This window comes from Tetrao urogallus, assembly GCF_951394365.1.
Source record: "Tetrao urogallus genome assembly, chromosome: 8".
Classification (NCBI taxonomy): domain Eukaryota; kingdom Metazoa; phylum Chordata; class Aves; order Galliformes; family Phasianidae; genus Tetrao; species Tetrao urogallus.
Genome location: NC_136821.1, coordinates 8,080,335 through 8,150,712, shown reverse-complemented (window position 1 = coordinate 8,150,712; position 70,378 = coordinate 8,080,335). Strand labels below are relative to the sequence as shown.

General features: G+C 38.7%; 2 protein-coding genes across 2 annotated transcripts; one reads left to right on the top strand and one right to left on the bottom strand.

The window, feature by feature from the left end:
- Nucleotides 1-9,946: 9,946 nt before the first annotated feature.
- CCDC93 (CCC complex scaffolding subunit CCDC93) lies at nucleotides 9,947-42,558 on the top strand (the record flags this gene model as incomplete). The annotated part of the gene is made up of 23 exons (XM_079539140.1): nucleotides 9,947-9,988; nucleotides 10,924-11,037; nucleotides 12,364-12,458; nucleotides 14,550-14,661; nucleotides 18,323-18,421; nucleotides 18,814-18,870; nucleotides 21,917-22,017; nucleotides 23,241-23,280; nucleotides 23,704-23,796; nucleotides 24,260-24,310; nucleotides 25,256-25,342; nucleotides 28,369-28,485; nucleotides 30,509-30,571; nucleotides 30,816-30,889; nucleotides 31,435-31,516; nucleotides 32,399-32,470; nucleotides 33,695-33,766; nucleotides 34,053-34,161; nucleotides 36,403-36,485; nucleotides 37,901-37,938; nucleotides 39,435-39,519; nucleotides 40,715-40,828; nucleotides 42,505-42,558. The coding sequence occupies 23 exons, from the start codon at nucleotides 9,947-9,949 to the stop codon at nucleotides 42,556-42,558; spliced, it is 1,854 nt and encodes a 617-aa protein (XP_079395266.1).
- Nucleotides 42,559-57,652: 15,094 nt separating this feature from the next.
- On the bottom strand, nucleotides 57,653-67,065 carry DDX18 (DEAD-box helicase 18; the record flags this gene model as incomplete). Its single annotated transcript, XM_079539144.1, has 14 exons — nucleotides 66,909-67,065; nucleotides 66,639-66,815; nucleotides 66,310-66,441; nucleotides 65,683-65,818; nucleotides 64,785-64,885; nucleotides 64,479-64,678; nucleotides 64,277-64,391; nucleotides 62,523-62,662; nucleotides 61,753-61,914; nucleotides 61,214-61,366; nucleotides 60,427-60,540; nucleotides 59,550-59,606; nucleotides 58,215-58,392; nucleotides 57,653-57,795 (listed from the first exon to the last, which is right to left on the bottom strand). The coding sequence occupies exons 1-14, from the start codon at nucleotides 67,024-67,026 to the stop codon at nucleotides 57,653-57,655; spliced, it is 1,926 nt and encodes a 641-aa protein (XP_079395270.1). The 5' UTR covers nucleotides 67,027-67,065.
- Between the last annotated feature and the right edge of the window lie 3,313 nt (nucleotides 67,066-70,378).

Below are 70,378 nucleotides of genomic sequence, written 5' to 3'. Positions count from 1 at the left end.
CTGAGATTATTTTGCCTATTTGTTGAACTTCACTGCCATCTGCTGCTGGAAGGGAACTCGGACCTCAGGCTGGGGAAGGTGCATGGGCAGTGTGTCATATCAATTCCAGCTTCGAGGTCTGAAAGTGCTGTAAATGGCAAGAGGAAAATGTTTGCTCACAGGATTGGTGTCTCATGGGACACAACATCAGGGGATATTCTAATAGATCAAAAGATGCTGTATTCCTACCAGTGTTCAAGTGGCCAGTGATTATGAAATCAGAAGCAATCCTGCCCCTGTGCAGGCTCATACTTCACTCAAGGGAGCTTTTTTCCCAGCCATGTCTTGTCACAACTCCAGAACACCAGCCTAAGGGATGCCATCCTTTGCCTCTTCTTGCACCTTCCTCCCTAGAGAATAAGCCTTCCTCATGTTCTCTTTCCAGCATTATTGCCCCGTCTTCCCTCCAACAGACCCTGAAAAATCCCATCGCTTCCAACTAGTTTAAAAGAACCTAGAGGAACAGCTTGAAAAGTAACCAGTAATTATAATGTCTCTCATTCAGTGCAATGGAAATACCAGCACTATATTAGGCAGAGATAACCAGATTAGGTGCATCATTGCTCACATCATTCAGTATGTCAGGTAATTTTCTTCCCGTCCCATTATTATTTCCTGATGCTGGCATTTTCATTGTATTTAACAACCAGAAGTATACCACATCCAGGAGAAGAGAATGAGGAAAGGATAGGGAATGAGGATTGTATATAAAGATATATAAAGACTATGTATATAAAGACTATGAATTCAAACAATAGAATTATATTACGAAAAACATGTTAACAATACAAAATATTTTATCACTGCTGGGTATAGTTAGAGATAAGAGGTCTGTAAAAGAAAATGGCTTAATTCTTTGCCTTGATGTAAGACAAAGCAACAGAAGTCTTTACTTTGACCTCAACAGGATTTGAATGAGACTCAGTAATACTGCTATGCAAGCTAAAGAGATCGTTGAAAATTAACCTAAATACTCTGTTTAGATAGTTAATCTGATGGCCTTGAAAATCAAATGATGATATTACATTTACTGCAATTAGTTGTTTTCCTCTGCAGTGTCTGGGGTATGCTCTCACTGAAGCAGTCACTACACCAGTATTAACTCTTTCCCCATGGCAACACCTACTATCTCCTTGCTTCTTTGCTGTTTTTTTTTTTTTAATTACTAAAAAGCTTGATAATCAATATAGCTGCAGAAAAAGCAAGATGCAGTCTATCTCCCCTTATGCCTTAGCAATAAAATTGCAGTTCAGTCCTGATCTCAGATTATCAGTTGCTATCAAAGCTGTGTTATGAAATACAAGGCATAAAAAAACATAGCTCAATTTTCAGATACCCTACGTGCAGAGTTAGCAGTTAGAAAAATCTTATTTTGCCTTAGAAATTGACTGAATTTGTTATGGAATTCAGTGGAAAAGCTTCAGAATGGAACACAAGCACACCAGTTCCCAAGTAGAGCAACATGTCTTGAAGCAGTCAGACTTGTATTATCCAGCACTGGGCTCCCTGTTAGTGCCAGAGTGTGTTCTGGCAGATAGACTCATGTCTATGTCTCCCCTGCATAGGCCATGGATACTTATCTTCTAACTCTTAAATGAAAGATAAGTGAAATACTTCATAAAGATGTCAGTCTAGAGCTGAATAAGGTCAAAGTGTAGAGACTTGTGTTCTTTTCTTTGCCTTTTATTTCTCTGTCACTGTTTCTCTAAAAGTGTTTAAAGTAATAGTCCTAACTAACCTTTTCACAACACCTTTCTTCTTTTCTGTAGTTTCTTCTATGTGAGCAGTCAGTTCTTTGCTCAACCATCCAGCATTTGTGCAGCAGCCTTTCAGTCTTCCAGAGTCTCTTAAGAACTGGTTTAGCCTTGGAAATTCTGCTTCTGCCACCAAGTCTGTAGCTCATAACTGGCATTCTGACACCACAAGGCATAATAGCCCTGCTTACCATCTGATTTTGGACCCCCTGAATTCACTTCACTGTACTGAAAGCAGACTTTTTTTTCCTCTCTCTTGCAGTTCAGCACTCTGACCCTCGCTAAGAGCAGCTCAACTATTCTGCTTAAGCTGATTGCACCACTTCTCTGTTCCGCAGCACGCTGCCTTGCTTCATGCACCTGCAGAAATAAAAGCAGGTAAGTCCTGATGTGATGCTCTGATACAGCACATGCAGCTCATTTCAGCTTGCTTTCTGAATCATTTTTGTATTTTTATGCAGGATATTTTCTGCTATACAAAGGGAGAGTACAGCAAAAGGACTGACTACAAGGCAGACAGCTAGGAAAACATAGATTGACAAAAGAGAAAAGGCATTGTCTGGTATTTTAAAAAATCTTCAGTAGAGAGTTAGAAGAGAGCCTTTCCAGAAGAGATTAGAGAGAGAAGTGGCTTTAAGATCTTGGTGAAAGGTTAATTATTCTCCCTGTGGAATCGTGCCTGAAGTACATCTGGCAGCTGTACTTCCCAGTGGAAGAATTACTCAGTGCTGCCACTCAGTGCTTCTGCCCCACACCGACCATATCGAGCTTGCTGCTCAGCTTCCCATCAGCAAAAGGAAATAATTTCTGCTGAATCCATCTACAGCAGTGGATGGGTTTCTACTTTGCAAAAAGCCTGAATAAGAGAAGCAATGCATATCTGCAGCCATAGGTAATACTAGCCAAGTGTGTGGTGCTAAAAGAGTCCCACCAAGTCCTAAGAGCATAGCCAAGAGATAGAAAGCTGGAAGGTGATTATATTCCCTATATAGAGGCAGATCTAGGAGATAAGAGGTAGCTTCACATTTATTTCTCATACTATGCAAAAGTAACACAGACACCAAGTAAGAGAGCAGCAGTAATGGGAAGCAGAGCTTGCTGGAGGCAGCTTTTAATGCTTGCTTTGTGAATGAGCTGTGATTTTAATTGCCATTTGAACCAAACTAGTCTGGACAGCCTCCAACATAGCCCAAGTGTTAGCCTATCTGTAGGAATGTTTTAACTCATTGTAAAAGTCATGGAAGTTATTTAGCATCATTTTCCAACTGTTTCTAGAAGGAATAGTCACTGATAAGAGGGCATGATTTGGGGATACACAGTATAATTCCAAACATATTACTTCATGCTTTCCAAACTCACAAGAATATGAACTGCTGGAGACAGCAGAGAAATTGCTAGGAGAATTCTACAACAAAAAGACCTCATTAGCTTTGAACTATACAAAAAAATCCAGCACAGTCGCTGGAATCAACCAAACTGCTGCTTATGGGTTGACTGATAAGGAAAATGCTAACAATCTTGGAGGTGAATTTTTGTCCTAGGTGGCCCTGCTTAGAGGATGTGAGGCTGTGTAATAAAGTACTGCTAGTTCTCCCTATTTATATTATGGGCCCTTGCAATATTCAGTGTTTGTTTAAAGCCCAGCTCCTGGAATCGAGAGATTAGGTGAAAGTCTCTGTTCTAATTAAGAAACAAACATTTCTTCATTTTACCGAGGGTGGGGAGAAGCACTCCAAGGGCTCAAAAGCCAAAAGCAGATAGCAAAAAAGCTTTGTATTGATATATAATTTAGATATATTAAATCGCCTCATTTAAGTCGATTACGTTATTTATGGAGATTGAATTTTTGATGTTCATTGTCTGGAAACACTGGCGATGCCATATCCAAGAAGTGTCTGATTTGCTTACTAAACATCCCATCTTTAATCAGCAACAGAACAGTTTCAGAGAGATGCAGGCTCAGGTCAGTAGATTTATTTCTGATGAAGATGGTGAGAGAAAAATAGCAGCAGTGTGCTTACCTGTGTGACTGTGACTTAGCAGGAAATGTAGAATACAGAGCAGGCATCCAAGGCCACCAGTAGATGCACAGTATGATGTCCATATCCATGGCATGTAGAAAAGGAAACAACTGTGTGTGGAACATTTGCAGAGCTGCTGAAGAGGGATCTTCCCTTTCTGGCATGTGATCTTTGGTACAACTGAATCACAGATACCCGATTTTAGAAGGAAGAACCTCCGGTGATGTAGAAACAGTTGCAAGCAATGCAATGTGCATCCACTGTTGCTAGTAGGTGAGATTGTGAGTGGATGCAGACTTGCTTATTGTCTCTGCACAGACAGCTTCAGAAACAGCTGAAATTAATGAATTTTCACTGTTAATAGAGCCTTAACCAGGTGGGCTTTTAACTATTGAGCCTTCTGGACTTGGGTCTCTCTTGCTTCCTATTTTTGTATTTTGCCTTCTGAAAAGCCTTAGAACCCTGTAAGTTGGAAACTAAGACTTCTAGAGATGTAACTTTTTTCTCTCTCACCCTCTCTGATGGACCTTATTTCTAATTTAGCATAAGTGATTTTTCTTCAACTCATCAACTACTGAAATTAATATTATGTGGACTGTGATTGTGTGATAAGTTAAAAAGTAACTTGGTAATTATATGACCATGAATTTTTCACAAACCATATACATAAGAGACTTATGTGACAGTTAAGAACTTCCATGGTTTCCAAATTCTTGACTTTTATCTAATTTTTGGCAAGGTTCCCTGATCTTTAGGGGTTTTGCATGGCTTTTGAAGTACAAGCAGTAGGTCTGCACAAACCAAAGCTTTACAAAACTTGTTTTTTGAAGACTAAAATTTTAGAAAGTGCCTAAGTAATTATCCGACTGTAATTACTAATTACAGTATCAATTTATCAATTTCTATCAGTACTCACATTAATTTTCCTTTGAACTGGAATGAAATAGATGCAATCACCGCTGTGAAAAAGAATCTGTTCAGAAAAAAAAAGAAATATATTTTATTTGCATATTCAGGTTCAGTTTGTGCTGAAATTGGTTATGATTAACAAATGATAGACAAAGTTATAATCCATTCTTTCCCCCTACTTCTGGATATACAGAAGATTTTTCTTAATAATTTTTTTTTCTTAATAATCATTTCTGAGGGAAAAGAAAATCTTTGAAAAGACAGTTAAGCCAAGCTCCTTGAACACTGAAAAGAAATATAAAAATACTTAGATCACACATAGAAATCCTTGAAATGTCCAGTGCAATAAAACTTGCATTTCATGGGGCCCATAAAATCTGCTCCAAAGCTGCCTAAAAATGGCTGAGAACAACTCAGAGAATGCTTGATTTAAATTATGAGAACTTTTTGATGATTCAAGGGACAGAAGAGATACGGCCACCATCAGCTCAGATTTTTTTTAAGCACACACATTCTTGTTTTCCTTATGTCTGATTGAGTGACGTATTAAAGCATAGTAGAACAGGCTTTCCAAAATACATGCTCTACCCAAACAATACAAATAGCAGAATAGCACTGAGCTGTGGCAGGTGTCACCAGATGGTGCTCTTCCACCAACTGTCAAATGTTTGCCTTACTATAAGCAAGTTTTGACACTTAAAAAGATGTTGTTCTAGTGTTAGTTTGGATTATGTGAGAATCTGCCTAGAAGTAATTTAATGATGGAGGGAGTAGAAAGAAAATAGCAAAGTTTGCTTTCCATTTAGGGTTAAGTTGCTGACGGACTAAAATTCCTAAGAGGCTCTGTGGGCATCTTCCATTTCAGAGTGCATTCATGTATCAATAAATCAGTTTATGTCTATTCAGGCACTATATAGCTAATAGCTGCGTTCTGAAGCAGCTTATAGATAGTTCAGAACGTCTTAAGGGTGTGCTACTAGTGTCATAATGAGGTAATAGTATCAGAAGAAGATTTGTTAATGGTTTTGATCCTTTTTTTTTTCTTCTTTTTTTTCATTAGGAGAAGCTGTTCTAGAAGTCAACAAAGTGAAATAATTCTTGACACAGTCATTCTTGATGCTTCTAATTCCCAGAAAGGTCCTATTTACTTGAATACTGCAGGAATCAGGTAAGAAATGGGAATGTCTTTGTTCAGCACTTCACATACCTTCCCACTCAGTCTTCAGCCTATTTTCCTATTTTTTGCTTAGCTCTGTTCAAGGTTTCAGCTCAAGTGCTTACCGTGCATTTGTACCTTTCTGTCTTTCTTCCTACTTCATCACTGGTATTTTCTTTTGCTCCTTTTACTACTTAGCTGTCTTTTCAATTGTCTTTCACAAAAATTGACATGAAAAAGAAAAGGCAGAGAAACTACTCTACCTTAGACAGATTTTCTCTGAGAGTGAAGTGTACCAGGGAGAAGTCTGTTATTGTTCCAGATTATCTGGCTCTACAGGAGAACTTAATTGTTCCTTTTTATGACTATTTCAAGTGAAGGATGTGCCATACTGTTATGACACATAGAAGGTAAAGTCTAAATCCATATATTTTGCCTAAAAAAAAATCAAAGATGAAAATATACACCACTGCCCCTGTGTAAGGGTTTGTTCCAAGAGAGACAGTAATCCAGCAGCCTGTATTCTTTTGTTCTTTCAACACCAAATAAATCTGAAAGCTTGATTCTATTCACCAAAGTTTTATCTTTCAAAAATATAAGTTAAGTTCTTTAAGTGCTTTTTGTTTTTCAACAATTCCAAATCAGATTTGCTAAGTCTAAATATAAACAAGACAAAAAATTTCTCTCCAGAGCCAGCTTCACAGACACAGCTGTGATCTAACTGAAATTTAATACCCTGGCCAAATCGAGGCCTGCATGACGCACTTACAGTGCAATTGTTCTCATTTTCTTTGTACTTTCTCTGGTGAAGACTCAATGACTCAGACTTAATTAGCTGTTCCACAGATGATACCTGAGCAGAAAAAGCCCACTTCATTCTCCCAGAGATTAATTTCTCCTGACTGTAAGAGCTACAAATGCCCTGAGACTTTCGAAAGAAAAGATGTGTAATAGCACTGTCCTGAACAAATTCCACTGTGAGTAATTGCTCTGTGTTAGCCTGTGCTCTGCCTGTCCTTGTTTGGACCTTGCAGTGTGTACCTACATGGAAACAGAGCTGTCCTTGTGGTCTCCATCTTTCCCACCAGCCAGAACAGCTGCAAAGCAATCAGAACTCCAGACGCTGGCAGAGCAGAGCTGAAAGTGAAAGGTTTAAAGCAGACAATTTGCTGCTTTTCAGTGCAGCTTTTTTAACTGCTCGCATGTGTTCTAGGCTTTTATCATGAATGTCCATGATTCTCCATCATTAACTTCAATTTTTTTCTTGGCAGCTCTTACTCCACAGTCAAAAAATGATCCAGAACTGTGATGGTTGCTTGAGGTGTGTTATATTCAGAATTGTTATGAATTCTTAATAATGCTGAACATTAGAAGAATGAAATTATTAGGGCTAGATAGGAGGTTTCTGAACATGTTTATTTCCCTTGTGCCGAAATGATAGCCATCGTGTACCAGTTGTGAAAACAAACTAGCTTTGATCTCCATGAGGATGATTTTCAGGGAAGGGGTCTCCTTGGTAGCCTGGAATTCAAAGTGAGCATGGCAGGAACTCTCAAAATCAAACTTCTTGTAATGTTCCTCCAAAATCAAAGATTCCCAAATCACAGAATCATAGAATCATAGAATGGCTTGGGTTGTAAAGGGCCTTAACAAGTATCCATTTCCAATCCCCTGCCATGGGCTGGTTGCCACCCACCAGATCTGGCTACCCAAGGTCCCATCCAACCTGGCCTGAGCACCTCCAGGCATGGGACATGCACAGCTTTTCTGGGCAATTTGTTCCAGTGCCTCATCACCACCCAAGTAAAGAATTCCTAAATGTCACCAGTGGATGTAATAGTAGGCATGTTTAAAATATCGCTGTGCAAAGTCATCTGTGATAAAAGGGCACTATACTTTGCAAAACATATCAGCCTGTCTGATGGGACGCAATGATCTGCTGCAGCTCCTAACACAATGGCTACTGTAACAGGTCTGTGACTTTTTCATTTCACAGTCTTACTTCCACAAGTGATAACTGGAAATTTGCAATTGCCTAGCAAATGGCTTCTTATATCTATTACATTTAAACAACAGAGGAAGGGGGATTCAATATAAAAAGCTGGTTTACAACCAAGACAACAAAGAAGACAAAAAGAGTAAATGCACAAAGAGGAAGACACTGCTGCTGTGCCTAGCAGTCTTGCTGATTCCAGAAATCTAGATGAAAACCTTCATGGCAGGAACCATGTTGTTATGGATCAGGAAGGAAGTCATCTGTGTGCTCAAGCTGCCAGGCAACAAGATGGGATGCAAACAGGGCTCATCCAAGAAATGATCCGCAGAAAACAATGCAAAAAAAAAAAAAAAAAAAAAAAGATACTAACTTCCGGAGGCTTGGGTTCAGTCCCCTACACTTGGCTCTGGCTTCTCTGGGAATCAGGAACACGACTAAGACACAGTCATGCATTATGGAGGCACACAGCCGTTATCAAAAAGACCATGTTCAAAAGAAAGTGATGCAGGGACTTGCCTTCATCTATCATGCAGAATTTATGGGTACAAAACAATGTCCTCTAGGCCTCCACAACACAGACACAATTGGAAAAGTACCTAAACCTACCTAACAGTGTCTGCATAATGAGTGGAGCTTGTGCTATTGCTGTTAGAATTCCACCTCATGTTTTAACTCTTCCTATGAGAAGGCACAAGTATGTATTAAAATATACAGTGAAACTTCATGGCTACATCTGGTGGTGACCCACTCTGATACTGTCAGGAGTCCAGGCTCAACTGCAAAAAAAGTTTTGTGGTTATAAAATAGAAAAATAAACCAACCTGTTTAGTTCAGCTTCATGAGGTCAAGATTAATAAAGTAAAAAAATCAAGACAGTATTGTTCAAAGCAGCCACACTAAAAAGCAGAACGTGGCTAACCTTCACAGATCAGAAAAGAGCAGGGAAGGGGAAAACTAAAACTGAACCTTCTAGAGGTTTGTAAGTATTAAATCTAGAGATCTGAGGAAAGTGAGGTTTTTCTTTTTTACACTGGATCCCTCTAGGGACTTTTTAAAACCTAATTGGTATTTAGAAGATTGATTATCTGAATGTCATAGGGGACAAGGACTCTGAATAATCAGGTAGATTTGCATCACAATTAGGTATTGGAAAGCAAAGCTTTGTGGAGCATTTTATTGAGGTTTGAGTAATCAAAGATGAGTTGTAATGACAATAGAGATACAGTTTTGTGTTTTCATGCCTTTCCTTTTAATTTCCTAGCCACATGTCGGGTGCAGGAATTGTGAATATTGAAAGTTGAAGCTTTCACTGCTAGGAGGAAAATGTTTTCAGTTCTCATGAAGAGAGGGCTGTTTCCAGAGCAGGTTTCATCCCTCCCTTGCCTTCCATGCAGTTAGCCTCTAGTTGACAGTGTCTCCTACTTCTTATTAATCCTTTAAAATGCTTCTTCAAAAGGGAATTTTACAGCAATATCGTGGCTTGGGAATCTTGTTTCTAAGCTGGTATTTCCTTTCAATAGCTTCGTTACAACCTGTGCAGGCCACTGCCTCTAGGTCAGCACTTCTTGTCCTTCTTTCCCGTGTGTTTGCTTCAACCTCTGCGTGACAAATGAGAGCCTCACAGCTCCCCGTAGCAGAAAGCAGATACGAAGGCGTGCATTGCTCACGTCGGTCTCTTGGGCTGCGCGACAGTTTTCTGCAACTCTAATTAAGACATGGACTGCGGTTACACCAGGATGCGGACCGAGCCAGCCCGGCGTATTTTTGCTTTTATTATGATCGTTCCGATCAGCACGGCCGCCCTCCGCTTCGCTTTGCTGCCCTCCAACGGGTGGAAGAGGCGATCCCTGGCGGCCGCGCTCCGAGCGAGCGGTCACATGAGGAGCCCCCGCCCTCCTTCCCCCGCACCCCCTTGCCGCGAATGGCACGGCCCGGATGCGCTTGTACGCAAGGAGGGTGCGGGCGAACCATTGAGCGGGGGTGGGGGAACCCGGCAGCCGCCGGCCGGGAACAGCCCTTCGGGCGGGCGCTGCGCTGCGGCGGGGGGAGCGGACGTGACAGGCGGAGGGCGATGGTGGTTCCCCGGGGACAGGAGCATCGGGCCCCGCAGGAGGTACCGCGGCCGCGTTTCTCCCCGCTTCTCCCTGGCGGAGAGGCCCGGCTTCCCCCGGCCGCGCGCCGTGGGGCCGCTCCCGGGGCTTCGTGCGGCGCTGCGTTGTGCTGTGGGGCCGGGGGGAGCGGGGCCCGGCGGCGTCGGGGCTCCCTTGGGTCAGCCGTGCGCCGTGACATTGCTCGGCCTTTCGTGCCGGAGAGGCGGGGGAAGGTTTTGGGAGAGCTGGTGGGGAATGGGGGGGGGTGGTGGGGTGAGGGGTGTCTGCAGCGTGCGGTGCCCAAAGGAGGGCCCGCTGCCTCGTGTCCCGGTTTACCGGCCTGCCTGTGAGCCCTGGGTGCTCCCTGCCTCCGCTGGGTTCTGTGGGTCACCGTCCCTTATCATAGAAAAACAAATTAAAAAACAAAAAAAACCCTAACACTTTTAGGGGAGCGCTGCCTTGGTAAGGAACACCCAACCTACCGCTAGCAAAAACTAGATGAATTTTTTTTTTTAAAGCCATACTTTGTCTAAAATTGCCTTGCCTGAACTGTGGAAAGCCACAACAAATTATCTACTGGTTTTTCTCTAAGAACGAATAAATAAATAAATAAGTAGATGTGGTAATGTGGGCTGGGCTGTCATGTGAAGGCTGAAATTGAAGGAAATGTACCTAACTGAGAATAAATGACCTGTGTTACGGCCATTGGGACAGGGTACAGACCAGGAGTTTGGATAGGAGAGACAGATTGTAGTATTTAAATGGGTGGGGAAAAAAAACGTGGCGTTTAATCCATGCATTCAGTACTTCTTTAATATTTTTCACTGAAACAACCGAGTTAATGGCAGCCCATGGTTTCTCTAACTTGTCCTATGTTAAGATATTTAAGTCTGGAAAACATTCATAGGAAGTATGAGGGGAGAAACGTTGAATGAGTGTTCTGTTGCTCATTTGTCAGGTTGAAACAAGGGAAGATGAGGAACAAAACATCAAGCTGATGGAAATTTTGGAACTGTTGGTGGCTGCTGGGTATTTCCGAGCAAGAATCAAAGGGTTATCGCCCTTTGACAAGGTGAGACTAATGCATTATTTTACAAAAACCTTTTTAAAGTATATGTGGATTACGTTTTTCTTTCAAGTTAGTTTAGCAAGTCTAGGTGACTCTTGTTCAAAAATAAAAGACATTTGCAACATTTGCAATGGCTTTGCCATTTAAATGTGTCTGCACATGAGCCCTTTTCAAACAGTATGCACCTCTTATGTTTTGTAAAACATTTTTATGCAATGAAGTCTGTCTTAAAAGAGACAGCTGGGTTCAAACCAATTGCTGATATGCTTTTCTGTGCATGTTACGGCTTAAGTTTGAGTCATATTTAGGGAATTCTGCACCTCTGTCAACTGCAGCTAAAACTACTAGGAATACCTGATGTTTGGAGATAAACACTTCTTGCTTTTTATAAAGAGCACAATAATTTTTAAAAGAGAGAGATTTGTAGTGAGAGAATTTGTGAAAGAACAGAATGGTTATTTTAGTGAAATTATTTTGGGGCTGTTTTACATATCTGTAAAGTGTCATGTGTATCAAGCATTCATTGTCCGAGGCAGGAAGTATGTGATAGTGACAATGAGCAAAGTTCAAGCTGAAAAGAGACTTCTGAATTGTTTTAGTGCTGACACTGTGAGAAGTTCCTGCACAGAGGTTTGAGAGGAGTTTTTTAAATGGACACTTCTGTTTTCTGCTGTTCCTTTGCTCATAGCACAGCTGTATTTTCCAGTACAGCTTCAGTTTCTGAGAACTGCATGGCATTACTGATCTTAGGTGTTACAGAGGCTGTGCACGCACACACAAAGTAGTTCCAAGGAGACAGCCTTGGGGTGTAATGCTGCTTTTCTGCATAGAAGTGTATGCATCAGGTTTATACATGCCTGAATGCAATTGCAATTGACAGTGCCCAACTTTTACAAAGCAAGCATTGCTATTGAAAACAACTGGCTGCTAAGATGGAAAGAATACTGGTTAAGTGTTTGTCAAGAGGGCTAATTAATCTTAGAAACCTTATAAGTATGATGTTAAGTTTTTCTGTTTTAAACTGTTCCTTATGCTCATCATATTCGCATACATTTAGGTTACATTGGATATGTTTGCACGAGATTGTCTTTCAGTACTTTAGTGTTTAATGAAAGGTTGATTAAATGGCTGAGGAGTTTAAATATGCCTAAGTAGCTCTAGGAACAGGGTCTGAAAATTCTCTACAGAGTTAGGGATGTACATGACCATTTTTATACTGCACACATAGCGCTTGGTGTTACGAATGTCAGCATTTAGGATTGTAGGATATATTTGTTTCTGTCTCTTCAGGTTCCCTTGGCACTAACCATGCTGTTGCTCCTCTGGTAGGTTGTAGGTGGTATGACGTGGTGCATCACTACCTGCAACTTTGATATCGACGTTGATTTATTGTTTCAGGAGAACTCGACTATTGGTCAGAAAATGTAAGTTGTTGAAATGGCAACAGTGTTTTGTTTTGTTTTGTTTTTTGGTCTAAGGAAAAAAGAAAGGATAGGAAGAATTATCTGATATTTGCCTGTTTGTAACGAGGATTTTCAGTCAAAGTTTCTTCGTTTTCAAGATCACTAACTTTCAAAACATTCTGTGGGTTTCTGGGATTCTCAGGCTGTGGTTCTATGAACTGTAAGACCAGAAAGAAGCTTATTGTAAATAAAGGCAGTGTTACCCCCTCTGGGCTGCTGTACTCTTACATATCCCTACTATGCAGCAAAAGCATTTATTTGGCTGAATAATAAACTGGATTGAGAACTGATCCAGCTTAAAACCTACCGAAAAAAAAAAAAAAGGAAAATAGTTTTAACATGAATCAGTTACTGGCTCCAGGTTTCTGTGCAGCTGTACAGATGCTTGTGCTGGCACGAGGGATGATGCAGAGGCCAAAACAAAGGACAGAAAGACCACACTGCTGGAAACTGGAAACTGTGGAATGCAACAGTAGAAGACCATCCTTGAGTTCCCTGTGTCTGCAGAAGTAACCTCTGATTCCTCTGTCTGATTCTGGGTTGCAACTGTAGGCATCAGCAGACAGAATCTAAACCATGACATTGTTGCCAAAACAGTTACCTATCCTTATTGTGCCCTAATGAGACCATTTTGTTTCAGTATAATTTCTCATGCAAGGAATTCACAGGGATTAGCTGGTTTAGGAGTATTCGGAAAGGCTGTGAAAATCAATGAGAAAAATCATGAGAGAGAGAATCAATTCTGAACTGCATTATTTCTTTGTGTTTCTGTGATAAGAGCCATAGTTAAAGTTCGTGGAAAGTAAGTTATAGTTATAGAAGTTATAGAAGAGACTTACTTTCTCCATGTAGTTGGAAAGAGTCTGTACTGTTTTCTCAAAAATCATTTAGCATTGGCAAGACTTTAATGCATTTAGAAATAAAGATTTGTTGTTACTCCATTAAATTTAGAACTACTTGATCATCACAGCTACATAAAGCAAAAAAACACAATTAAATTTAGACGAGCGATGAAGATGGTAGTGGTGGGTTTTCTTGTTCTGTTTTTTTTTTGTTGTTGTTAGCTGCCAAGAAAATGTTTCTTACCCTTAAGAACAGGAAATAATTAAGTTATTCTTAAAATGTTCTTTTCTCTCTCCAACTGACTGCATGTAAAACTGGCGAAACAAAAAACCAAGCTTAACTCCCACAGCAGCAGAAATGATTTATTTGTATTTTGTAAAGGCACTATTCCAAGACTCTAGTCTGTCTCATCCCTCTTCTTCCTCTTCATTTCTGTCAGAGTATCAGTTGTCCATCTGATCTGAGCAGTGCAGGATATCACTGAAGTCGGTACTGGGCCACTTAATTGTTTTCCTTCATGGGAAAATCTAATTTCTCCACGTTCATTCTTGATGCTGACACCTGCTTTAAAATGCAGTGTAGAGTACGGGCAGCAAAAAAGGCCTCGCTCTACAATGAGGGATTTTTTTGGAAGCAGAATGGTGTTCTTGTAGGTGGATGCTTTGTTAGAGTAACCTTTTCATTTCACCAGATCGGAGTGAAATAATTGCTGGTAAATTCAGTTTTATCCACTTCAAACCACAACCATATGAACTATACTCTGCTTAGCAGTTAGGTGTAGTACATATTTGTACTCCTAAACTTTCAGTAATGACATTGGGATAATTTGGCAGTTTTATTAAACAAATTTTTAAGTCCTTAGAAGAGATGTTTTAGTCTTTGAATGCATATCTTTTACAGAGTATTGCTAAAAGACAGCATACACACATAAAAATAAACACTGTATCTAGCATTTTGTATCTTAGGTGAGCAATTTCATCTGAAATGACAGGTGATTTAATCATTGCTGGGGAATATATAGTGCAATGTAGAAGTTATTCTGTAACTGAAAGTTACAGCTGTATGCAATGGAAGCCACTAGAGGGAACTTTCTAACTGCTAATTGTGTTTGCAAAAATAATTGGAAATTTTCAAGAGAAAATTGGGGTACGTGTGCATTTGTGTTCATCTGTTTTTGTTTGGTTACTTTTTTTTTTTCCCTCCTAATAGTGCCTTAACTGAAAAAATTGTGTCAGTATTACCAAAAATGAAGTGTCCTCATCGTTTGGAACCGCATCAGATCCAGGGTCTGGATTTCATTCATATATTTCCTGTTGTACAGGTAATAATTGTGCTATGTATCAATACTTTGCTGAAAAAGGCCATAAAATTTGCGTTTAGACTTTAACAAGGTTCCATACCGTAGTACTGTTTGTCTCTTTATTTAACTTTGAAATGAGTAATGATAGAAAGGTAGTTCACATGAATGCTTTCGAAGAGCTGAATGGCATTATAGATGTTTAGTATAGTATAGTATTAGTATAGTTTAGTATAGATTATAGATAAGAAAAACACAGATGCTGAATTCTTTGAAGTGTCTCTTGTGGTATTTGTCTGCTTAAAAGAACTGAAGGACTGTATGAGTGGAAAAATAAATCTGTCTGATGTGACCTATTGCTATGTGTTTGCTGAGCAGCACTGACCACATGCATCCTCATAGTTCTCCATTTTATTAAGATTCAGACTGACATGTGATAAGTTCCATTTACATGTGGTATCTTAAGAATGCTTGGTATGTTATTGTCATTCTTCAGACTTTAACTTCATCTGCACACAAAAACGTATTCCTCATAAACAGGGAAAGCAGAGGCAGTCTGGCCAGGCTTTTTCTTTATCTCCTTTCCTCCTTCCTATGAAAGAGTGTAGCAAGCAAGAGTTTCATATAAATTCCAGTTTATAAGAAGCAAGGAGAACTTCCTGGTTTTCTTATCTTGTAGTGAGAGGCTCTTGAGGGAAATTACTCTTAACTCTCTTTCCCCCAGATATGCTACTAGTACACAGCTTTCAAGCTGTAATCTTCCTGCTTACAGAGGTAAACTTGTACTTTGTCAATGTGATTTTGTGCTTCTGAACTTCTATCCTACTGGTGAAGAAAACCTACCTCAGATTAATTTCTTGCCCTGATCAATTTGAAATGATAATAATTGGCTACATATATCGTGTAAATGACATCTCTCACAGGAAGAATAATTCCTGTCCTAAAGTGAAAATGTAAATTATTACTTCTGCTCCAAAAAATGTACCACCAGGTATTCTTTTCTCTTAACCTCCTTTGTCCAAAATTTGATTTAGGATGTTACTTCTGGACACTTGGTCTTAATTGCTAGTACAGCTAATCCATGCTTGGTCAAGAAAGTCTTTCTTGGTGAACGTAAGTTGTTGGTTTAAAAGATCACTTTCTGGAAACGTGGCTTTCTGTCATTTTCTGGAAGGCCGCAGGATCTTAACAGGCCTAAGACACCACGGCTTATAGGAATTGTGTATTTGATAATGACACTTCACTCAATTCATAGCTGTTTTCAATATTCACTTACTAACTATAAATCACAAGGCAGTCCTCAGGTGATACAGAAGCTCTTTCCTCTGCTTAGAGTTGTGTTCCAAAAGCTTTTGCACTGTGCAAGCTAGTCCAGTGAACTCATTAGCAGGAATTTAGCTGAATCCTTCTGAATAGGAAGAATTAAATTGTCCTGGCTCACTGCCACAGGCTGTAAAACATTTTTTTCTTTTTTTAAAAATGGGGGAAAAAAAAAGACTTAAAAAGTCAGAACCCAGTGAGCAGATATGGTGAAGTTCTTCTGAGTGAATTCTGCTTGTGTTTACAGGGAAAAGTACATACACAATCTTGTGTGAAGGTGTGCTTTGCAATTTATAGCTTATATTTTGAGCTCTCTTGTTGTCAGCGTGCTCCCTTCGCTTTCGTGTTTATAGCGCAGAAAACTGGTTTTGGCTCAAACTTGAATCCCAAGTTGGATCTGATCTCTGATGTGACCTGCTGCACAGGCTGTCAACAGCTCACAAGATTTATCTTCTCTGACAGTATTTAAAGTGTACTTGAATCTCCTGTGGCTTTTTGTGTGGTCTTATAAATATCTCAAGAAATGTTTTTGTCTTTCGCAGGCATATGGTTCTTGAAAACTTCATAGGCTCAAAGTTGCATTGTTTCACAGTGGAGTTGTAGTTGTGAAAAAGATCAATGATCTGTAACAGGAAAAAATAGTTGAAATGTGTAGAGCCTAGATGTAGTGGCTTCTAATGGGGCAGAGCCAATACTCATGAGGTCACATCCTAGTGGTGTGCTATGGACTAATGAGAAAAGACAAATTCTGTGCTGGGCCCTAGCACTGAGAGCCCAGATCTGTTCAGCTTGTGATTATGTCCAATTCCAGCCCATTTGCCTCCACTCTGACTGCTCACCTGGGCTGTGAACAGCCTGAACAGTTCAAGCTTGCTTTGTAGAAGAATGTCCACAGACTATGTAGAAGCTACCTGGACTATCTTTCTTTGTTTTAAAGTGTGCTCCTGAAGGCATCCTTGGAGTAAATAGGGGTATACCTGCCTGCATGCAGAGTATAGTCATCTTTTTGTGTCTGTCTGTAAGCACATTACTTTTTGGAACCACAGGCTGTGCCGTAAGTAGTGAAGCAGAGGGACAACCCTGATGGCTCATATAGCATAGTAGTGTTTTGACTATAGAATGTGATATAATTTTTGCTGGCTGATAGAATAGATGTCATGGTCTGGTGAGTTTGAGCTACACTGACTGTTCCATGGTATAAACAGAAATGCCAGAAAACTGAAGTTCCACTGTTTTGTGTACTACTGTGGTTTTGCTCTATGTTATGGAAGTACAATGTTAATAATGTTTAACAAGTAGTAATGATGAATACTATTGAAAATCTAATTACTTAGTATCCTGGTCACACGTACATTGTAAAAGTGTGTTACTAGCTAAAAGTGTGCTACTGTGAAGTTAGTAGCTTCATCCTGCTTGGATATAAAGTTTCTCCAACTCATATTATTAGAAGGGATAAGGAGGGCTGTAGATCTTCTGGGGGAAGTCAATTATTGATTTCTTTTTTTTTTTTTTTTTCTTCCTTTAAAATGCAATCTAAATGAATAATGCTGAAAGTGATACATGCTTATTTGCATTTCAGAGACTCATCATTTTTCTTTTTGGAATACATTTATTTGAGATGCTAATATTTGGATCACACAAATCGATCTTGGTAGAATTCAGATGAACTTTACTTGTAGTTGTGAAGATTTCATGGTGTTTATAAATCAGTTTGACAGCTGAGAATTCCTAGTAGTTGAAGCTTCAATACTTTCAATACTTTCCATACTTCTTGTAAGAAATTAATTAAAATATAAAAGCAACTCAGTATATGAGAAATTGTACTACAAGCTAACTATAGGGGAAATCATGAAGGAGCATAACTAATTCTGCAATACTGTTTAAAATCACATACATAGAAGTGTTTCGGGGTTGGGTATCAGGCCCCATTCCAAGAAGTGTGGAAGGGGAGTCAGTTCAGTCTTTAGCCTGTTGAACCCCTCTGTAATGTGAACAGAGTGGCTCAGAAGTGGTTTGTGTTGTACAATATAAGAAATGAAGCAGAATGAAGGTTGTTTAGGTGTTTACATGTGAAATTACAACTGCAAGGGTAGCCATGTGATTTCTTATAATTTCTTATTAGTTGTGTGATTCGACCTTTCATTCCTCTCTTTAATTCATAGAGGAATCGCCAACGTGATGCTTATACAGTAGCTAATGCTGGTCTTTATTTAGGAGTAGGAGTAGGTCCTTCAGTTACCATCTACACAAATAAATTTTCTTGTTTGTGTTTTTCTTTATTGTATTAAAAACAATTGTGCAGCAGTTCCATGTTGGCTGTTGTTGTCTTCCTTCCTTTTCCCACTGATGCAGATTTCTTTTTCAGTGGCTGGTGAAACGTGCAATAGAAACAAGGGAAGAAATGGGGGACTATATCCGTTCTTACTCTATATCACAGTTTCAAAAAACTCATAGACTTCCAGAGGTAAGACAGAAAATAATTTGCTTTTCTGTTACAGTATGTAGAATGCCTGGGTGCAGTATCAGCATCACAGCTCTGTGAAGTGTTCATGCCAACTTTCTTTTTCTGTAATGTAGTAATGAGATCCCCTAGAAGGACTAGGCTTGCATAAATGTCAGATACTGTATAAGCAGAGACCAAAAAGACTGCCACTCTGGATACAGTTTTAAAGATGTGCCTACCTAGCAGATGTGAGAAACAAATATTTTTCTGCTATAGGAAATCACTAGCATTTCAGCAAACAATTGGTCAACTCAGTTAGAAAGCATTTGACAAATTTGTTTGCTAAACTTATTACAATGGTTGAGATTAAGTCTTCATTCCTGGTATTTTTAATCGCCTCTGATGTCTTGCAGGATGATGAATTTATGCAAAGAAAAGAGAAGGCTATCAAAACAGTTACTGATATCTTTGTAAGTAAACTATTATTATTTTCTAATGATCAAGAAGCAAGCAATTGTAGTAATGAATGATAGCGTTTGGTTTAATTCTGCTTGAAGCATCTGCTCCTGGATTTTCTCCTGAGAAGCTCCTATGCTGAATATCATTCTCAGGAAGGGTTACAGAAGACAACACTTGATGTTGGAAACCTTTTAGGTACATCTAGGTAAACCACCAACATAGTGCAAGGTGTTCCATGCTATCAAACATATCACAGGGTTGCTTACAGGTTGTTCAGCCTTCACTGGGCTGTTTGTCTGAAGCCATCAGCAACTGGGCTTAATTTATTTTGAATTTTATCAAAATGGCAGTGATGTCTTGAGTTTAAATGTCTGCATTTCAGACCTTGTCATTTTTACTGTTTGAGTTAGCAGTGAAAATATACACCATGCTTCGGGGAAGTTATCTTCAGGTAGCAAATGTTGATTTGGAAAGATGGTATCCATTGGGTTCTTCCTCCTTCAATCCAGATCCTCCAACTCTGTTTATATATTTGAAAGCTTTTTAACAAATGCTTCCAGGATGTGTCATTGCCTCTTATCTGAATTCAGATGCCTGGCTAATAGCTCAGATTTCTGTCCTTGCTTGCTGTCTTATTTTTGCCAGCTTGCTTGCAAACGTGTTTTGAGAAATGATGAGAAATGTAGGTGTGCTTTGAATAGGGCACTTCCAGGAGTCTTCCAAAAAGTGGTGAAAATGCTGTTCTTCTGGGAAAATCACTGCTATTTCAGGCAGCTCCTGCCAGGTGTTTTACACTCTCATTTGTGGACAGAGGTGTTAAGTGCTGGTATGGTGGGCAATGTGATCACTTGTTTAGTGGACTGCACCAGACAAATCATCTTATTCTTTTGTCATATTTTGAAGGCATTTATTTTTCCAAATGAACTACGTGAGTTCTGCTGAACTGAATGTTATGTGGTTGAATTAATGTATGTTTTAAAAGGGTGTTGCTGTAAGTGTCCTCAGATGATGACTGATGTATGATCTCTCACTAATATGTTTGAATAATTATTTCTGCCATGACAGTTTTAATTACAGGCATTAGTAACTGTTGTTACCCATTTCAGGATGGTGTTTTTTTTGTTCTTGAGATATTTTTATTTGTCAGTTTTGTTGGATTGTTTGGGTTTTTTCTGGGGGGTGGAGGGAGTTATCTCCATCATAAATGAGTGTGATTGTTTTATCTGTGTACCAGTATAACCTTCTAAACAGAGGGAACAGAAGATTAATTCATGAGATCTTTTAAGGTATCAACACATGAGTGTAGTCCAGAGGAATGTGGAGAATGAATTTTAAGGGGAAAAGGCACACAAGCTTTCCTGTCTGTCTATAGAAACTGGAAGGAAGGATATAATCTCAAGACTTCTGCAGGTCACCTTTAAATTGCCTTACAATGGAATTGGAAGAGAAATCAACTTTCCTAAAAGAGAATCACCATGTGTGAAAGATTAGGCTGTTGTCTGAATTCATCATTAGACCTGTGCTCTAAGGACCTGCCCTTCTTTACTCAGAGGGACAGTACAGTGTGATTTATGGTCCCAAGGTTAGAAAAGGGAATATTAAATATCAGTAATGGTTATTACAGTAAGTACTGCCATAGAAAAGTGAGTGTCTATTAAATGGAAATTCTCTTACAGTGACTTTGTTCAAGTATTTGATTGGCTAATGCCAAGGCTAATGTTAATGGTACTGTGGCTACACTTTATATACAGTATTTTGTACCACTGTAAAAGCTATGACTTTCATTGCTTTTCTGTGGGTGTGCAAATGCATGTTGTGGGAGTTTCTTCATGGCAAAAGGCTTGTTGATGTTACTGGTAAAAATGTAACAAGGTTTGAAACAAAGATGACAGAAATTCAGTTTGGAAACAAGTGAAAAATTGTAAAGATAACTTGTAAATTCAGGAGAAATTTGCCAAGGAATAATATTCTGATTTGTTTAAAATCTCTACTTTGGGATTATGTGTCTTTGAAAGAGGTTGAAAACTGGTTTAGCAAGGTTAAAGTTCAAGAACTGTAGAAAATCAGTTTGTGTTGTATACAAGATTATATCAAGCAAAGCATAGTCACTTTTATTTTCCTTTGCGACTTCTTGCATTGAATCATTTGTCCTGCACAAATAGAATTGTTTGAAGCTAAGCATATTAAAAAAAGCATATATAAAAAGCACAAGCTTCAACTCCATCTTTTATTTTAGTTATGTGTTTGTTTTAACCATTCTGAGCCTGGCTCTTGAGGGGTTTTAAATTATTCCAATGTAAAACAAACCAAAGGAAATAAAACTGTTGCTTTTTGTTGTTGACTCTTTGGTAATGATGATGAAGTTTTTCTCTGCTGTGATGAAGGTTGGAACTCCCTCTCAGGGGGGGAAAAAAAAAAGAAAAGGATAAGAGTAAATGTCAACTTGTGGTGTTCCATGAATCCTTGTTTTGTTGATGGATTGTCATCCAGCTCTAAGATCACCCTAGGATAATAGCACGAGATTTTAGCAAAAAGATTTGTTAGGATCATTTTGTTCCTTAAATGGCAGTAGGATCTGCTTTAGTTCTTGTGACTGGATAAATCTGTGGTGATTGTGTAGATAATGGTTATATTTAATTAATATCCTTATAAGTAGAACTGACTAGTAAAAGAGGAAGCATTCTATACCTTGGCATTATTAGGTAAATTGTAGAACCTTCATTACTTTTTTTAGTAGATTTGTTGTGTTGTTTCTCATTCTTCTTTAAAATGTGATTAAGGAGAAGGTTGAAGAAATGATGTTTCTTGTCAAATAACTCGTTCTTGTTTCTTTAAAATGTGGAAAAACAGATTCTGTAGCACATGGAAATGAATTTAGTGTAACATTTTGTGTAATTCCAAAAAAAACCCCAAGAAGTATCAGGTGTTGAAGTACATTGAGTTTGAAAACAAGCAATGTTAAAATGCCACTATAAGTAGTAATGCTCTGCTTATTTATTTATTGAGTAAAAAATGCTTTCTCCGAGCTCTGACTTCATTCACTGTCTTGTCTGACAGGAGGTTTACAAACCCCAGAGAAAATACAAACGTCAGAAGGGAGCTGAAGAACTGGTAGATGAGGAATCAAAGGTTCATGCTACGCTTCTTGAATATGGCAGGTGAAAGACTTGGTTTGTTTGAGGGTTTTATGTTGTGTACGTTTAAAAATTGATCGTGTTTTGTTTTTAATTCTACTTGAGAATCAAGCTTTCAGATATAGTCCAGTCAGGTTTCAGACTTATTTTACTCATCCTATTCCCCTGTGAACTCTATGCTATATATATGTATATGGACAATGAACCATGTTGTACCACCATTGGGAACCCATTTTCTGACTTTGCCCCTTTAGTGAGTTATGTTTATTGAATGTACTTATTCTTTGCTTCTTAAAAATGGCTTATGCAATGATGGCAATACTGTTGAATGTTTCTATATTAAAACAGCTTTGTACATATTCTGTGGGAGGGTGATGCTCTATCACTTTGCCTACGTTGCTAAGCTTTAAAATGCAGAGAGAACTTAATGTTGGTGAATTCTTGAAAACTTGGAGTTATGCTGTCATAAAATAGGACTGAATTTACCCCTTAAGTATGAGTGTTGAATAAATGGAGAACAAGTGACAGTTACACTTTTAACTTCGAGCCATTAAAGGCATAAATAGTCCTGCTTCTGCAGTAGTTAAGGAATTAAAGAGATGTAGCTGTGATCCAGTCATACAGAAAGCATCGCTCTTTGTGACTGGCATGCTGTGGGTTTAGTGCTTCATAAGTGTGTCTAAGTTGCTCATCTCTAAAATTCCTTTCTACCTGATTTTTATTTAAGATAGTATTTCTCAACTAGCAACATAATTCAAATATCAATTTCGCTTCTCCAGAAAAAGAGGTAGAAAATTGTGAGTATATCTTTGAGGCTCTGAACACTGAACTTCACAAAGAAATTACAGGTTCATCAAAGCACGTAAGACTGTTTTCTCTGAGTGTAGATCGTACTTACAATTTCCTAAGGCCTTTCTAGAATTCAGAAGCTAATTGTTCAGGATTAAATTCTGACTGAAAGGAGAGCAGCCCTTTATGTCCCAACATTGTAAGAAGAGTCTAGATGTGCAAATCATAATGGAAAGAGTGGACTGAGATGGAATTGTTCTGTAAATATGCTGTAGTACCTGCTTATTTCATTAATGTAAAGAATTCCAAAACTAACATGAGCCTAGCTTTGGATGCTAGTTTTGTTGAATGAATCACTTTTTAGTGAATCTTATCAGTAAAAACTGATAGAAATTTAATTTCTTTGTGGAAATTGGAGACAACAATGTGTTTATTTCATGTTACTGTTATTCTTTTAGGAGGTATGGATTTAGCAGACAAGCAGGAAAAACAGAACAGGTGAAAAACTTTTGAACTTTTAAAACATACTCAAATTTTTGGAATAATTGCATTGCTTTTGTTGGAGCGTTGGTTGCTGTAAGATCTTAAAGATACACAACATCATATTTCGGGTTACACAATTGACTTGTGGGGCTGGTAGTTCTCAGAAGATTATGGAATAATGGATCTGTGCCAAAGATGTGTCTAGCCAGCCAGGGACACTGTCTTGAAGAGCTAGAACACTTATGAAGTGTGAAAAGGCTGTCATGAAAATGAAATGATGTGTGAGGCTGTTCCAGTAGCTGAAATGTTTCCGTAACTGGAACATAGTAGATCTGGGTTTTTTTGTTGTTGTTATTTTCTTTTTTCTCCTTGCTGTCTGTATTAATACTTTAGATTACTGGAATTAGATTTAATATTTTCTTAATTTCTCTTCAAAAGACTGAAGATAAGAAAATTATGCTACCCTCAGGGCTTGCAGCAGCAGGAAAAGCTGAGCCTTGTGATGAAGATGACCTTCGGGCAGCTGAAGAGGTGTGTCATCTGTCTAAATAGGCGTGGATGAAACTAACTGGTGGGGAGGGAAACAGTTATCACTGCTCTCCTCTATCATTGTCATTCGCTTCAGGAAGGAAGATTTCTGTGCTTGCTTTCCTGAAGAGAATATGGAACTTGAAGTCAGTGTCCCAGAATTAAATGTTTATTGGTATTCAGTAACAAAAAAGTAAATTCTGCTTTGGACTCTGAGCATTTTTAGGAGGTAAAGGTTTGGGTTGATACAGGAGCTGCAGGCTAACTTACAGTATGTACTCTTATAGAGTTTTTCTGTATTTGGTAGTTTCAGACACCTCTGAATTAACTTTCACAGATTTGCTATCCCATTACATGCATTGAAATACACGTTATGTTATATTAGTTGTATACATCTGCCACTGTCAATAGTCAGAGATAAGTTAGGTAATAGAAGATTTGTGTAATACCTGTTGTTTTATCCTAGCTTCGCATTAAAACTCTGATGACTGGAATGGCTGCAATGGCAACAGAAGAGGTAAACAATGTCTAAAATTGATACAGCTTTATTTAAATTGTGGTTGGTTATGTTTTAGCAGTCACAGTTCATATTCATCATCAGTGTTTCTACTTTGTCAGGCTCCATAGTACATGGGTATGATGTACTGTTATGATACAGGGGTGAGGATATTCATGCAAATGTTAGTACAGTTTTCTCCAGTCTTGAATTGTTTTCATTCTTGGAAAATGGAGCAGTACAACATTATCATTTTGGCACTTATTTTCTAGTTGTCATTCACTCTTTATGGTAATTATTCCTAAAATCAAGTTACTTGTGAGTCTGAAGTCTTGGAATTATTATGCATTTAAATGTTCATGAAGAGAGTGCATGTAAAGATGGTTGTATTAGGAAGACAATAATTCTTAACGAGGCTGATAACTTAATCCTGGTAAAATAATTGAAACAAGTGCCTCTTTCAAATGTTATTTACACGGAGAATTTAAGGGGAAAGATGTCACAGTGCAGCTACTTGAGATACAGTATGATCTTATTTTATTCATCTTATGAAGACAGCCAGCTGAATAATCATTTTATGGGGAAGAGTGGAGGAAAATTGTGTGCATTTCATGGTATTTTTCGAAGTGCTGATAAATATTAGAAACAATACCATTAGAATAACATGTTTGGAAAAAAAACAACTGACATTGTGTTCTCAGTTAAAAGTCCTAGTTGCCTGCAGTAAATCTATATGTAATGGAACTTCTAGACTGCAGTAATCTTGAAATTTCTTTGGGTGAGAGGAATGGGAAGAAATTCACGTTTAAGAGTTGCTTCAGTTTATCATGATATCTCAGAAGAAAAGGCATTATTTTGTCTGATCTCAATGTTGATTGAAATGTTCAGAGCATAGTGAAATTGCCCTGTGAAAAGAACAGGCAGTTCCAAAACTCTCAATATTTTGTCCCTTTGATACAATTGCAGGGCAAGTTGACAGCAAGCACAGTAGGACAGATAGTTGGACTCCAGTCGGATGAGATCAAGCAAATAGTGTCAGAATATGCTGAAAAGGTAAGTGTGTTTCCTGATTAAGATTTACCAAGTCGTGATTGATAGCTTGTTAATTAAAGCTTCCAAATCAGTTGCTTTGATTGTCTTAAAACAATGCTGTTTTATATATGCCGTGTATGACAGTACAGTCAGGATTCAGGGAAGTATTTCAGTTAGACTTAAACATACATAACCTTTTGGCAGAGCGTGTATTTTTAATTACATTCACAAGCATCTTGGCTGTTAAGCAGCTTCTTAAACTTCTTTAGGGATAAAGGGCCTGTGCCCTTATGTGTTGAAATCAGAGATGTAAACTCAATGCTTTTTATAACGTTAAGTACAGAAATAGTGTGTTTCCAATTATCACTTGTTCTGGATCTGTCATTCTCAATCTAGTATTATAAAAAAAGACGAATTTTTATTGCTTTAAAAGTCGGAGGCATATATTAGCTCCGCTCATTGTGTTCATCTGTGATTGTTTTCTTTACAGTAATGTGAGAAGAAAATCTAGCTCTTCAAGCAATTAATACATATAATACATCACTGCCAGTGATGAGTTATAGGTCGCTCTTATTTGTCCAATAGTCTTCTCATATTTCTTCTTTTTTGTTGACACTTATGAGGTATGGAGCTTTCCCATTTGGGAGATAAACCCTATAACTCAACAGAGTCTATATCAAATTCTTCGCCTTTCTTTATTATAAAAGATTGGAAGAACAGAAGTCCAGGGGTCATATTTCAATGTTACATTTCTTCTGCTCTGAGAGAAGGCAGCAAGACCTTGACTATTACAGTAGAACAATGATTAATACTCTGGGAAGTAAGAACTGATTCAAGTCAAGCCAAAAACATATCGCTTTTCAAATCTACTGGATTTGAAAAGAAAAAAAAAAAAAAAGAGGGTGTGTGCATGCATATACCAGGAAAAGAGAACTAAGGATGTTACCAAACAGCTTATTAAAGCAACAACAGCACTCATGTACTGTTCTAATAATTTTAACCCCTTGTAACTATTCATAGTCTGAAGAACGGAGGAAGTGCTTGTTTGTCTGTCAAAGTTTTAATAGAATCCACAGGTGCATTTCCTGTGAAGAGAGCTGGCAAGCAGAAATCTAGATCTGATTTTGCCATTTGTTAAGACTGTTCTTACAAGATTGTATTTTTGCTGAAGATCAATGGATGCAGCTTTCTGCTCACCCGGTTAACTTTGTAAATTCAAAGGAATGATAGCTTTTTATTAGCCCATCCATTGCAGCTTTTTAAAGGATAATTACTCAAAGTAGCATTGAATTTTACTGTTAGAGGGATTATCTCTCCGATCATTTACTGATATTCCCATTCATAGAGGTAGCTTTGAGACCTTCAGTGCAAGTTCATAGAGAGGAATGCAAAACGTATTGATCTACATTCTTTGTGGATTTGTCAGTAATCTCAATTGCTTTCCTGTTTTTCTTCTGATCATGTTTATAAAACATTGGAAAAACAGTTGATTCAGATTGAATCCTTCTAGGAGGGCATAGAAAGTACAGTGAGAAAAAAGCGGTTCCTTCTGTGTTTTCATCACAACGATTTTTACACTACAAATAATGCCATGTGGGAAGTTATTTCTAATAGAGAAAACCTAAATATTTTACTAATGCTATAGATTTCTACTTCTCTTTCTTCTTTTATCTGGGGCATAATTGAAATTACTATGTGCATGGTAGAAATGAGGAGAAATAGGGGTATGGCCACACTTCATACACTTCCTCAGAAGACTTTAATGAATTTAACTGGAACTATGTGTTGCCAAGGATGTTCTATATGGATTCACATTAATTTTTTTTTATTTATTTATTTTTTTTTTTGCAAGATCAGTCTCAGACTGGTTTAGCTAACATTTCTTTCTCTCACATTTCCAGTTTTCTTGGTTTGCATGTAATGTGTGTACTGCCCATTCCAGTACCTGACCACTCTTTCAGAGAAGAAATTTTTCTAATATCCAGTCTGAACTTGAGGCCATTCCCTCTTGTTCTATTGCTAGTTGGGCAGAAGAGGCTGACCTCCACCTCGCAGCAAACTCCCTTCAGGGAGTTGTAGAGAATAAGGTCACTCCTGAGCCTTCTCTTCTCCAGACTGAAAAATCTCAGTTCCCTCAGCCATTCCTTTTAAGACTTGTGCTGCAGACCCTCATATCTTCATTGCCATTCTCTGGGTGCGCTTCAGGGCCTCAATGTATTTCTTGTAGTGAGGGGCCCAAAACTGAGCACAGTGTGCAAGTTGTGGCCTCACGAGAACTGAGTGCAAGGGATAGATCAAATCCCTGGTAATACGGGAAGTAAATCTTGGTGTGTATCTTTTTAATATAGTGTTTCAGGTGTTGTTTAGAGGCATTATTTCTTTTCCTAATTAGGTGGAAAGAAAGTACGCGAATTGTTAGGATAGATGTCAGAATTAGATGTCAGAATTACTTCACAAAAGTAAAATAAAAATAAATAAAAGCTTAGAGAGGTAAATGTAATTACCTCACTGAGTATGTCATTGTCATTCAGTTTGCTGCATCTATGCCAGTGTTTCAGTATCTAAAGACAACTGTTGGATGCTTTTTAGAGTTCTGGATTTACGTTTTGAGGTGTGGATAATCTCCTGTTCAAGAAGTTGAGGAAATACCATACTGAAGCATACTTACACTGAAGCAATGCTGCTGCTTAAGAGGATCTTCAGCATGTTTGGATTTGTTTGTGGTGCTGCTGTTCTTGTTTAATAACCCTAGTAGGTTTAACTGTATTGCTGATGCAGTATACTGCAATTAAGTAATTACTGCAGTATTTTTATCCATTCCCACAGCACCTCAATAACTTAAATTACCTAATCTTTTGGGATGTAATTTAGTTATTTGACTGCTTTCTTACCTTGGTGTAATAAGTCATTGTTTCTGTTGGACCGTGGGACACAGTTCTTGATGAGGAATATCTCAAGCGTGCTCCAGTTTGGCATCTCCTTAGCTATGGTAGAGGCAAAAAACATTGACATGAGGTTCAATAGTCTGTTACTGTTCTTTATTTTAGCAGTCTGAGCTTTCTGCTGAGGAGCGACCAGAAAGGCTTGGAGCTGCTCAGCAACACAGAAGGAAGGTGGCATCTCTGAATAAGCAGATTTTGCAGAAAACCAAACTCCTGGAAGAGGTAAGAATTGTGTAGGGTGATCAAAGAAGAAAACATTGATAAATGTGGGGGATGGCAGGAGAGACTGGTAAGTGAGCTCTTGGCAGTTGTGGGTGAATCTTGCAGCTGTTTTGTGCTGTATTCTTATAATCCTGAAAGCAGGATGGATCCCCAGTGTCTGAGATGTTCAAAATCTTTTTTTTTTTTTCTGGAGCAGATATTTTTGACCTTCTGCAAAATTGTAGCATAGTGTAGCTGCTGAAGTAGTAACACAGAATATTCCTGTAACTTGGTGTATGCTGAGCGGATTACCTTTTAATTTCTGGTGCAAGTCATTTCCTTTACCCATTTTCCTGGTGTATGCATAAATGTATTTGCTTCCTTTCCACACACTACTGAGAAGGCTGCAGTTTGCAGTGGGGAGAAAATGAGCTTGTAAATCTCTGATAATGTACTGATAAAATAGCGGAGTCCCTAATTAGAAACCTATTTTTAGTTTCCAGATGAACTTTGTATCCACAGGAATACGTAAATATTTCCTTAGTCCTGTAATGCTCTTTGCCATTTTGACAGTTGAGGGCCATTGAATTCTGTGTTGGTTATTTTCAGTACATAACAGTCTGTGTTACGTTTTTGTACAGAAGGAAGTACTGGCAGCTGTAAGCCAAATATAATTCTTTCATCACTTTACTAAAGTAAAAAATTCCTAGCTGATCTTCTGTTGCCATTTGCCAAAGGCAGCTTTTGTGGGGTAAGATAGAAGAAGCTGAAATCAGTGGTAGTCAAGACTTCCTCTTAAAATGTGATTGTGAAATTCGTGTTGCAGTACTGCAGTAAGTTCTGGCAAGAGTTCTCCTATCAAATAGCTCTTTAATTTTTGTGTCAGTTTTCATGAATTGTGGACTTTGGGCTTAAATTAGGATTTTTTTTAACTAGCTCAAATTTGGCCTATTGGTGAGAAATATAAAAATTGTAATATAAAAAAAAAAATAATGTTCTAAGTTTCCCTATGGATAAGAATGAGTGAGGTGTTTGGTCACAGCTCCAGGTTGTGAATGGCAACATAAAACATCAGGAAAAGAAGTGAATCAGAAATTGTCCTATTTCTATTGTTTCTGCTTGTGATGTTACATCAAACTGTAAGTACTTTAGAGAAAGGGGAGCCTAAAAACAGGAGGGGAATCAACTCTTTGAAAGGGTTGATAAGTGCAGGACAAAGGGAAATGGTTTTAAGTTGAGGGAGGGGAGATTTAGGTTGGATGTCAGGGGGGAAATTCTCTACTACGAGAGTGGTGAGGTGCTGGAACAGGCTGCCCAGAGAGGTTGTGGATGCCCTGTCCCTGGAGGTGTTCAAGGCCGGGTGGGATGGGGCCCTGGGCAGCCTGGTCTAGTATTAAATGTGGAAGTTGGTGGCTCTGCATGTGGCAGGGGGTTGGAGATTCATGATCCTTCAGGTCCCTTCCAATCCTGGCCATTCTGTGATTCTGTGTGTGTGTGTGATTCTGTGTGATACTAAGCTATCTGACAAAGTGAAATAGTCTGTGGCATTTTGGTAACTCCTTACTTAATGGATTTTCCATAGTTTCCCAAAATAAAATCAAATAACCATTTGCTTTATTGGTATGGACAGCTCTGTGGTCTCATGATGTTTTTATGTAAGTCTTGAATCACCCTAGCTTATTTGGAGAAGTGAAAAATGGGACTCTCTTTTTTGCCTGGAATTTGGCTATCATAGCTAGGCTAAATAACTTCAGCAGAGATTCAGTCCAATAAGTTACGAAAGGGATTCCAGCAGAAAAGTAAAAGCTGCTGTTCATTCTAGGATCTAACACATCAAGAAGGACGGGTGGAAAGTATTTGCTGCTAGTAATTGTTCAGATTACCTAGAATGAAATGGACTCGGACAAGAAAATACCTTGATTGTGATGATTTGCCTGTTGTTTAACAGATGCCCATTATCAGCATTTCAAATATTGCTATTCTCTGTAACAGATGAAATTATCATGGATTTAGAATCATACTCTGTTCTTTCTCCTCATAATAGCTGCAAGCTAAATGTGCTGATCTACAGGCAAAATGTACTGAAGCAAAAAAGACATTAAGTGAGGTAATCTTTTTTGTTTTTCTGTGCACTTACTCTAGCTGAGAATTCTTTTAAGAAGTTTTACGTGGAGGGATGTATTAAATGGGAAAGCTGACTGATAACTTTTATGTTAAGAAAGTTTTGAGTTTGTAAATTTCTACTTTTCTGGTCCCAAAGAAACTGATTTGATTTTATTTATTACATTACCTAGAAAGGGAGACCTTTTCGTGATGCTGTTATGAGGATTACTATTAATTACATTTCTTAGGTCAAGAGTTACAGTGAAAAGCTGGACAAAGAACTAGCAGCCTTAGAAACAATAGAATCCCAAGCAGATTCCAGGTAAGTTTGCATGTTCTCCTTTGTAGCTTTTGAAGTTATGAAAAATGATGGTTTTAAAATGTTATTCGTTATGTCTTGCTTTTTCCACCTAAGCAAAGGATTATTGTTTAGAAAAATAAATTCTCTAGCTTCCTTCCACTAGTCAGAAGATTAGCAAGTAATTAATTCAGTGTGGAAAAATCTCAATCTGTAGTTGAAAGTAATTGTAGATATTTAAATAAAGCAAAAGCACAAGTAACACTAAACACGCATTTGCAGCCTTCCTATTTTGATATTCTTTATATTTGAAACCTTAATCTTGCATAGATTAAATAGGGTGCTCTCTCAAATTTTCCACAGTAATGAGATTAGAATATCACAAAACATCAAAATACTGAGGTAGTATCAGATTTTTTCTTTGTACTTCATGATACTTGGATTTTTAATTTACATAGACTTTACTGTAAAGTTGTATAGAACTAAGCCTGTTCTGATGTCTTTTAGTTCTCCATCTGCTTAAATTAGAAATGAAGACTAATGCAGTTTTGCTTGGTCTTCAAATTTAGTGTGTTACAGAATCTGCGAACTCTGGTAGCTATGAATGAAAACCTCAAAAGCCAGGAGCAAGAATTTAAAGCACACTGTAGGGTAAGTTTTAGTTTCTTAGAAGACAATGCGTTTACAACTCGGTAAGCAAGCATAATACTTCCTCCTGTTCTGTCCTTTCTTCCCATTTCCCCCATTCCATCTTCTTAGATGAGCCAGTAATGACCTGAGGAGCCCAGTGTCAAAGTGGAAATCTTGTTGAAAGCCCCTAGCTTTGGAGCAAACCACTAGAGATACAAAAACTGAGATAAATCTGTTACAGTTTCCAGAGTAGCGTTTCAGCTTGGCTGTTTAATTGTAGTTTATTACTGCTGTGTTTATGGGCTGCCTAGAAATATGATCAGAGAGATTTGTTTTCATTCTCATCTATTTAAACAGTAGGGGATGGAATTTAATGGAATGAAAAGAAGTGAACAGGCATACTGCACTCTGGTAGATACTGAGCACAGAAACCTCGTTTTCTTATACGAACATTTTGGAAAATTCTGAAGAATTCTGATGGAAATGACCTTGCAGCTAACTTTAGGTTCATTCTTTGTTAGGAATAGCATGCATTGGAGCTCTGTGTCATGCTGTTGCTGTTGTAGTACTTTTCCTTAGTTTCCTTACTTGTTTCCTTAGCTTTTCATTTTCTATGTCACTCATTGAATGTTATACCTAGCAGAGTATATTTGCAAGTATATTTACAAGTAAGAAATAAATCTTTTCCTGTGTTTGATAAAAGTAGATATTCAATTTTATGTAATGAGTCTTAAAGCATGCTTAACCCTGGGGGCAGGGGTTGCTTTTGGGTCTTCAAAATTTTTGAAGTGTGTTGTCAGCACCACCTTTGTTACACTTGTATGATATCAAGCCTCCTGCCATCCCCTTTTTTAGAGAGTAGGTCTCATTTAAAAGCAATATAAACTCTTTTTTTTAAAATAGGAAGAAATGGAGCGGCTTCAACAAGATATTGAGAATTTGAAAGCTGAGGCAGCAGAAAATGGGGAGGAAGAGGTAAATAGCAAATGTGTGAAGAGCTTATTTTCAATTTGTGTTTTAAAATGCTGTTTTATGTCTTTTTGACTTGGGCACATTCTAGTTAGGATAAAAAGACCTGTTGCAATTTCTGAACAATTCTGTTCTCCACCACTGGTAGAGCCACAGTTCAGGCTGGTAAACAATAAAGTACAATAGAATAAAAATCACCACAGTATTTTTCGTTCTTCTTGCTACAGCGCATGAGGCAAATTCATGTGTATTTTTGTCTCTTTTACTTTTTTTTTTTTGTAGGATCAGAGAAGAATCTCTGGGTGTTGTATTATGAGCAGTGCATATTTACAGCGTAAACAGGTCCTCCTCAGAAAATACATTTGTTCTGGAAGTCTTTTTTTTTTTTTCCCTTAAGGTAGATATATTTGAAGGATGGAGGCACAAGTTTTCAGTGGCTCAGAACACTGCATACGTTAGCAGCTATCTGAAATTAGGTGTAACACCAGTGCGACCGAACTGATGTCAATGAATAATGAATGAACAGAAAATGAAAAACTCGACTTAATTGTTTTGATGAGTAAACATTTGATATATTATTGTGCCAGAAATCAGGTAGATTATGGGTTCAGTGATGCTGCTGTCCTTCTGAACACAGCATGAAAAAATGAAAATGTAACTTAAATATTTAAAGAAGAGAAAGTGATCCATGCTTGTTGCAGGAAGTGTAGAATACATCAAAGAGTTTGCGTTCTGTCTTGGGCTGTGTTTATCCTTATCCTTCTGGACATTGGTGGCCCTGCCTGTGGCGGGGGGGGGGGGGGGGGGCTAGAACTTGTTGATCCTTGGGGACCATTCCAACCTAAACCATTCTATGATTCTCTGAACCCTGCTGGTGAATCAAAGTGTACACTGAGTGTACACTAAATGTTTGCACAGTGGTTACAGAGTATCTTTGGATACACTTCATTTTGTGTAACTACTGCAAGCAGTGGAAAAACAACTGACAAATGTTAAAAACTAAAATCTCAAAGTGTTATCTTGTTTGCAGTGAAAGATGAAAATTGTTTCAAATTTTTAAATGTAGATTTTGGATCATCGTTTAAAAAAATAGCAAGCGATGATGGTGTTCTAGTGGGAGCCATTCAGTGGTAGATACAAATACAGACAAAACTCAACCTGCACATTTTTGTAATTGCAGCTCTCATTTGTCGCTGTAATGCACAATTATTTTGGGTTCTCAAATTCTAGGAGCCGAATAAGCTCATAGACCAGCAATACAAAACTGAGAAAGAAAAACTCCAGAAGATACGGCTATTGTTGGTAAGTCTGTGAACTTACTTGGACAAAATGATTAAAGTTTTTTCTTACCCTGTCACTTTTAATACTAATTTTACTTTTTGTTGTAATTAAAAAAAAAAATTAAAAATCACAAATCATTTACAAAATAATATTCTGCCTCAGCCAACACTTTAAAAAAAAAAAAAAAATACCAAAACCCATCAAACATTAATTGTTTAGTAAGAAAGTACTGCGTGGGGGGCTTCATCCATTTTAAGAAGAGAACAAGAAGAGGCTTTGTTTTCTCCCCTCCTAACTTTCTATTCAGGCACGAAGAAACAGAGAAATAGCGATTTTACAGCGCAAGATTGATGAAGTACCCAGCCGAGCAGAGCTAACACAGTATCAGAAGAGATTTATTGAACTTTACAGTCAGGGTATGTATATCAAGCAGGAACATTCTACTGAAGGCTAAAGCCTCAGAAGGAGGGCAATTGCATTTTAAACTTCTGGTTTGTAACAACCGCAGTTGCAAATTCTGTGGACTTTAGGGGTGGTTTGATATTCATATTATATACATTACTTTCAACGTTTTATAAGCTGGCTATAAAAATTCTCTTGTGGGCAAAACTTGATGTACAAGATTTTTGGAGTAAATTCTGGTTGTAACAGGTTCAGTCATATAGATCAATGACAAGTGTGTTTAGAAAGTCCTTAATTTGCTATATACAAATGAAGTAGATTTAGATTGCTTTGAATTTCCTGGAACTTTGTTTTCTGTAGCACAAAATAAATGCAGTGACTTAGAATAATGCTGTGCTCAGTCTTCTGGCCAGGAACCTGCTCTACCCAGGCTAATGTTTATTAGAAAATAGAGCTGAGAATTTGTAGCAAATCTTTCTGAGAATTGTGGGGGTTTTTTTTGTGGGTTTTTTTTTTTTTTTTTTTTTTTTTTTTTTTTTTTTTTTTTCCTTAGGAGATTTTTCATTCAGTTTCAGGAGATCTTTAGAATTGCCATAAACAGGTTTTTGGACTTCTGGGTCCAAGGTATTTTGGACAGGGCAACCTTCACAGGTACCTTCCAACCTCAGTGGTTCTGTACTGGAATGCTTCTAAGTTTCACTATTCCATGCTATTAAATATAAACGTGGGTGTGTGTATATATGTATATTATTATCACTGCCAGTGCTGCTACAACATAAGGAGGAGCTGCAGGAAAGGAGAGGTTTGGGAAACACTTCAATTTGGCAGAAAGTCCTGCAAAAACAGAAGTAATCAAAACAGTATAAGCCTGTTGGAGGTCCTTCTCTTCATGCAGTTCTTCAAGCAGCAGTCTGATTTCAAAGCAGCAGCAGTTGGAAAGTCTCTCTGTAGAGTGTGCTGAACAGCCCTTACTGATTTTCCAGCCTATCCCAGCCTTTCCTGAATTGATGCTTTCAGGCTCTGAGTGCTCAGTATGCTTTTTAGAATACAGGGTCAGTTGCAGCAGTGGAAAAGCTCTCTGCTCACAACTCATGCTGCAGAAGTAGTCAGTGCTGATTTTCTTTCACCAAAACATTCAACTCTGGGATGTGAACAGCTGTTTGGCTTCAGCTGGAAAACATCATCAAGCAGTAGGACTTCCTTTAAGAAACTGGATTTTTAATGATGTTATGACATGGCAGGAGAGTTGTGCTGTCTGTTAGTGACTCTATTAAAACCTTAGTCCAATATATTCGAAAAAGGTCTTGTTTAAAGACGACAACTTGTTAGCTGTTAGAGTTTAATATGATGGTTTCAGTCTAATTTAGCTTACTCGTGACATTTGGAATGATTTATATCATTAAGTCATTTGATCTTTTTAAACTCCTACTTGTTTTCTTGGTTCAGAATTCTACACAGTGCTTGATATGTTAACTGAAATAATTTTTGCCAGTTGTTCCTCTCCGTTGAGCTTTTTCCCACCATCTTAGGTTTCCTTAATCAGTGGAGATCTGAAGAAGAGGTGAGCGCTTCAGAGACTTGAGTATCAATCATTAGCTTGTAGGCCCAAATGAAAGGTGTGTGTGAGCCTTACTTTCCCCACTGAGCTGTGACCAGCATTTGATATGCTCACCTACAACATTTTTTTTGAAAAGAGAATAGTATGTAATTCTATCAGCTTAAATGTAACTGTAAAGAGGGAAAGAAAGCTTTTACTGTTTTAAAGCCTCCTTGGGCATCTTGCACATTCACATCTTGGAAGATGCAGTTTAATGTACTCTGGTTTCTTGCACACAGTACTGTCAGAAAGTCTGTACCCCTGCACTCTGTGACCCACCAGAGACAAGTTATCTAGGGTAACTGTTAGCAGCACAGCAGCCTGTATTGTCTAAAGATAAAGCTTGTGAAGGAAGAATGAGCGGACAGTGGTAAGGAAGCACAGCAGACAGTGCCAATGTACATTTGCATAATGTACATAAAGGTCTATCAGTAGCTGGGATTAAACATTCATCAGTGTTGTTTTGGAGTTCAGTTCTCATAAAATCTGGAAGCTCCAAACCCTGCTGGAGGTTCAAATGCAGAGGAAATATTCTTCTAGAATGTATTAAAGAGTGAGTTCCATTATTGATAGCAGTGTATTATACAAAGCCTGTGGAATACTTATGTAGGTTCCGTTTCACTCATGCTCTTTTATTCTACCTTTTTTTTCTTTGCAGTCTCAGCAACTCACAAAGAAACAAAGCAGTTCTTTACTCTTTATAATACACTGGATGATAAAAAAGTATATTTGGAAAAGGAGGTAAGAAAGTGTTACTGCTGTTTTCTAAATATTCTGTGCTGGAGAAAGTAAAAGCTAAGTAAAAACTCTCTATTTAGAGAATTATCAGTCTTTGAAAGTAAAATTGAGTTGGCTTATATGAATATTTTTGATGTTGAGGTGGGAATGATCTGTGTTGTAAAAGGTACGTTTGTTAGTAAAGCATGTTTAAACTGCTCACTGTGCGAACAAAACACAACATTTGGTGAGCAAATCTCTCTCTGCTTAGTTTGTGAGACCAAGTGGTTGTCAAATTTATGACAACAAAAAGATACCTGTTTTTGAAGTTATTGAATGACCATTTCCATCCCTTAAGTGGTGAATTCTAATATGTGTGCTATATGGTTTTTAGTTTAGAAAATCAGTAGTTTATGTGACTCTTTACATGGCACGTGAACAACTGATGGAGTAAGTCTAAAAGCAGAAATGTTCTTCAGCAATTAGCTTATGCTGCATGTAACTTCCAAGTTCCATGCTTCATTTGCGTGGATATAATTTCAAAAGGCAAATAAACTGTTCAAGCATTTCATTTAGCTTAATGTCAATCATGAGAGAGATGTTTATATGATTTCTTATGCAGTCATAGCTTAAAATGCTTTTAAATTGAATTTTCCATTATCTCTGCTTCACGGGGTTTATAGTCTGGCTTTCATTGTTGTGCAGGGTAACACATCAGCATTCTTACTGTGCAACAGTTGTGCTGTTTTACTTTTCATTACTCGGCTGTTTTGTGGTATAAACTGTAGAACTGCATTCTTAAACACAAGCTTGTTGGAAATATTTCAGGACAGGGATGTAGATTTGGCAAGTATCGATGAGTCACGCAGTGATCTCTTTTCTCTGAGTAACAGAAATCTTTAAGCGTTGTAGGTTTGGAATCCGCTCAGAATTTGTTTCATAGTAGAGTCAGGAACAGCTTGAGGTTCTGCAATGCACGTGCCTATTGCTGTTGCATTTATATGGAAGACTGTAGATTTGAGGGAGGTCAGTTCAGCTTTGTTGTAGCAGTTAAAGCAAATGGTTCAGTTTGCAGCGCTTAGATCCGTTCAGTACATTTCCAAGTATTCATCATAAGGAGAAACTGCTCGGAAGGTTTAACTGCAGGAGACTTGGGAGAGGTATTGATGAAGAATTCCATGAGGAATCTCATTCATTGCTAATTAGTGAATTTTAGTGCTCTTAGCAATCTTTAATAGTAAGAAAAAAAATAGGCAGTTTGATCAGCTGGGTGAGCTATCCCAAGAACAACAAAATAACTCCTGTTAATGTTACAGATTTTTCTTTGTCTTATTTAAGTACGGTGTCCATATCTTGTAGCAGGAGCTACTCATACTGATATCAAAATATCAGCTATTTTCTTTTCTTTTCTTTTCTTTTTTTTTTTCCTTAATTCACAGGTCAATTTACTGAATTCTATCCATGACAACTTTCATCAGTAAGTAATGGTCATTTTTTCTCTTGATAGTTGCAGTGAGTAGTATGGCTGGTTGGAAAAATAGGAGGGGGAATGAGTAATGGACTCTAAAAACGCATTACAATATTTTATTAACTTAAACTATTTAACAAAATAGTTTATTAATTCTGTTTAAGCCAGTGTTTGGGGAATTTCAGACTTGGAATTACTTAACTTTTATAGCCAACAGATGTTTTTAATATCTGGCTGTTCAGTTGCGGTTGTGTAAAGAAATTTCAGTCTTAATTTTCCTGGCATTAATTTAAATATCTTTCTCCATTTTTTGAAGCTGTAGTTATATTATGTACAAAACATTAGATTCAGACATATTTCAGATGTTTTTTATAGACTAACTCAGTATTTAAAAGGTTTGATGAAGTGTGAAGTCAAATCATAGTTCATTTGGACACTTCAGGTCAAAATACCATCTGTGATGCAGCCAACGTTTATTTCTCTCTGGTGCTTTTTTGACTTTAGGGGAAAAAATTCCAGTGTGAATTTTGTCACAGCAGTACAGTAGAGTCATAGGAGAGGAGATGATCTCTTAATTTTTAAATAATTCTTCTTATTATGTCTTTTCATAATTCTGTTGTGACTTTTTTTTTTTTTTTTTCCTCCTGAGTAAGTAATTATCTCTATAATACAGATTCACCAGGGTGGGAAAAGACCTCCAAGATCATCCAGTCCAACTCTCCATTATCACCAATATTTCTCACTAAACCATGTGCAGCACAGCACCACGAACATACACATTTGTGTTGTTTTATCTTGACTCAGTCATTTTCAATTTTTATTTTTGTTAGTGTCATATTCAAAATTGTAACTATAATAGAAACAAGCCCAAACAATTCAGTATTTCAAGTGTTTTCCATTGCAGCAGGAATTGTAGATCTGTTCTGCTCAGTGATGATATCCTTTTGAGTCCAGTCAGTAGAATCCAATATTGTAATTGACAGCTGGGATTTGGTTGGCTGCATTGATGGGTAGGGGGTGGTATTTTCTTTGTTTCCCATTATCTGTTCAAGATAAGTTACAAGCCCAAAATTACTTCAGGACTTTTCCTGTCGGGACACAAAATACTGGTTTAGAATATTAACTGTTCTCCTAGTTCTCCAATCATCTTCTTTATATTTGAATCAGCTGCTTTTCTTACAAGTTTGTGCTCTTGGTCAGTTAGTAGCAGTTTATTTCTTGAAAACACATGTGAGAGTCGAACTGCCAGAGAGAACTCTGGTGATGAGCTCTGTAGTCTCTGTTCCCATCTGATAGTTTATATCAGCTGAAGAGCTGTGCTTTTACTTGAAATCAGAGATTAAAAAGATTATTTTTTTTTACACAGAATTCTAAGTAATGCAAATGCTCGAACATCACTGAATACACAGGGTAATTGTAGATGAGATGCATTGTCCCACATGCGTATCAGTTTGGTTTTCTTTGTTTTGTTTTGTTTTTGTTTGTTTTGTTTTGTTTTTCTCCAGAGCAATGGCATCTTCTGGTTCTCGTGAGCAGTTCTTACGGCAGATGGAGCAGATTGTGGAAGGCATCAAACAGAATCGAATGAAGGTCTGAGACACTTCTCACTTACTCTAATAGAACCTGAAAATTATTTCAGAAAAGCCTCTTGGACAATAACTATGCATGGCAAAATTCAGTTTGTGAGGTGCAAATTAAGCAAGCATATTACAAGTATTATTTTTTTCCCTATCCATCAGAAACTGCTCACTGCTGAAATGTAAGTGAATAGAGTAGAAGAGAGGTACTGTTAAGGGAGAGCTTCTCTGCTGATGGGAATTTTATATTCTTTGTTTCTGGCCTTGTAGTGATGTAGATGCTTGAAATGGCTGCATGTACCCAAAGTCTCACTGGTGTCCCTGAGGTCCATGGGAATTTTTTTCCAGTTGGAAAATGCAGTAGTACAGCCGTGCCTATGTTAGACTCACTTTCTGGTGTTAAGTAGATTTAGAAAAGTGCGTTGTCATGGGTCAAGTGAAAGGGCTTTGTGGGTGTGCAGAGCCCAAGAGTTACTGCAGAGAAGGCAGACTTGCTTCTGGTAACACTGAGTGGCTGTTCTGTGAAAGTTCAGCCTCGGTGGACTTTGTGCTAAGTGGTCTTGGGCCGATGTACACACAAGAGCCAAAAGTTACTCCAACTGAAGTTGTCCACGGATGTATTTGCATGCAGTGGAATAGCTTTAAGTAGTGCTTGTCAGTAGCCTCTATTCCTGAGAAAAAGGCAGCCAGCCTATCATAAGAGCTGATCTTTCCATCTAGAGACTTGAGAGTGTTTGTCACAACTTTGGCACAAAGACAAAAGAGAATTTTCTTGTGTGGATCTTGAGCAAGAGAAAATTAGATAGAAAAATTTGAGATGTGCCCTGCTGTGTTTGGTACAACTAGAATAAACAATGAAATCAAGATCTTGCTGTTTCGTCAAAAGGCTGCATGCAGTTTCCTGTTAATTTCACCATGTCATTATTGATGTAGAACTGTTTGGTGAGCAAAATTCTGGGCTTGCAGAAACATGAGCCTTAGTTCAATTCTGGATGCTACTTATAGTGTTACTGATACTGAGATATTTTAGTTTTTTAATTTTTCTGAAGTGTTGGCCTAAATGTTTGCTGTGCTTAAAGCACAAGGCAGGGATGACTTTGTGAAGCATCTGTCTCACTGTTATAGAAAATTATTTCTTACACTTTGTGTGCTTGTACACGTGTTTCTCATACAGTAAATGACCTTTAATCCTTCCTGTATACCAACAGATGGAAAAGAAGAAGCAAGAAAATAAAATGCGAAGAGATCAGTTGAATGATGAATACTTAGAGCTTCTAGAGAAACAGAGGCTTTACTTTAAAACAGTGAAAGAATTTAAAGAGGTAAGAACATTTTTTGCTAGTGTAAGTTGGCTAATACTTGAACTGATCAGGAGTAGTTTAAGAAGTTCTGCACAGATACACTGATTGCTTTGAAGCAAATTACAAACTTTGCTTTTGGTTAAGAGCACATTTCTAAGTACATGCGTTTGTCTGAACTTTATCTTACTTTCTGCATTTATTTTCTGGTGACTTAGCGGTGTTAAATCACAGAGTTAGAATTGCCTTAGGAGGAAGCTGACAATCTCATTTTGGTATGAATTTTATATCACTGCCTAGAAATAAGTAGTATTCATATTGTGTGAATGGATGAAATGTACTCTTATCACTAGCAGAATTATGAATTTTTTTTTTTATATTTGTAAGGCTTATAACGTAGATCCTTGCTGCATTCTACTCAATGGGAATTTAGATGGCAACAAATGGTAGTGTTTTTATTTTGTTGATTTTGTGTTGTCATATTCAAAATTCTAATTGCCAAAGTAATTAGGACTTTCAAGTTGTGCACAGGTGTTCCTTATACTTTATTACACGTTAACATTGTCTCTTCTTGGATGTTTCCACTATTCCATTATTTTTAAACTCTGAATTTTATTCTGAAAATTATTTTGACACTGATTGGCTGGCAGCCCTCCATGTTAAAAGGGAAGTATTAATTTGTTACTGAGGAAGACGCATATTTAGGTTTCAGGATGGAATCTTCTGTAGATCTATGAGCAGCATTTAGGCGTTGGAGCAAAGAGGATTGTGGAAATGTGTGAGTAAGAGAGGCAATCTAGTATCTTTGCAGTCATAAATACTTTAGTAGCCAGCCTTGTATTTTACTTGCAGTGGAAGGACTGTTTAACCCTTCATTCATTTCACTTTTCTTGAGTTTATCATCATAACATGTGCTTCTGTTACTTGTTATCATGGTAAAGAAAGTAGTGCTGCCAGGCTAAATTGTCATTTGGCATCAGGTGTTTTGGGAGGAAAAAAAATATTTCTGGTTTATTCTGGGGTAGCCCCCTCCTCTTTTGGATGATGTGCTCTGGGAGATGTGCTGTTCTACTTTTCTGACAGTGTTTTGCATCCTCTTTGAAGAGATTAGGTGGTTGTGGGGGGTTTTGTTAATTTGGGTTGGTTTTTTGTTGTTTTTTGTTGTTGTTGTTATTGTTTTTTGGAAGCCAGGAAAAAAAGCCATTTTTCTTCCACTGCCCTGTGAGAGAACTTCTATTCAATCTTGCGATTTTTAAAAATAATGATATAAAATTGTGGTTGTGCTGCTGAAAACAGATGGTATGTGCCTATGTTCACACATTTCTTGACCAAGAATAATTTCCTGGACACTGACATTTTGCAGACTGCCTTCTGGATTTTCAGATGTTCAAAAAGTAATCTCAATTTCAGATTTTTTTTTCAATTTAGAAATAAACATATAGATATACTCTATCCACTTCTAACAATTTTAGACTAATGGTCGAGCAGTGTTCCTTTTGGTGTGTATGTCATGAAGCTTAATGAATTTTCCATTGGAATAACATTGTGGATGAATCAAGAGTTAACTTCAATTTATCATTCATTCCAGACTACTGTGTACTTCAGAGGTCTTTCAAAGACGAGGCTTTGGTTTGCTGATGTGCAGATACATACAGTAGGGTTAAGTATAACTACTTTATCTGTTTGCTTTCTGTTAACAGGAATGTCGTAAGAATGAAATGCTGCTGTCCAAGTTGAAAGCTAGTTCTTCCTGAAGATCTCCAGCTGGTGAAGTTGATCTATATGATTGTTCAGTCTATACATTAAATCTTTTTTGTGAAGTGAAAGTTACAGCTGCAATTGTAGACCTATGTGTGTGTATATACACATACACACAGCTGTAAAGTCTGGGATTTTTTCCAGTATGTACTCTTCTACATTCCTTCATGAAATGGCTGTATTATTCATTATTGCCTCCACTACACAGTAAAGAGTTAATGCAGTACAGCAAAACAGAAATACTGTCTAATTTTATTTATTTTTGTTGGTGGTTTATTTTTTTCTTCATGGTAAGAACAACAAAGATGGTTTTTATTTGGGTTTTAGCACTGAAGAACTACAAAATTCTGCAATAAGTAGATACAGACTGTGTAGTATGTCCAGTACCATAAGATGAGCACTGCAAGGTGCAGTAGCTTGTTAATTTTGGCCAAACATAAACACAGAAAATAGTTCCCAAAACTTTCCACCAGCTAATAACTTCACATCATTTTAATTTAAACTCTAGATAAGATCCCAGAGGAATAAAAATATAATTTCTAATGGTTAAGACAAAAGAAAATGGAAACTTACCTTGGATAATTCTCATGTAAAAATATAGATCTATATTTTTATAAAGTCTAGCAGTTGTATAATTTTGTTTGAAATTTCCTTTTTATATATAGAGTATGCACTTGTTAAATTAATAACTCCAGGAAAAACACCTTAATCACTAGAGCCATCGTGTTATCCCTGGCTGGGATGAAAATCTAAGTCTGTGTCAGCTGTAACATAGGAAGATAAAGATTCAGACTTTCTACTCAAATGACTGATGCTCACCTTTTGAAGACAACAGCCTATCTACCCTACTGAAGATTTGTCCTTGAAAGTTTAGAAACTTTGTGGAACACTTTCTGAAACATTTTTATATCTGTATGTATGGTATTTTATAATTCAAACAGTTGCTTTTTGTACTTAACATCAGGATTTTGGACTGACTTAATGTACATCACATCTTTTCTTTAGGAAAAGGAAAACCACATTATTTTTCCCCAGTAACACTGATGACTGCTGATAGATTACTTTCTATGGCAGCAAATACAAAATAAAAAGATGTTTAGCATTCAGTGAAGTTTTGCTTTTGTGTTTTTAGGATGGCACTTCGAGGTTCCACACTTAAGGTTGATGTAGAAGCCTTAATATGATTTTGAATTACAAGTGCATTAAAAGATGAATTCTGTAAATGTAGTGTGTTGATATTCACTAGTAGAAATGCTTTCATGTGTCACATAGCACTTGGCAACGTGTTACCTCTTGCTGCTTTTGTTAAGCTTGATGTTTAGATATCTGGAACAAACTATCAAATGTGCTGTATGCAGAGCTGATCCATAGAAGGGTAAGATTTGTTTTGCATAAACATTTGCCTATGGTACAGAATTCTCAAAGGAGATGGTACGAGTTCATCACACTGCACCACCTCGCTCCTTTTGGGAACAGTGGAAGGTTGTATGTGACCTTATGCAGACTCTGTAGCATTAAATGGAAAAGCATATGCATTCATTAAACTTTTGGTAAGGAGATTATGGGCATTCTGATTCTATCTGGGTAAAATGCAGTAAGCTACCTCAACTCTGGTAGGTGGGATTCAATGTGATATGGCTTCTCATGATTTTGAGATAACCTGAAATTTCCTGTTCCTTCAGTACAAATAGGAAGAATCTTTATACTGAGCCAGATTATGCCTTATTCCCCTACAATGGCTATGACTGAGTATAATGCAGGGTGCTTCTCTTGTACTTACTTAAAAATCTAGGCAAAACTGAATTTAGAGTATCTAAAGAAGGAAATCAGAATTGCGTTCTAGTTGTAGACATTCTCTAGTTGGCTTTGATAGCAGTAGACAAATAGTGTCTGCAAACTCTATAAAAATTGTGATTATCTTTCTAATTTACACACTGAGATGGTTTTTCTTCTGATACTTGGGGAAAAGTCAATTATTAGCGTGAGAAAGGGCACTTTTGCTAGTGGCAAACTTTTTATCTCCTTGATGACTGTTTACTGTTCTTCATCACAGAATCACAGAATCGTAGGGGGTTGGAAGGGACCTCCAGAGATCATCGAGTCCAACCCCCCTGCCTAAGCAGGTTCCCTACACCAGGTCACACAGGTAGGCATCCAGGCAGGTCTTGAACATCTCCAGAGAAGGAGACTCCACCACCTCCCTGGGCAGCCTGTTCCAGTGCTCCGTCACCTCACTGTAAAGAAGTTCTTGCGCACATTTGTGCAGAACTTCCTATGCTGCAGTTTCTGGCCATTTCCCCTTGTCCTGTCTCCATACACTGCTGAAAACAGTTTGGCCTCACCACTCTGCCCCCCACACCGTAGATATTTATAGACCTGGATCAGGTCCCCTCTCAGTCTTCTCTTCTCAAGGCTGAACAGACCCAGTTCACTCAGCCTTTCTTCATAGGGGAGATGCTCCAGGCCCGTCACCATTTTTGTAGCCCTCCGCTGGACAAAAACCAGTTTTACAGTGGAGGAACAAACACAGATCGTGCTCTGAATACTCATGAGAAGATGCTTTTTGGGAATGGTATCCGTGGTGCTTTAACACTATAAATATGACAATCCTGCTGACTAGAGCAAAGTAAATTAATTCTGGCTTCTACTAAAATGCTGATAGCTATTTTTAAAAATGGAGGGCAGTATCATAATATAATTTCTAAGTGGAGTTTTCAAAGACCAGAGAACAGTCAGAGAACAAGTAATTATTGTTTTACTTTAAGCAGTGAGCTTCCATGTATGCCATAAGTTTATATGGTCTTTTTATAGAATTGTGGTGTTACTTCTTGATATGTAGAATTTAAAGTACTTTTATTGGTCACAGTTAAGTGGAGCTGTGTGGCTGAGGCAATGAATTCTGAAGTGTGTGTATGGAAAGGACTGCTGAGTTTGCTGGTTACTTTCTTTTACTTAGCTGCATGTAACTGCAGAAGTTTTTGCACAAACTAAAAAGCATTTGTACTCTGAAGTGTTCATTATGTTTTGATTTGCATCAGAGCTAAGGTGCTCTCAGAGCTAACCAGTATACGAGCATTTGATACCCTCAGTACTCATTAATTGCAGAAGAAAGCATGAGGAGATTATTATCATGTGTTCTCTGTCCCTTGTAAAATGTACAAATAATAGCAACAACAGTGGGTGAAGGAGAGAGATGAGAACATCACTTTAAATTATAACAGGGACTGGACAGACTTGCAGAAGGCACTATTGATATGGAAATCTCTGTAGGCAAGTTAAAGTGTGACCAGTTTTTCTTTTCTTCCTTTTTCCCTTTTTCCCTTTTTCCCTTTTTCCCTTTTTCCCTTTTTCCCTTTTTCCCTTTTTCCCTTTTTCCCTTTTTCCCTTTTTCCCTTTTTCCCTTTTCCCTTTTCCTTTTTTTTTTTAAAGGTTTCTTCCTCTTTAAGCCTGTTTCCTGAAAAATCAGCTCATTGGAACACAATCTTAGGTCCCACTTTGTATAACTGTTGGTATTTATGCACACCGGAGAGCTGGGGAATTGCGATTTGCTCCTAGAGCCAGCTTTGCCTAAATCAGGCATGTAAGTAGGATGCACTTATGAGGCAATACACAAATCTTATTTGTTTGGGTGGTGGCTGACATATGCTTAGGATACTCTTTTATCTGAAGTTTCTGAACACTGTCTTGTTTATTCAGCAGCCACCAGAGCTGGGTGGTGGGCTGTCTCCCTGATTTTCCAGGCAGGAACTGCATCCCATCCAGCTCTTCGGGCAATTTTGGTGCCCATAGGCGTTCAGCAGCATGTTGCCATAGGCTGCCAGTACCTGGTTTCTTGATGACTGTGGTGCCGACTAGCTTAGAAGCTACTGGTGCGAGGGGAATTTGTCAGCCTGTATTTTCATGGCTAAATCCTTAATTTCTGCCTGCATCACTCTTCATGCAGAAAGGGCTTGGCAATTCTCAAGTAAAACAGGTTTTTACAAAGAGAGATTGAGGCTTCTATTGTAGGAGCTGGGCACAGAACATAGAAAGCTATTGATATTGTATGTTCACATCCCTTTTTTCAAAGCCTTTGGATTTTGCACAATCTGTGGATTCCAAGAGCACAAAGCCCCCTAGGCCTTAATTCATATGGCACTGCAGGGTTCTTGGAACCTTGCTGTAGGAGGCAGTAGTGCCTTTTTGCTGAGCAGTCGTCTCCACCAAGTTCTAGGTGGAGTAAAATCAGCATCAAGAAATAAAATGAGGCCAGTGTGTTTAGGCAGAAATAACTGTTTTATTCCAAACTGCCAACTCCTGTTTAGAAAAATAAACAGCCATAAGTACTGCTAAATGATCTTTCTTTAGATTACCTTCTTAAAAATCACTTATTTTTTATTCAAGATCCTTCATTGTTCATCTTCATGGTGAACACAGCCCCTCAGCCAGACTAGGGTGTGTTTTGAGGCTGCTTAGTCACCCCTCTTAATTTCAGAGAAAGTCAACAGTTGAATGCAGCATGTTCATTCTCTCTATTGTCTCCTTTCCAAAAAAGGAAACATCACAAACATTTCGGTGTTGCTCAATCCACAGTTCCCCTTGGTGCCCTTGCTGATGATGAGCAAGCTGCAGGATGGCACCTGTAGTTGGCTGGATGAGATGGCTTAGACTTGACATTCTTGGTATGAGATGAATACAGTGCTTTGCTTGCAGACTTTAACACACAACAGTTCAATGAAGGGAGATATTCACTGCTTCTTTCTTTGTCACACTCTGGAGTAGCGTATACATATTTCCAAGGGGGGAACTGCAACCTGACTGTAGGTCTATATGCAATCATCTGCAGTCTTCTTTGCTACAAAATCCCCTTAACGAGATCTTGTGCTTGAAGTCTGTGTGTATCGCTGGCACATTTCCCTCTAGAAAACTCTGTATTGTGCAATAAAGGAATCATTTCCTTCTCTGTCCCCCTTTATCTCTGCTTCAGGAAAAGGTTCTTGAAGGCATGGTTGTAATGTTTGTTAAATGCCATGTAAATGAAAGGATTGAAGGAAGAATTTGAGTAGCCAAGCCAAAGAAAAATGCTTTTCCAGATGCGTGGCATGTTGCAGGAACGGAAGGGACTTAGTAATTCCGTGATGAAGGAGATCCAGCACAATTCAAGAACTCTGACTGAGATGCCAACTATCAAAGCAGCTTTTTTCTGTCTGTGCCTTCTACGTTTCTCCATCTATCTGGAAAGTGATAGCTGCATGATGAGCTGTAAACACCATCTGTGGTTCATGCTAAGTTTCTTTCACCTCGAAACAAAAGAAAACATGGATTCTTAGCAAGGCAATTTGTTTGAGGGAGGTATTTTTAAATGACAACGTGACATCTGTGTTCCTACCACAAAAGGCCCCGATTTGATTCTTTCCATGCTAAAAGGAAGAAAGTGTTCCAGACTGCCAAATTTACCAGACTTCTCATTACGGTGGAAAAGCTGCTGAGTGTGACTGACAAACTACAATGAATAAGGAGTCGTGTGATGCCAGGTGTATTGCATTTCACTCGCACCAGCTCCGTACTGCCACAAGTACTTTGCTGCCAGAAAAGGACTGTTTCAATCAGCTTCCTGTTCATACTCTGGCTTCCACAGGAGGTATACAAGAGGGGAAAACATCAGCTACTCCTGCTGCCAGCACTACTTCTTGCCTGTTACTAAATTAGCAATGTATTTTACACGCATGGCCCTTTGTGTGAGCTTCAGAATACATGGAGGGTTTCTGTTTAATATGAGGAGAGCAACTCAGTAAAGGAAGCATTGGCAAGGGCTAGACCATCACTCTTCAAGATAGATAGCCCTGTCTTCACCCTCAAATGCGAAATGTGACTGCAGAATGCATGAGCAGCAGATTACGAGTGCAGGCAAATAATAGAGGAAAATGAAAACCACATCTGTCCTGACAATTAAAATGGGACACCCCTCATGTAGCAACGATCACATCATTTGTCTTGGGAAAGACTTGCTCTGCATATCTTTCATCACTCTCTGCAAAAAAGGATGAGTGTATGACACGAGGACAGCTTCGTGACAAGCAACCCTGAAAGATTATGTGTTAGCCATGAGGAACAGCTACATCAGTGTGCTCCTGGGAAGAGCCAAAGGACTTTGTCACTAGCACAGGGCAGTTTGGTACTACATTTAACCTTAACCTTTTTTTAACTCCTTCAGAGGAGAATCTTCTCTTGCTCCCATACTGTCCTAACAAGTTCCATGGGCTGGAGAGGCTTCACAGGGCAAATTGCAAGACAGCACTGCACCTATAGCAGCTGTGGGACCTTGCCCAGTTTCCATCAAAGGAGTGGGAAGGACTCCCCCAAAACTGATAGGCTTTGGTCAGGCTCTACTTGCACACCTAGTGTACAAACTACTTTGAAAGAGGGAAAACAACAACAGCACATCAACAAAACTTGACTGCTAATTCCGTACACTGAAATGTAATACTGACCCTGTAATTGCTACATATAAGCAATCCTGACATTTAGATTCTGCCAAGCCTTGTATTAGTGATTTGTGATTGATCAGAAGGGCATTATCCAGCAGTTTCTGCTGTCCTTCAACTCTCTCATTTATTTTAATTGAACTTTTTACAGATGGAATTATTACCTACTGTCAACAAGATATGACAGGGTGCAGCTGTCAGTAACAGCTTTTTTTACATGAGGTTCATTAATGTCAGTACTGACTGTATAATTCACTTCTTAAGGAGTTCTATGACAAGTAAACAAATGATTACAAAGCGTCAGACTGATTTAGGCTCCCAACCCTGCAATTTTTGTTGTTGTTGTTTGTTTCAAGGGAAAGTAAAAAAAAACAAAACCTCTCATTTTCAAAGAGGACTTCATTGCACCACGTCACTATATATACTATATTAAAACTAAGCTATTGCATATCCATTTCCCCCCCCTTTTTTTAAGAAGACTGTCATAAGTGTTTTTCCTTAAGTAAAATCATAACCAAGAAAAAGTCAAAATAGTTGGTTTGTATGAGTACGGAAAGACATTCTGTGTACACCAACTTTCAGTTCAGAGAGATGCCCTTTCCCTGTGTCCATACACCCATGCCTGGCTCTGTCAGCTGAAAAGCTGTGTTTGAAAACATCCTACTATCATCAGAATTGTTCCACTTGGTTTTTCAGGCATTTCTACTGGCTTGAGTACTATGACCTCAAATCTTTTTAAAATTAACTTGCTAGAATTAACCCGCCACACTGCTGGCATGTCTCAGGCCATCAATGGCAGCCCTGGCATACAGCTCCAACCCAGCAGTACCTGGCAGCTGCCTCCTGAGCACAGCATGGACACCTCTCCCAGCAGGGATCGCTGCTACTGCTGTCACCTTCAGGCTGAGAAGTGCTGCCCTTGGCACCGACAGTTCAAAGCCCCACAGTGCTCCTCAGAACAACCACTGCTGGGCACCCGAGGTGAGAACTGCCATAAACAGGCTGCACTGCACTCCTGGAGTAACAGAGTGACAAAGAATAGTGTTGCAGGGTGAGGATGACAGGATCAGGGAAGGATGTGGTAAAAGAAAGCAGAAATAGGAGAGAGACTGTAGAAGAAAAAAGTGGAAAATTAAAAGCTGTTGGGCAAAGCAAGAAAAGTGAAGGAGAATTTGTCCCATCAGAGAGAGGGACAGTGCTGATGCTGACAGCCTAATTCCTCCCAGAGGAGGAGAGGCAAAGCCCAACACCTCACTAGGTTTGCACTTAGCATGGCAATGTTATCTTTCTGAATGTGTTTTTAAGAAAATGAATTCGTTTTGCCAAAGGAACAGTAATGTGATGCATCTGAAGATTCTTCTCCAGCATTCCTTGTTTTGGTGGGCACAGTGGATCCTGCTCCTATAGGGGATAAGTCTCAGTCTCTTAGAAATGAAACTGAGAAGTGTATCCTTTATGTCAGCTCCCTTGATCCACAGGGTTCATATATGAACTGATGGGAATGGGGCAGGTTGGCAGCACATACCAACTGCAGATTCAAAAAGCACTGCTATAGTGCTTTAGTTTGACTTGCTGTCAACCACTGTGAATGTAAGGTGAAAAATCTCGAGCATTTGCTGAGATTGCAGTAATAACTATACTGGCAATGCCCTCAAATCTGGGTCTTCAGCTCCCACAGACAGGAGCTCTTCTGTCAGTACAGCTCAAAGCAGCTTCTGGCACTGCAGCAGCACAAAGTGCTGCCTGCCAAGCTGCATCCGTTTGTGACATACCAACGAAGTGCATCTGTAGGGCTAAAACTTAAGCAACAATGCCTCAGCTCAATTAACTCTCCATCATTTTAGATTACCAGTATTCTTGTATATAATTCATTGCTTTGGTACTGTGCAGTGAGCAGGATGTTCCCACTGCTCACAGTAAACCAGCCCGAGCACACAACGTAAGGGGATAAGTTTTAATTTTCAGTCTTGCAGTGCGTGCACCTATCATTTATTCTCCCTGCTCACTTAGAAAAATGAAAAGAGAATAAAACTCTTCTCCAGGAGTGGCACTTTCTGACTGGCTAATTATAGCCCCTTAATTGAGCTAAATCCTCAGCGCCAGGGCACGTCTCAGACCACGCTGAAATCACCGATGCAGGAGGCAGGCGCCTGGGGGACGCGGTGCACATCCCCAACCCTCCCCTTTACCTGGGCTGCGCGTTCCTCCTGTGGTCCCCATGCCCGGCTTTGCCACCTCGTAGGTCCTCCAGTAGAAGAGGACCGCACAGATGGGACGGGTAGAACGCCGCGCCGCTGGAGACGAAGTTGTAGGAAGCCTTCTGGCTGCCCGGGCAGCGCTCCTGCTTACAGCTGCAGCTCCGCCCGCAAGCAAGGAGCGGGGCCGGGTGAGAGCCGTCTTGACGCTGGAGGAGCTGCGGCGGGAGAGCGGCGCGTGTTCCGTGCCGCGCGTGTTCCGTGCCGCGCGCTCCACATCGGCCCCTCCCCGCAGCCCTGCTCGAGGTGCAGCCGCGCGGCGAGCGGCAGGCACGGGGAGGCGGCGCCGCCGTTCCCGCCCCGCTGCACGGCAGCCTCTGAGGGGGGCTATCCGCCCTTCGGCTGCCCCGAAGGGCTGCGGGATGCCCCTCTCCTCACAGCCCGGCCCCTCCTGCAGCGTTGGGGTGCTTTTGGTACCGCAGGTAGCGTGTCCCAAATCCTGAAGTCCTTTATAACCCCGAACGCGAGCTTCCGTCCCGTTTCCCCACATTTTCAGTGCGGTTTCGGTGGAAGTTACTCGCAAAACACAACGCAGGCTCATTTTCCGTCACTGAGCTTCTCGCTGTTGCCGAGGGCTCGCTAACGCTGTTTGCAGTGGAAACAGGATGAGAGAAGGTCAGTGAAGCACATTATAATACAAAGCTCTGAATAAAGCCTCTGAAGGACTTTTTTTTTTTTTCTTTTTTCTTGATAATTACCCTCATTGCTGACTTGTCTTTTGAGTACCAAAGGCTGACTGCTCCTTTAAGACTGTGCTATGGCAACACAATGCAGCATCTCAGGAACAGGGTATGCTATGAGAAAGTTGAGAGGGAACTTTAAAAAAACCTGTAGACTTACAGGTATGTATGTATTCCAAGTAACAGAAAACAAATGCTACATAAAAGAGCAAGAATAAAAATCACACCACAAAAGAGAAAAAAATACTTTTTTTTTTTTCTTCTAGTGAAACTACAGGACCACGCAGTTTAAATTTCTGTATAGTTACAGTATTGCAATAACTATGGTGTCTAAGTCAAATGAAAGCAACAAATATCCTTCGCTTCATTCTCTAATTCTTTCTAATGGCTTCAGAACCTTCTCTGAGCCAGGATATACATATCCTTAGAAGATAACTTGTGTCATCAACTACTTCACTGTGCTTAAAGTGAGCAAATATGTAGCTAAGGACTTGGAGACAAGTGATAGAAGTGACAGTAAATACAAAATATCATCATTCTTACTGGGTTCTTTTGTGGGAAGCCTGGGGAGTAAGAAATGCAAAGAATGGGAAACAGTAATCTGCTCAGTGCAGAAATATGTTTTCTTTTTTTTTTCTCACTTTTCTCTGGTGCCCTGAAAATGGCTAAGAGGGAGAAGGACTCATGGCAAAGTGGAATCGAGCAATTTAACAAGTTACAGAATATATTCCCCAGTCCTTATCACTTTACCAAATGCTGCCTTCAAAACTCACACTTTAGGCTGCTGACATTGAAATTTATCTCCTCTGTTACAATCTTATCATAATTAAGTTTCCCTTTTCTATTAGCTTGAGTGTTCCAAATATAACTTAATCCTCCCTGCACCTCACATTTCCTGTCCAAACTCCCTTTTGTATGGTTGTAACATTAAGAAAGATCAACATGATGGAATGGTGGTATAGGAGGTGTAGTGACAAAGGGACTAGTGCAATGCAAAGGTGTTACAAAAGGAAAAGCTCTCACTCACCTCTGAAGATCCAGGCTCATGAGGGAAACTCCCCAAGGGAGGGATTTCCAACCAAAAATCCTTCCCCTGTGGCAGTCAGACCTTAAATGAGGTCTGAGAGGTACAGCCAGGCTCCACCCTCTCCAGCCTCACACATCAATTGCCTTCACCTGTGCTCCCAGTGCTGACCAGGTCCTTTCCCCAGGTGCTCAATCAGTGGTTCAGGCTGTGACTCAGCAGTTCCCATACAATGGTCATACAGACCAAAGTCATTATTGCTCTGTTTTCTAGCACTTTCAAGACCCTGCTGCCTAGGAACAGCCTTGGAGGATGATGATTATTTATCTATATAACAGAATTTCAATGAATTTACTTTTCTCTGGTTACAACAGCCACATTAAAACACACCAGATCTACAGAAAACTTCAGCTGGTGATCTATGATTTAATAAGTCCAATTTGCTTGACTTTTACTTCTTGTTTCTCCTACCACTGATAATCCTGTGGAGGAGCAAGAGCTTTTTGCTATTATGTTGTCTATATAGAAGGTATGGACTTTCCACCAGTGAATTTTGATGTTAAATGCTATGTTCACAGTTGTGAGTTTTGTTTTGTTTTTAAGGAATTCATAGCCATTGATTTCTAATTGAATGGTTTGCTCATAAACTCTTGTTCAAATGCCTTTTTGATTCTCGTTCTAGCGAACTCCTAATCTGTGCAGTAATTTTTTGCCCATTTGTCCTTAGTTTTAAATTGTGCCTCGTAACAAAGTAAAATGGCCTCCAAATGGGCACTGTAAGAAATCCTGGGCTCTGTCCTCATTGAATTGAAAGCTGAAAGGGCAGCTGCCCCTGGAACAGCATGCACAGTGGGACCAGCTAAGATAGTCAGTCTGTTTGCCCTTTCCTCACAGAAAAGCTTTTCTTAATTAAGAGTAAATATGTACAATGAACACTTATTCGGTGTTAAAAGGAAGATTCAATAACTCACACAAATTCATATGGTCTATTTGAGTGACTTACAGTTTCAGTTATGCATTGTAACATTAAACAGTATTACTGAGACTCGATGCTCATAGCTAACTGCAACCAATTAGGGGAGCTCAGAAAACCGCACAATTAAATATCCTCAGAAGTCAATCAGAATAAAGATGAGCACTTGGAAAAAATTATGCGAGATTTTTAGGGTCTGTTTTTCTTCTTTTTATTATTATTTCAGTTATTAGTTTGAGAAAACACCACCTAATGATAAATAATAGGCTCTTTTCTAGTTATTAGGATTTTAGATTTCTGTAAGATCCCCTACAAGTTGAACCGACTAAGTAACTATCTCATAAACGGGACAACAACGGAACTAAAACCCAAATACAAGCTGTAGCTTCTCAGTACCCTGCATTTTTTCCACCGTGGCCAGAAGTTGGAGCCTTCTACTCACATGCTATTGTATAATTACTCATTGTTCTTTTTACCCATCTTGTGAGAGCTTCAATTACTAGCTTGGAAACAAATGATTAGGGTATCCAAAGCATTGGTTGCCCTGACACATGAAACAAAAAGGTTAATTACTGCCAACATGTGGACATACTTCTTATTAACAGCAGGTATAAGTAGATAATAACCAGTTCTTAAGTGTTTATTGATACTGAAGAATATGTCCTCTGTGTGTGATATTCACCCCAAAACATCCGATTGGCAACACTTTCTGATTGGTCTTGTGCCTGTCTATAACTCAGTAGCATTATGGAGTAAGAAACCCGTAACATGACAAGATTTTTCATGATTATGAGCAGTAGCTTGGCAATGGAATTCTCCTTTATGTGCCACTTTCAAAAAGATCTTACAGTTCAAGCAGGACAGTTTTGATCACCCTTTTAAAGTGGTTTAAAGAGTCCAATTTCTTTGTCAAGGTTCTCAGAGAAAGAAGGCAATTTCTCAAGGCGCGCAATATTAGTCCCCAGCCTATCAGTCACTGTTACGAGGCAAGCCTTGAGAGTCTGATGGCTGAGGTCTATTAACTGCTCACAAGATTGATAACAGGCTAAGTTGCAAAGGAAACGTTAGATATCCAATCAGTTTGACAATCTCTTAAACTTCTAGCAATACTGCAGCAGAACAGACATTGCTTGATGCACACAGATTTTTAGTCAGAAACTATTTTTCATTTGTAATTCCATAAACGAAGAGAAAGGTAACTGCATGTGCACAAGCCAGGAAGCTGAAGCCCTTCTCTTCCATTACTTAGTCTCAACTCAGAACATTTGCTTTGTCTCAATTGGGAAATTACAGTCAGAAATAACAGCCTGTGTAGTTGTTTCATTCTGTGCAGTCATTACGCATCTATAATGCATTAATAAACAAAACTTAATTAAGGTAAGCTGGAGCAATACCACCCAGTATTTTAATCTCCCAGTGGAAATTACTTGAAAATTTCTTTGTATTACAACACATAAGAAAACGCAGGAAAAATACCTGTAAGAAGTTGGGCAATCTCAAGCCATAAACCCATTCTTTCAGTTTTAAATGTCAGACTTCAGAAAGTGACAGTGTCTCAACACATTCAGATAAAAAGGTGTGTGGAGGTAGAGCAGCCTTCTGCTCCCCAAATGGCTAGGAATAACAGAAAAGGCAGATTTCTGTGATCTCTGTGAAGTAGTTCTTTGCCTATTTCAAGAGCAACAGGAATTCTGATGTACTCCAAGCCCAGTCAGTTCTGACTCTGCCCATCATCTCAGCTTTTTTTCTAAATAATACTCCATATTTCATTCACACTACTTGCATGAGCCACGAGCACTTCACTCTTTACAGTGGTTTTCTGCAACTTTGCTTACATCTCTTCCCAAAGTAATTAATGTTGCAGTTAATTCTAATGAATCCCTCAGAGTTAATGTCATTGTATGTTAATTCCCATACTGCAACTGCAAAGAGCACAGGTGTAGACAGAACTCTTCAACTGTATGATGCTGTACATGTCAGTGTAGTATCTCTCTTAAAACGTAGTATCTATCTTAAAATGTGTTATTAAAAAAACAGACAGAGCTTTCTTGACATCTATTAGTTCTAAATGTTGTTAGCAAAATCAGAATCAAAGACTAGATCTCAATGAGCCAGGCATCACATGCCCAACTATAATTGCTTACCCTACAGTAGAGATTCTTTTGTTTTCATTACAATTCTGGAAGCATGAGACATGCAAACTGTAGTTACAAAAATTTCAGTATTTGGAAGTTCTTAGTATCCAATCAATATTAACAGCCCCTGAAAATTTCGCAAGTAGGGCTAAAAGCTTTTTCAGGTAAAAGGGGAAAAAAAAGCAACACCGAGGTCTGAGTGCTGTAAGGACTATTGACATAACGGTCACACTGCTCTTCCCCTTTCCAATGACCTGGTTTCTCTATGGGTAAGAGAGACTGCCACTTGCTTCTACTGCACTTCAATGCACACATTAACTTAAATGTGATATACTACTTCAAAAGATCTCAGGGTTCACTTCATATTGGAATAACTATAATTTTTTTATTATTATTATTCAAAGTAGTCCTGTCTTGCCTTTTAGATGATACAGAATAAAGTAATAAAGCTTGTTTTACTGCAATCATGTGGGGCCCTGATTCCTAAACGTCCAGACTGAGACAACGTAGTCCTTCCTTGCATCAGTGGATGTACATTTTTTAAATGCTATTCCCACCACAACTGAAGCCTCATAAATTATTTACTTCTACAAGGGTAGAGACCTGAAAATAATGTAAACAAACAAACAAGCTCCCAACACCATATCTGGGCAAACAAGCTCCCAACACCATATCTGGGCAAACAAGCTCCCAACACCATATCTGGGCAAAGTCCTTCAAATCATGCAATGTGCTTTTCTTAATTTCTTCGTCTATTCACAAGATAATACACTAGACATTAACAGATTTAAACAGACCACAGAGGAAAAGCAACTAATTCACTGGAATGTTACTGTTTTATCATAATGTTAAAGAAGTAATTCTAAGCATGACTCAGATGTAGTATAAGACGTTGGTTTTTTGTTTTTGGGGTTTTTTTTTTTTCGGTTTTTTTTTTTTAAATCTTAGACACTGTATTTGCTACCTAGATGCCATGAATTAAAATAACTATGAGCACAGTCATAATTAGACTCAACAACATACAGTGATTCTTTTGAAAAAGAACACATTCTTCACCATGTACGATGGACAATGAACTCTGTACCACTAAGACACCCTGCAACGATCCCTGTGAACAAAAATTCCTTTTTTTTTTTTTTTTTTTTTTTACACTGTAAAAATATTTTCAGACACCTATGAACTGCATTTCTTAGCATACTCAGGTCTCTTGCTATGCAAGTCATCTCACACTGGAATCTGCCCCTGCATTCTGCCTATTCTGACAAGTTCCAGTGGTGCCTGTAAAAAGGATAAAGCAAATTTGTCCATATAAAAAGTTGAAAATATTCTTTCTTTAATAAATCACTGAGCTGAAATAATTACACTCGTCCACCTTCTTCTTTACAAGAAGTTTGGCTATCTCTCTGTATTCTCTTTTCCAAAGAGTCATCCTAAAATGAAACATTAAGAAGCTCTGAAACAAATACTTTTCTTTCCCTAAAATGTCAGCAGAGAAGTTTAAAATGTAACTGCCAGACAGTTTCAAACCAAAGCAAAAAGCCATTGTAATGAATGCACAATTAACGAGAAAATTGTCGATTGTCTGATTTCTTGCTGATGTGTTTGAAGATTTTAGCTTTGTGGACACTCTTTGGTTTCTGGTAACCAAATCCTCCACCTCCACCTCTTTTCTGTAGCCTTCTGCCTTGGTTGCTGTTCACATCTGGAATTTTATGGGTTAAAGAGCATAACAAAAGCCTTAACTGAAGCGTTGCTTATTGGGTACTGCGAGCATTATTAAGAAGAGGAAAAAAAAGTATTACACAAAACACACAAAATTGTGTACTATTTCAGTACAGACCTCTAGAACATGCATGCAATATTCCAGCACCTACAAGGCTGCAGCATCTGAAGTCCATATCTATATTAAAGCAGACATTTGTAAGCAATTATTAAAACAGGAAAAATTGCCATTTAACATTTTCATTATTTCGACACGCTGCACGTATGTGACTATTAGCAATACTAAATAAAACCCAACAAAGAACACAGAATTTGAAATAGCATACCTACTTCCATAAGTTGCATTTAACATTTTTTAAAGCAGGAATTCAGCTTTGAAACACAGCAGTAAAAGGATACTGAGGTCAACGTATGGAGGGACTTTAAAGCCAAAAGAGAGGCTGACTTTGTTAAGATCCAAGTTCCCCACATTATAGATCTGCTTCAGAGAATGGGAGTCATAAGCTCGAATGTAAGCTTTGTATGCTTCCTGGGCTGACTTGTGAAGGAAGTAGTTCTTCTCAATCAGTTTCTCCAGCTGATGAGAAGAAAAAAGAGACATTATGGAATTATGGCTATAACAATAAGTTAAATGCAAGCCAATTATTTACTGTGTGCACTGCAGTGACATTCATTATTCACTTTAGTAAGACTGCACTGTGACAGCAGAGCACACATCTACAGTGCTTTTACAACCAGGCACTAAAGCCTGAAGCTGAATTGTTGTACAAATCTTCAGCAATGAGAAAGTTTACAAAAACATTAAATTAGGTTGTCCTAACGAAGCTCATTGAGAGGAGAATCATATGATTCTATGAGTAAATAACTACAGCCACAGTTATGTGCACTGAGAATTAACAGACAATAACAACACACTTAAGTCAGACATCTAAACAGTACCATTCCATATAATCTTGCTTATAGCTCTATCTAAAATGCTGGAAATTCACCATAAAATGCACAGTATTATTTTTAAGACAAAAATGAAGATGCACTAATTTAGACTGAAGTATTTTATTTGTTGAGGGCTAAGTTCCCAAAGCTTAGATCTGAGTGTCTCATTTGACTGCAACAATTCGGCAAACCAATGTTAAGTCACTAATTAGGCATTAGTACTTCTAACTATTATTAAGAACTAACAGAGATTCTGTAGGGACTGTCCTCACTGCTTCTGGTATTTACTATATCAAATTTAAGTTACTACAAAGAAACTTCACACAGCTCTTAAGAAAATGATTCACAGAGCTTAAATAAAAATAAAAATTCACATCTACAGAGCTATCTATGCTATTCTCTTCTACTTTGTCCTCTGTGGTAATTTTTGTTGGATAGAAACATGTGCCAAGTTTGGCTGACACCAGGCTTCATTAATACCAGCTTGATAAAAATATACCTGGAACATATACTGGCATTTCTAGGTGTTGGTACTGGATTTCTTTATGTATGCTGAAGGCTGAGCAAATCATCTTGTAAAAGATTAGATACTCAGAATTAATGTAAGCATGCATAACCATTTAATAAAAGCTACTGGAAACACTATTTGCTGTCTAGAAAATATTCTATTCAAAAGCTGAAAGCATATTTACACCACTATGATTTTGCAATGCACTGGGGAAAAAAGAATCCTCACAAGCAAATGCATATGGTGCAATATCAGCAATTTAGTACTGGATATTAAAATTCTTCATTTCATACCTGAGACTGGATATCTGAAATCTTTGACCAGGAAAACTCAAATTCACTGAGTGGTACCTTAGAAGAACAAATGAATAAATGCATAATCTAGATTATTTCTATTGTACAAACAGTAAGACGTAAGACAAATAAGAACAGACCTGACAGAAATAGAAGACTTTTTTTTCTTTTTTTTTTTTTTTTTTTTTTTTTTTTTTAAAATAACACAGCTTTATTTGTCAATGAATCTAAAGTCCAAGAGCACACTTTAAATTAAACCTTACATTTTTTTAGGTCTTTGACATTTTCAACTTAAAACAATGACGACGACATTAGTAATCCTTATCAGAAATACATTCACTGAGATTGCCTCTGCATAAAGAGGGCAGCACTGTACTTCCCTTAAATTACAGTAATAAAGATACTTTTTATGACCCTTTCACTGCTTTAACTACAAATAACAAGAATCTGGACTGTAAACAACTCCATAAGGAAAGCCCCTATGAACCTATGAGCAGTTCTCTCTTATTAAAATGGTTACATTTGAAAGAAAGCTACCCATCTTCTGGAATTGAAAAAAAAAATGCCATTATTTTAATAGAAAAATAAGAACTGCACTGGCCAAGCTCCCAGTATCTTTTCATGAAAAGGTCATAGGAAAATTGTATTTTAATAATGCACACTGCACAGCTGCAAAGCAACTGTTAATACACACAGTCACCTTTGAGTCTAAGAGTCTGCAGAATAGAGCCAAATATTCAGTTACATATTTTGTAAGTGACAGAATAATTTGTGCTCAGAAGTTAAAATGTTTTGTTAATCGTTAAGGTTTTTGCCTTTAAAATCATGACTGCACAGTAAAAACAAAAAACAAAAGGAATTCTAGAGGTAAGTTTACCCTGGCTTGTTTCAGGTAACGAAGGAAGCCCAGTTCCTCTGGACGTAAAATGAGCAGAGCATGTCCTCTACCATTTATACCTCTGGCAGTTCTACCAACACGATGAATATACTCCTTTTGCAGAGAGAAAAGAAAACAGTTAAGTCCAGGCAGTCTCTCATATAAGCAGCAATACAAACAGTTTTATGAAAAAAGCATTTAACATTAACAGTGTCAGCAACATCAGTTTTGTTTCAAAACTTTCTTAGCACCGACATACAGACGAGGCAAACCAAGTGCTGATGAAGCAAAGCACAGAACTAGTTGAGACAGAAATCCCTGACTAGAAGCATCTTACCTCCTACTGAAGAAAAAAGAACCTTAGCCTAATGCCACTGAAAACTTAACTTTACTTGCTATGTTTGTCAAGGTATCTAAGTTTTTAAGTCTTTTTTGTTTGCATTGGACATTTTTTCAAATGAGAATTCTAATTTTTAAATAACCAAGCTTTTAATGGAAAAGCTGTTACGAGACTCAAGCACGCATATATAAATTCATACTCCTAAGGGGTATTTTTTTTGTTGTTTAGCTTATTGGATTTTAAATTACTTTGATACCATAAAGAGTTATGTTCTATGTCTTCACTAGCTGCAGCACTTCCCAGGATCTGGTGGAGATCAGTGGATGAAATCAGCTGCCAGATGTGAACGCACCTGAATTCTGACCTCTGTCGAGCAGAAGATGCAGGTTGTCTCTGCAGCGACACTCGCAGCTAGGATTTGAAGGTATTTTTATTTCCATAACTTACTTTTGGATCATCTGGAGGGTCATACTGGACAATCCAGTCCACCTCAGGAATATCCAGTCCTCTGGCAGCTACATCAGTGCACAGCAGGATTCCAGATTCTGCATTACAGAACTGGAAAAATGTTGTAGTACGTTTTGTCTGTTTCTGCTTGCCCTAAAACCAAAAAACAAATCAAACAAAACAAGAAAATAACCCAAAGAACACATATATTAAGGATGTCCACTAGAAACACCTTGCCAGTTTGTAAGCTTACATGTAATTTCTCATTTCTCAGACTATATCACTGCCAAAAAATATAAAATACTTCAGGGCATCTTTCTACCTTGTGGATTTGCACAGACCAAGCAGAACAATTTCACAGTGAAAAAGCAATGCTACCACAGAAAACTGGTACCTTCAGAGGTTACAGTGTATATTCAAAGCATTAAAAACTCAAATTACTTAAGTGTTACTTTCAGAGGGACTGTATGGAAACCTGATGTTTAGAAACAGTCATTACCAGATTCAATAAAAATAAATCAACACATAAAAATACTTACATGAATGGCCAAAACAGGCAAATCAATGTAGTTGAGTAATTCATAGTGGTACTTCACTGACATACACGAAGAAAAAAATACCATTAGTTTCTTCTTCCGGTTCTTCTTCAGGAACGTGAAGAGCAAAAGGAATCTTTTCTCAGATGGGCACACTACATAGCCCTGGAAATTATTTAAACATTGTTAAACAGTACAGAACACACTTTTTGCAGGGGACTATTAGCAAAAGTTAATTTTCCAGCTACACAGAATGAAGCCAACTGATTTACTGTCTGTTTCTCACTTTGTTATATGAAACTCCTTAAACACTGATGACAGCAAAAACTTACTCTACAAACTACAAAAGAATTTTATTGAATTCTTGCTACTAGTCAACTCTTTAAAGGTAATATCTACCTACTGGTATTTTAAAAACAATTATCATTTTATCAACTGCAAGAACCTAGAAACTAAGGTGCAACTCCATTTAGCCACCATCTTAAGTAGAAAAAAACAAAATCTCAAGTGTTCTCTAGTCAGTAACACAGTACTTAATACACACAGGTACGTAATATAGACAGTAGTTAGAAAGTGTAACTAACTATATTATTACTTCATGAATTTCTTACATAACCTTTAAGACAGAGTGAATAAAACCTTTCAGGTAAGTCAACTTTTGCCCAGTAGGATGTTAAACACTTCAAGGGATGGGCATTTATACAACCCATCTGAAAAGAACGTAGGGCCTGTTGGTTTTTCTCAGACCTCTTTAAGTAACATTTATGTTTTACCTGTTCAAGACCATCTACTGTTGCTGTCTCCTTGTTATCATCAACTCCTACATACAGTGGTTCTTTCTTCAGAGAGATCTTGGCTAGATCTTCCACCTTCCTGGTTTGCGTAGCAGAAAACAGCATCGTCTGTCTGCGCTCTGAAGATGGATTATAAGAATGCTTAATTTTTTAAATGAGAATTCAAATAGCAAATACTTAAAATCTTTAGTTGCAAACTCCGCTGCAGCAATTCTTCACCTTTTTTCCATTAATTTAAAATATACTACTACTGATAAAGAAAGGCAGGTATTGTTACATTGTGTATTGCATTGCACAATATTCACTTCAGCTGCCACCATCTCCAAAAATCTTAATGCACTTCAGCCTTGCTAAACTTTTCTTAGACAATCCATAACACACACATTTTTGCATGTTTGGCATGTGGCTGTGCATCTTCAATGGGTCTTACAGCAGGTGTACCCAACCAACTGCCTGCCTATCATATCCCAGCATAAATATACAGCCTGATACCGTAACATTTTCTTACTACAAGAGTACAGCAAAAATGCACTTAGCCTGTTCAATTTTACAGCTACAAGAACTGCACCAATTGGTCTCGTGGAATAACTGGTGACACCATTTTCAGAAAGATTTCTGTTATTTTGAGTGTTTTAAAATAAATTCCTTCTCAGGGAAGGAAAACAAACTAAAATCAAGCAAGACAGAAATCTTTCATCTATTGCTTCCCAAAGTCATTTTCCCCACTCTTCCTTCACTTAGTTTTAGCGCTGATTATTTGCATTCTTCAAAGGATGTTAGTTACAAAGAATAACTAAACAAAAGTAAAGAAAAGAAGTAGGGTATTCATTAATCTCTCCAGAACAATACTTTAAAAAAAAATCCAACTGCATAGACAGATCTTTTTCTTATTACTTCCTTATTTAATTCCTAAGTTACTTCCTAACTAGGAAATAACAAATAGCAGGAAATAAACAAGAAAGATGAATGAGAACCTGTAGGCATGTCATGGTTCTATGTTTTTTTTGTTTTTGTTTTTTGTTTTTGGGTTTCAGTATTCCACATCAAAACATCATGTAGTGTACAGGGCATTAAAGTGTCACTGCCCCAATTCCAAGTACCTATCCCTGTACATTACAGCAGTCACGGGATCTGACCCTTCCGGGTGGGGGGGGCGCTCTCTTGCTGCCTTGCAGTGGGTGCTGGAGGGTGCTTTCCTAGCCGTTCCAAGCTTTTCAGGTTTGACTCGGTCCCGGGAACTCTCTCTCTCATCTTGTCTGATTTATTAATCTCAATTTCAATTAAATTGTATATATTGTGTTATCTTGTATTCCAATATTATAGTAAAATAAGTTTTCCTCCATAGATTGTTGCCGCTGCTCTTTTCCTCCCTTCCTTCCTTCCCATTTTTGTGGGACTGGGGTGGGGGGGGGAGGGCAGAGGCCTGTCGCCCCTGTCACGGACATAGATTGATCTGGTCAACTCTGTGACAAGGCATTAACCTAAATGTTTTTATCTGAACAAAATCATATTCCTAAAGTACGTAAGGACACAGAAAACTAGGTCCTCCAAATACATGATGCTAAATAATATACTTATCTACCAGAAAAAATGGAGAGAGTTAAGACACTCACTCCAAGGTGCATTTACAGAACTATAAGAATTAATGACTTCTCTTACAATAATTCAGTTATAGAGATGACATAATATTCGTCAAGTAATTTCCAGGAAAGACAGGTTTTTTTTCTCCTTACTTGGTAGAAGTTTTATAATCTGTTTCATTTCTTCCTCAAATCCAACCTCTAAGATTCGATCCGCCTCGTCAATCACCAAACACTGCAAGTTCTTGTACATGAAACCTGGAGTGTTCTAAAAGAATAACAAACTAAAAGTCAGATAGGGACGAGAGTTTTATTACCTTCTATGAAAGTAAGAGGCATTGTTATTTTTGTATACCTGCATATGATCCAGAAGTCTTCCTGGTGTTGCTACAATTATGTTGATTCCATTTCCAAGTTTCTGAGCTTCTGCTGATCTGTTACTGCCCCCCATGATCAGACCATAGGTGTGAACATGATGATTCATAAGTTCTTTAAGAACTCCATAGGTTTGCATGGCAAGCTCTCGAGTAGGTGAAAGAATAATAACACCTGTCCCTAAAACACACATCAATTGACTCAGGTTAAGTTCCACTTCCTCCAGTCCCTTTCACAGTCACATCCCTTAACATCTGGGTCACTACAAAATGAAGGAAATGCTTACCATTTCTAGGCATGAATTTTAACTTGTAGATGAGCTCCACTGCAGGAATGAGAAATGCAAGTGTTTTGCCGCTGCCTGTTTTGGCAGCTGCTAAAATATCCCTGCAAAAGGCAAAGTTAGAAGAAGAAGTGTTAAGGACATCCCACAGAGAAAAAATAAATCTTATTCTGAATGATATTGACTATGTGAAAACGTAACATGGTTTTAATCTAACTAAAATTAAGTGTCCCATGACAGATATGGTTCACAGCTCGGTCTCTTATTTCTACGAAACACACTGATACAAGAGACTAATGAAAACAGATTCTACTGCTTTCAAAGCCAAATGCAAAGCAATTTCCATTAACTTACTGTAATAACTGGAAAGATCAACACGATTAAAAGGTGATACAAAAGGTGTAGCGACACAGGGACTAATGCAATACAAAGATATCATAAGGAAAGGAAAAAGAACTGCTCACCATTTCCAAAGACCTAGGCTCACAGTGGAAAACTTCACCAAGGAAAGATCTCCAGAAGGAGATCCTTGCCCAGTGGCAGTCAGCCCTTAAATGAGGTCTAAGAGAGGTGCAGCCAGGCTTCACCCCTTCCAGTCATACACATCAATTGCCTTCACCTGTGCTCCCAGGGCTGACCAGGTCCTTTCCCCAGGTGCTCAATCAGTGGTTCAGGCCGTGACTCAACAGTTCCCATACAACTTACCTTAAGTATTTGTTCACACGTAACACATACACCTCATTAATTTGTATTTACAACTACAAATGAAATATTGAAATTACAAAACAATGTTTCGAAAAGAGCGTAGCTCCAAGAAGTCACGTTTCTTCTACCTAATTTGTTACCATCATTTACACAACATTTGAGGTCACTATGGCAATTAAAAAGATATATTTCTTACCTGCCTTCCAGAAGAGGTTTAATACTTTTATGCTGAATTTCTGTCATGTGTGTAAAGCCCATATCACTGATGCCTTTCAATGTATTCTCACTTACAAGACCAGCAAGGGAAGTAAAAGAATTGTCTTCAAAGGCACCTGAAGAGAGAGAGGGAGAAAAACATTCACTAACTTCAACTCTGTCCATCCCAAGACTGCCCAGTAAGAAATCCACCTTACAAACAACTTCTTACAATTCCTTCCTACTGTAAAATTTTCAGATGCTAAAAACAATACTCTGTATTAACGTACTCCCAGGGATGCCACAGAGACCTGTTAAAAACGAACGATTACACTGCTTCTCATGCCAATTAGCAATACAACTCTATTTAACTGGCCCTTCTTTCCATATTTAAATATGTGCACGTATATTTCAAAACTGTTTTTCAAAAGTAATTTTAAGACCAAAACATGTACATATAATGCAAATTTCAAAGAACATTAGTTGAATGATAACACTGCAGCTGCCAATATCACGTCATCTAATGTTTAAACACCAGGTTTTTAATGCAAATTTGAGAACTTGCTCTGGAAGAAAGCTTAAGAACTGGGATTTTTGTATACCTATGAAAAAAGAGAACACAATATACCTGTTAGACCCAGAGGTAAACTGGGCACTTCATCCTCCTCTTCTGCTTCTTTTTCTCCAGAATCCTGCCCATCTTCACCTTCTGCCTCCACAGATAAGTCTTCTTCAGCTTTTGCTTTCTTAGTTTCTGTACCTAGGACAGTATTTTACAGAGGACAAGCCGTTCTCAGTGAGAGGTACGAGAAATACTTTTCTCATCCAAAGCTGTGCTGCAGACTGGCCTGCTTTACCCTGTAAATCATTCGTACAGACATCGTGTAGTAGGAGCGGTCAGGAGAAGGGGAGACAAGGTTTCTGTGGAGCTTTCAGACACAGACTGCACAAACGTACCTCCCTCGGGACCAGCCGCAGCCTTCCTCTTCTTCTTCTTCCTCCTCTTCGCCCCAGCGGCCTCAAGGCCCGGCGCTGCCCGCTCATCCTCCTTTGTCTCTCTCTCTGCCTCCGCCTCGGGGGCCGCCGCCTCCTTCACCTCCTCGTCCTCCTCCGGGGGGCCCAGCGAGGCCCGGCCTGGGCACGGAGAGGGAAGATGTAGAAGAGCCGTAAGCCGCGGCGCTCGGAGGCTCAGGGACCGCCAGCCAGCCCGCCCCGGCCCCGCCGTACCTTCCTGCTCTGCAGCCCGCAGCTTCAGATTACGCTGCCGCAGCTTCAAGTTCCTCTTGTGGATCTTCTTGCGGAGCAGCCGCATGGGCAGGTTGCCCGCGGCCACCGACACCGACATCCCGGCTGCGCGCTGCCCGCCTACCTCGATCACACGTGGGGACGGTGGCCACAGCCCAGCGATGCGTATCCGGGACGCGCCGGAACCTCGCCGTTCGGCTGGCGCCCCCCAGCGGCGCGGGGGAGGCAGCGCAGGGCTCCAGCTAGCCCAGCCGTGCTATGGCTGAATTCCTGTACTACATGCCGGCTCCAGGGCATGGCTTCTTAGAGCTTTGTTCCAGGCTGCTCCTCAGCTCAGCGGGAGGCAGGATAGCCTTTCCTCCTCGCGTCCTCTTTCTTGCCTCTTCATCCTCATCCAGAGCGGTTCATTCAACCTCCTTTAGATCCCTCTTGACCAGCAGGTGGCACAAATAGCACAGGAATTTACAGCAATTTGCTCGGGTTTCTTAAACCAAGAAACGCAGTGTTCTGGAAATCTGAATTGCTACGAATTGGGTAATGCTCAGCCTGCAATTACCTGGGGCAAGGCACATTAAGCTCAGAATTATGGCTCTACTAACTTCAAAGTGTTTATTACAGGTAACTTTTTTTTTTTTTTTTTTTTTTTTTTTTTTTTAAGAAAGATACTTACACCAAAAATGAAACAAAATTCATTTATAGAATCATAGAACCATTAAGGTTGGAAAAGACCTGTAAGATCACCTGCCCCAATCCACCCACACCACATCCTCCAGTGGCACATCTCCACAGCTCTTGAACACCTCCATGGATGGTGACTCCACCACCTCCCTGGGCAGCCAGTGCCACAACATCACCAGTTTTTTGCAGAAGAACTTGTTCCCAGTCTCCAAGTGGAACCCCCCCCCCAACACAGCTCAAGGCCAACACCTCTTGCTGTGCCTCTGGTCTTAGTGAAGAGCAAAGGGGGAACAGCAGCCCCTGCAGGATTTTACATTGCCCCCAGAGCTGCTAATGCCCACACCTTCTAGCAACAGTGCTGCTTCTGTGTGTCCCCACATGGTCCATGCTGGATCATGAAACTCACAGGATAGGAGGAGAGAAGCTGCAGAGCAGCCAAGGAGCATCAAGATTAACTGCTGGCCCCATCTCCAAATCTAGCCACGTGCCTCAGAATGAAATCCTCCAGCATCTCTGAATACTGTCTTGCTTTTCATCATCTGTAATTATTGGTGTGCAGCTTTCACACACATTACCCAGATGAGACTTTTTTTTTTTTGCCAGAATTTCAAACTGCTGAAAGTTACATAACATTTTAAAATTTCTTTCATTTATTAATAATATAATGTAGTGGAAATATTAGGTCACTGCCTGAACCAGTTATTGAGCATGTGATGGGAAGAAAGGGCCAACTCAGAGGAGTTCAAGTGTACACAATATACCTGAGTGACCAGAAGGGAAGGAGCCAGGATCCATCCCTTCCCAGACCTCATTTAAGGGATGGTAGTGGAGATAAAGGTATTTCCTGGGAGGTCCCTCCATACTTGAGGCCTTCTGAAAGTAAGTAGTGTGCTTACTGCTGTTGTGTCTGTGCAAGTCCTCACTTGCTGCAGCCTGAGACCTTGCTGCTCCATTGTCATTACTGTACTTTCCATTGCATTATATATACATACATTCAAATTAGCAATAGCTACTAGACCTGTACAAGAGAAAGACAGGAGATGCCGCTGTTCTTCAACAATCATAAGAAATTAAGACACAATTCCAAAAAAATATTGTTGTTTATGAAAAGCATATGGAAAGAGGAGGAAGAATTAACACTGAAGATAATTTAATCTCAGCGGGTATTGCTGGAGCAAGAAAAGATGTCCCTATTTGGGCATCACTGAAATAAGACTGAACAAATTGGTATTGTAACACCTTTATGCTTTATACTTGAAAGTGGAACCTTGCAGGTGAACAAAGGCTTCACAAGAAACAAAACTACCAATGTTTTGTTTTTCAGTTTAAACAAACTGAAACAAGAGATCCCCTTGGCTGATTCTTTCTCTAAGTTATTTTCTGTCCCAGGCTCTCATTAAGCAATGCTGAAGAGTAACCTGGACTCCAGGACACCCTATAGGAGCACATTTTTGCTGTTTTAGTCCATCTCTCACATAATTACCTTCAGAACTCTCTCTATTTCATAAATGCAAGTAGTTGCTGTGGGGCAGAATACATTGCACATCACTTGCAGCAGACTTCACAGGTGTTCACTGTGAACATTCTTGGCAGTTTGAAAAGCATGACCTCTAGCTTGGCTGTTGAGCTGCTCTGCTTACAGATGTGACACAAACTGTGAAGCAAAAAAGGTGACCAGGTCCAAACTGGCCACTGGCATATTAAATAACGAGGATATCTGTGTGTAAGCACAGTCTCCATTAGATGTGTTTTGAAAAATAAATTGAGCCATCCTCACTCATCAAGAAAGGCTTTTGGTACAAAACTCTAGGGAATGTCATGTCAAGGCTGAATTTTAAGCAGCTTCTTGCTGCAAGTCAGTGTAGTTTAGGTTCTGGAAATATATTTCCATATTTCCTCCCTGTCTACCTTACATCATGCCTACAGAATATACTTTTAATTAGCTAAATATTTGTTCTTTCTACACTGTGCTGATTTATAGTTACATGGTTAGATTCACTATTTGGATCCTTCTGAAATATTGTCACTGTGCAAATAGAGTGAATTAAAAATCTGGGCAGGAGAGAGCTGACACCAATACTTATACTGAGGGCAGAGAAAATTATCTTCTTCAAGAACAGGATGATCCACATGTTCTTATCTCAGCCAGCACTGCCAGGGTCATCACCATTTAGCTTTCATCCATATCACCACACTCTCAGATCTGCCAAGATGTTGGACCTGGAAAACGTGTTCTGTTAAGACCCCATATGAGGAACTCATCTCAGTGTCCCCACTGGGCGCAGGTTGACTTGGCAAGAGTTTGTGAAAGTGCATTAGTGTGGCACAAGGCCCAAACTGACAAATGCTTCTGTGAGGTATGTTAGATCCCTCTGAACAGGATATATGGGATATACACCAATCATCTGTCAACACAATTTTACAAGTTTTCTTTTGTTGGCAGGGAGCAGAAGGAAAACATCGATGCATTTGCAGAGGAATGATAGTTTTGCATCTGCGTAGGCAGATATCGTGGCATTATGGGATATGGGACTTTGGAAATTAGATTCCATTAGGTGGCTACATATCATATGCTCCAACACAGCATTGTCCCCATATCTTGTAAAAGATATTGCTTAGAGCTTACTTCACTAGAGAGTTCAAAACATGTTTTGAGCTCTATCCTTTTTCTTCAAGCAGAAACTGTGGGAAAAATGACAAAAAAAATCAGAAAGCAATAATGTACATTTCTTAGTGACAAGTCCAGACAATACTTGAAATGATTAATTTATCGT